The sequence below is a fragment of the Oncorhynchus mykiss genome, chromosome 9 (assembly GCF_013265735.2).
Source record: "Oncorhynchus mykiss isolate Arlee chromosome 9, USDA_OmykA_1.1, whole genome shotgun sequence".
Lineage (NCBI taxonomy): Eukaryota > Metazoa > Chordata > Actinopteri > Salmoniformes > Salmonidae > Oncorhynchus > Oncorhynchus mykiss.
Window position 1 is genome coordinate 42,434,879 of NC_048573.1, and position 70,209 is coordinate 42,505,087.

General features: G+C 42.7%; 1 protein-coding gene across 9 annotated transcripts; it reads right to left on the reverse strand.

Moving 5' to 3' along the window:
- Positions 1-1,888: 1,888 nt before the first annotated feature.
- Positions 1,889-49,939, reverse strand: LOC110532130 (polyhomeotic-like protein 2). 9 transcript variants are annotated; one of them, XM_036988044.1, is made up of 14 exons: positions 49,830-49,939; positions 27,789-28,008; positions 25,625-25,792; positions 19,887-19,964; positions 19,408-19,569; positions 15,507-15,596; positions 13,025-13,310; positions 8,876-9,454; positions 5,901-6,112; positions 5,316-5,448; positions 4,399-4,510; positions 3,863-3,989; positions 3,435-3,726; positions 1,889-3,045 (listed from the first exon to the last, which is right to left on the reverse strand). In XM_036988044.1, exons 2-14 carry the CDS (start codon positions 27,945-27,947, stop codon positions 2,891-2,893), a joined length of 2,553 nt encoding a protein of 850 aa, XP_036843939.1. In that variant the 5' UTR covers positions 27,948-28,008; positions 49,830-49,939; the 3' UTR covers positions 1,889-2,890. The 9 variants fall into 9 exon arrangements, with proteins under 9 accessions (XP_036843939.1, XP_021471430.2, XP_021471428.2 ...); XM_021615755.2 differs by having other exon boundaries at positions 2,891-3,045; positions 13,124-13,310; XM_021615753.2 differs by having other exon boundaries at positions 2,891-3,045; positions 13,055-13,310.
- Positions 49,940-70,209: the final 20,270 nt, after the last annotated feature.

The following is a 70,209-nucleotide window of genomic DNA, read 5'->3' on the forward strand; positions in this document are numbered from 1 at the left end:
TTTCACACTAGAGTTTGTAAGAGTAATCGATTGCCATTTCCCCAGACTTCTGGAGGCCAGGGACCCTACCTGGTGGCTAGTTTGACAGACAACTACATATGGTTAAGGCTTGTCCCTTTGAAAATGTCATTGACACAGGACAATAAATTAAGAAAGCAAACTAAATTATTCAAATTTAGAATCCTTAAAAAAACACCCGTTTTCTAAAAACACAAGAAGCAAGAAATAAAAAGGATGCAATGATTTTAGGCTATTTTGTTGAATTTATATACAAAAACAGTTTGGAAAGTATCACAACCCACCTATTCAAGGCGTGAACTGTAACATGTTGTGTACTGTCCTGTGCAGTGGATGGTGTTTATAACCTAAACTCAAAATACAGTCCTAGGCAGGTTAACCACTTTCCCGCCAAGACCGAAATACCCAAAACGCCAACTTCCAGTCAAGAATCAAATATACACCGAGTGTACAAAACATTAAGAACACTTTCCTAATATCGAGTTGCACCCCCCTCCTTTTGCCCTCAGAACAGCCTCAATTTGTCAGGGCATAGCTTTCACCTGGATTCACCAGTCTATGTCATGGAAAGAGCAGGTGTTGTGTTTTGTAAACTCAGTGTATATTATCAATGGAGAAGTAATCCAGATGCAACTACCTCACAATTAAAAAAAAAAAAAAATGACTTACAGAAAGCTCCGCAACTTGTGACTGTCAAGTATATAAACTCAGCAACAAAAAAAAAGAAACGGCCCTTTTCAAGACCCTGTTTTTCAAAGATTATTTGGATTTTTACGAATTACTTCACAGATCTTCATTGTAAAGGGTTTAAACACTGTTTCCCATGCATGTTCAATGACCCAAACAATTAATGAACAAGCACCTGTGGAACGGTCGTTAAGACACTAACAGCTTACAGACGGTAGGCAATTAAGGTCACAGTTGTGAAAACTTAGGACACGAGGCCTTTCTACGGTCTCAAAAACACCAAAAGAAAGATGCCCAGGGTCCCTGATCATCTGCGTAAAAGTGCCATTGGCATGCTGCAAGGAGACATGAGGACTGCAGATGTGGCCAGGGCAATAAATTGCAACGTCCGTACTGTGAGATGCCTCAGACAGCACGGACAGCTGATCGTCTTTGCAGTGGCAGACCACGTGTAACAACACCTGCATAGGATCGGTACATCCGAACATCACACCTGCGGGACAGGTACAGGATGGCAACAACTGCCTGAGTTACACCAGGAACGCACAATCCCTCCATCAGTGCTCAGACTGTCCACAATAGGCTGAGAGAGGCTGGACTGAGGGCTTGTAGGCCTGTTGTAAGGCAGGTCCTCACCAGACATCACCGGCAACAACGTCGCCTATGGGCACAAACCCATGTCGCTGGACCAGACAGGACTGGCAAAAAGTGCTCTTCACTGATGAGTTGCGGTTTTATCTCACCAGGGGTGATGGTCGGATTCGCGTTTATTGTCAAAGGAATGAGCGTTACACCGAGGCCTGTACTCTGGAGCGGGATCGATTTGGAGGTGGACGGTCACAGCATCATCGGACTGAGCTTGTTGTCATTGCAGGCAATCTCAATGCTGTGCGTTACAGGGAACACATCCTCCGTCATGTGGTACCCTTCCTGCAGGCTCATCCTGACATGAACCTCCAGCATGACAATGCCACCAGATCTCAGGGCTAGGGCCATTCCCCCCAGAAATGTCCAGGAACTTGCAGGTGCCTTGGTGGAAGAGTGGGGTAACATCTCACAGCAAGAACTTGGAAATCTGGTGCAGTCCATGAGGAGGAGATGCACTGCAGTACTTAATGCAGCTGGTGGCCACACCAGATACTGACTGTTACGTTTGACCCCCCCCTTTGTTCAGGGACACATTATTCAATTTTTGTTAGTCACATGTCTGTGGAACTTGTTCAGTTTGTATCAGTTGTTGAATCTTATGTTCATACAAATATGTACATGTTAAGTTTGTTGAAAATAAAAGCAGTTGACAGTGAGAAGACGTTTATTTTATGCTGAGTTCATATATTTTTAAACCTCCCACTTCAGGCTGGATGTGCATTTCCTTTTAATTTAGCAAATATGCGCCTCATATTTTAACTCTGCATTGTTGGGAATGGGCTCGTAAGTAAGCATTTCACTGTAAAGTCTACACCTGTTGTATTTGGTGCATGTGACATGTGTAGTTCATAAATGCATAATCTGAGCAGAATTACTTTACCTCAATTAGCCACAAAATCTTAGTTTGAAAGAGGCTGTTTACTGGAAGCTGTGCCGTGCCATTTTCCCTACATTTTCCCCCATGTGGGCCAGCCCCCTAACAATTCGAGTTCCAACCAATGTGCTTCAGCCCCTCACTATTTGAGTGACAGCTAGCAAGACGCACACAGCAGAGAGAGAGAGCAATGACGTGATGCACATATCGGCACATATGTTACGTAGTACGCAATTTTCAGGGACCACTTTTGGCTCGTGAGCGCTACTTTCAGAATTACTGGCTAAAAAAGTATACAGATGTACCAGAGAATCTCTAACTACTAGTAACGGCATTTATGAACTTAAGTACCACCTTGTCCATTTGAGTCTAGCTGGATAAGTTCCTTGTGCACAGTACAACATCCACAGTACAACTCATTCAGTAGCTAACGGTTCCTGCATTGCATAGGAGAGTCCAAAGAGGCAAAGCTCTAAACTCAGATAGCGTTGTCAATATGCTATGGACCATCAGCTTCTATGAAACAGAGACACCTTTCGTCCATCCTCCACCCCCGTGGGACCAACCTGCCACAGCGGTAGGCTTGAGCCTGGTCAGAGTACCGTATAAATACGGTGTTCTGGACACTTTCCGGCAGTGTGGAGTGGCTCCAGAGAGGAGGGGTTACGAGTCTCTCAGCATACTGATCTCGGCAAAGAGCTTGAGCGCAGGCCCCAGTTTGATGTTCATGGTGCCCATGAGGTGGTCCTCTTTCAGCAGCAGCAAGGACTGGCCGTCGATCTCCTGCGAGCGGAACTCCTCGGCTATCGCCAGGCAACCTGGGAATATAAACAAACAGCCTGATGAGTTAGCTTTATAGGAAAGATATATATTAAAATAATAACATTACACATAACCACCAGGTTCCAGGCAAGTATTTTCTAAAAATCACTCCTGCTTGATTTATGACAGGGGTCAGGTCAGCAATTTTGTTCGTGGAACCGATATTTATGTTTTAGTGTTGAAACAAACTTTGATTTAATTTGTATTTCAACTAATCAAAAGACTAAGTTTGTTGACTGAAGTAGGTATGTTACTACTGGGCTAAAACAAAAGCCTGCACACCCTGCATTTCTCCAAAAGCAAGGTTGGTGACCACTGTTGTATTGGGCTGCTACTCTGCCATTTAGAAACTGTTGGAGTAAATGGAAAATGTCGCAGTGCCCACCTGGCAGGGAGCAGATGAACTCGTAGACCTCCTCCACGTTCCACTTGGCCGGGTCTCTGGGCTGGAAGTGCTGGGAAAGGAGGGGCAGCTCTTGTCCACCGCCCTCCATGTGCTCTGCCCCTCTGCCCGCCTGGGACCTGGGAGCACTAGAGCTGGCAGCAGACAGTGGGGGTGAAGGGGGACCCTCGTAGCTGGACATGTCTAAACACTGGCTGAACTCTCTGTGACCAGGGTGAGAGGGGTGGCTGGACGTCACCGATCCACCCCCAGGTTGTTGCCCAGTAATGGGAGTCTGAAAACACAAAGGAAAGATTTAGCTTTAAAGTGATTATTGCCATTCTAGCCAGAAAGAGGGTCTCAATGGAAATATGTTTATTAAGTCATATAGTGCTTTTATTCTTGATATTTTGTGAACAGTGCCATTTCACCAGTTTTTTGGTCTCGGAGCTTGATTTCTGGTGGTTCCCATTGGATGTTCTCTGCTTCTTCAGTTTCTCCATCGTGGTTTGTCGATTTGGAAAGAGGCCCATTCGCTTTGTACACCCCACATTGTACCTGCACAAACATTTTATATGGGGGGGGGGGCAATGTATCAACAAGTAGCTTGGGTAACTAAGTGTTTCAAAGGCTGAGCAAGCCATTTTTTTTTAAATTGTCAATTAATAAAAATAAAAAAATCTGACTAACAAATTAAAAGCTCAAGTAACAAATAAGCCAATTCATGTATTTGTTATTCCTGCACTTGTGTACTACTGCTGTAATTACTGCAGCAACAACTACTGGCGAAAATGTAATTCAGGATGCCTGGGGTATATTCATTACACCACACCTTTGCTAAATGTTTTTCCAATGGAAAATAGAAGTTCAGATAGTCCCTCCCTGTTGCAGTCCGTTTCCTTCCGTTTGGTGCCTAATGAGTACAACCCAGATCTCAGTCCCAGCATCTTGTCTATCTAAGCCTTACCGTTTGGCACACACTGTGGAGCAGAACCTCTTGGATCTCTTGAAGTTGTAGGCAAAGTCCACTCTGCCACACAGCTCACACGTCAGGGTGGGCTCCTCTTGCTGCTTCAGCTCTGCACAGCAACATGGGAACCAGGGGTAAAAATACAGTGGGTATTAACACTGAATGCCAGTTGGCATGACAGGCACTGAGTGTGGCATGGCTTCATGTCTACGGAGGCAAGTGGTTGGCTGACTTTCCGATGTTCAGAGACTTGACATGAGACTGATAAAACACTAAAGACAGTCCTACAGTACGGATCAATAAGATCCAGGTAGCCAATCCCACAATGAGAAGCTTGTAGTTCTGGGTTAATAGGCCTTTTCTCGTTTGGGCAAAAGTCCATCCTACATCCTCTCTCCTCTGCGACCTGGATACTGATAAGTGGTCAGGGAGTGTGTCAATTCGTTAGTAGGCAAATGAAAGACGGTCCTCCACTCCCCGATAGCCTCCTTTTGGCGAGGAAGCACGTGTATCCTACAGCAGAATAGTTTTGATATCTACCACACCCCCTTTGAATCAGCTGTTGTGCATGCTTTTCTCCTCCAACAATACACATTTAAAAACAATGTTACTTGTCCTTTTATCTATAAAATGTCTTGCACAACTAACCTAAATTTGTTTTTATCCCTTTACACATTTCTTTTGGGATTCCCCCCCTGTAAACGTAATTTGCAAGTGGAGGAGCTTCTCATTTCGTATAAGCGCATCTTCGTCCACATTCACTCTCCTCGACCGCCTCTCCTCGGTTACCTTTGACCTTTTTGTAAAGGAGGCAAGAGAAGACGGAGGAGAGAGGACGCAGGAGTTGAGCAAATCTAATTGAGAAAAGGCCATAGAAGTGGGCCAAGCAAGATGTCTTCTGGCTGGTCCTTTACCTTGCTGTGATAGGTCCTCCATCTCAGAGTCAGTGGTGCTGTTGGAGGAGGTCGTCGTCTTCTCAGAATCAGAGTGCGTCTGCTGTTTGTGTTTCTTCAGGTTCTCGATCAGCAACGACAACGGGCGTTCCACCTGAAAGGACAGAGACAATTCACGTCACACATGCTGCTTACACCGGTGGTAAAATGCTGTACACTACACAATGATATGAATGGTTTAGTCTCATTTAGTCCACTAGAAGGAAATGCACTACTGGTCATGTACATGGATAACTATGTGTCCTCATGGTTCAGTTGACTCCAAAACAGGCATGCAGGGGCAGATAACGCTGGTCAATTATTTGCCCAGTGGGCCTGTCTAACTTCTGTTTTTTTGCGCAAAATGATTCTTATTCGGCTAATAATGGGGGCCTAAAAAAAAAGAAGAAATGGGCCGGTGTGGGGACCAAGAGGAAGAGAGTGTTAGAAATGCCATGGCCGATTTCTGGTCCCAGTCCGCCTGTGTGTGTGTATGTGTGTGTGTGTCTCTGCTTCTGAAGAGCCATGTGCCCAGTGGGTGGAAAGCTTCTTCAGAATCCTACTCACAGGGAAAGGCTCTGCTCCCTCCTGGATCACAAATCCCTCAATAAAGTGGGTGAGGATCTGGGGTTTCACTATGGCTTGAGGCAGTTTGCTCTCGCCATTCTGTGGGGTACTGCCTGTCACCATGGGCGCATTGTTCCCATTCCCTGAGGTCATGACTGGAAGTGAGCCTGCACCTGGTTGCGCATTCAGCCACTCAGCGTCTCCCTTACCTGCTGGCATAATGGCATATTTGTGAGTAAATAAAAAGGAAATATTTGTGTAAAATGTTAACTGGCGTGCAGGAGTCAGTGCTGAAGTAATAATAATAATAATAAATAATAATAATAAAGAGAGAATGACCAATCATGTAACAATAATGATGAATATGGACATGTTTTACGCAGTGAAGAATTAATGATTCTAGAAGAAAATCTGGAACACTTTCGAAATTGTTTTGTTTATTTTCCTCGCCGCATCATTCTACATCTACAAAAAAAACGACTTTCGTCAACAAAACAATTAAGAATAGTAAGTGTATTTAATACAAAGAATATGTACTGTATCAACTAATCATTAATGATCATTGCGCAAGGTGCTTATTGTCCCACATGCGTATTGTTCCTAATAAATTACGGTATAAAAGTGCAAAGGTTTCGTCGACATCATTAAAACTACATTTGCCCTCTTTTGAAAATTAGCTTAAATTGAGAAACGCACCACAATAAAATGACAAATATAGACGCTCTGATTCTAACGTCCCGGTCAACACCGGAGCGAAAGCACACCCAAAGACAGTACTCCGTGGCACACCCCTTTGTTCCACTGCTCCGAGCAACCCTTCCGTTCATATCTCGTCCGCCAAGGCAACATGGAGCAAACAAATCATGTTCTCAAACATTTCACAAATATTCCGTGGAAATACGCACCCGTTACATAAGTAGAAACTACACAAGCAATGCAATCACATCGACACTTTTTCGTATGCTTTCTTCAGTTTGTTCGGCACTATTATCCCTGCAAAAGTACACAAGCAAGTAGCCTTTGTATGCCTGAACTGAATAGAAAATAAAGCGCCCCCACCATTGGACCACGCAACTTGGAATGTGATCCAATGGTGACGAGTAGCTCAAAATCACTCCCTCTCTGATTGGTTGGATTGGCTGACTATATTTTCCACTCCCACTGCTTTCCAGTACAATCTACCACATTGGTGGTTTGATTAAAATGAACCGCGGAACACTGGTATATGGCCCGTGAACAAGCAAAAGTGGGAGGTGCGCCTCTCTATTCGAACAGTAACAGTAGTTGTCCATATAATAAAAGTTTTAATTTGTTTAACTATTTAACTACTTTTCATTGAAATGGCAGATAGTTGTTATCAAAATATCAATTTGAAATTTGAAAACACAAATGTCACTTTTGTTTTGAGCCGACTTGGCCGTTGGCCAGAGGGACCCTGGCTCACTGCAGCTCTGTACCAAAGAGAATGCAATAAACTTTCACCCATTGCAAACTCTTCCCACCCGGGAAACCTGGTCCAGATAATCGAATCCCCTCAATATTTGAGAACTATATTGGCAAAACAGAATTGAACGCCTGTATGTAAAAATGGCATATTTTCATAGATTTAGTGACAAATGTTTGGAATGGGGAAAATTGAGAGATGGATTTTCTCCACTTTTGAGCTATGGGCCTAAAGGTATAGGACCTCCAACTCTTCCATGACTTGTCATTATGTCAAAATATACCACGAATAGTAAAGACTGTGTTAAATTACATGTCATGACATATACATAACACGTTTTTCTGACACAAGTATTATTTAATTCAGCTGTCTGTCACAAGATGTCCACAGGCAGACATGCTGGCCTAGGCTTGAGGGTGGACCAAGGTTTTAGGCATCACTGGACATGCTAGATCAAGGTTGTAATTATGACCACCTAACAGTTACACTTAGAGGAGGATTGTGCCATGATCACATGGTGTACTGCTGTGATTCAGAGTAGCCAAGTAGCAGTGGCGGCCACTTCAGTCTCTGCAGAGTAATAGCATCCGGGCCTCTTGAAAGTATATTATTCATGTTTGAATGTCTGAGTGGATGTGTCTCACTCAGATACACCTGTCAGACATGACAAGCCTTTAGGAAATAAAGCACTCCCACAATTGGCCAGCGCAACTTGGAATGTGATTCAATGGCGGCGAGTAGCTCAAAAGGAGTACCTCTCTGATTGGTGGACTTTATTTTCCCCTCACTGCTTTCCGGTGCACCGGTATATGGCCCGTGACGTGAACAGGCAAAAGTGGAAGGAGCGCCCTTCTCAAATCGAACAATTAGAGTAATTGTCCATGTAATATATGTTAGAATTTTCAAACAATTTTTCATTGGGATGGAAGATTTAAAAAAAATAAAAATATCACTTTTGCATTTGAAAACACAAATGTCACTTTTGTTTTGAGCCGACTTGTATACAAATTCTTTTCACCTGCTGCAAACTCTTCCCACCGGGATAACTTGGTCCAGATAATCGAATTCCCTCAATATTTGAGAAATATTGGTAAGACGGAAGCGGAAGCCTGAAAACTTTCCCATGGCGGGAGTGACAAAGCCTGGCCCTTTCCCGTAATTATGGCAAAAGCTGTCACGTTCCCCCAAGTGGCAAGGTAGGACAATGGACTCTGGGCCATGACAGATTTAGTATTCTGCTTAAGGGGAGCGCTAGAGTGGGGATGGCCATTGTGCCTGAGCTGCCCAAGCATACAGATGGATGTGAGTGAGTGAGTGAGTGAGTGAGTAGGTTGTTGGTGGGTCATGGGTTGGTGAGTGAGTGAGTGAGTGAGTCATTGAATAAGAGAGTGAGTGAGTCAGTGAGTGAGTGAATGGATGGGTGGGATGTCACATTACTGTAACAAATTGAACAGCCAGTCAGGGCTTCTGGTTATCCATAAGTCCAATGACTTAGAGATGCAACTTGTGACATATAAAATATAATATCTACCTCCAGTGGGTGTGGTGGGGTTGCTGGGATCCGATGGGCATTGCTCAATAGTGATGACCTCAAGAATAGGAGGGGCTGTTGGCTGCTGTATGAGGGGAGTGGAGCTGTTCTCCGTGACTACCTCAGACGTGGGCAGCTCCTTGCCAGCACTATCCTGAACCAGCTGAGAGGCTGGTGTAAGAGCAGTTGGCTGGATCTGGAGGTCTACTGCAGCCATCTGCACTAACTTGGTGTTGGGCAGCGGAGCAGCCTGGGTCTGGGTGACCACAGGGGATGGCCCGTTGTGGGTAAGAATCTGGGGACTGACGGTAGAGTGAAAGATGGTGGCCTGCTGGCTAGGAACATTGGCAGAGACAAATGGTTTGGGAAGTACAGGGACGGGGCCCTCCTTGGGCGGGGGCTGGATAGCCAGGGCCTGTAGCATCTGGGCCTGAGAGTGACTGTGGATGGAGGCTGTGTGTAGCACTGGGGCCTGGCCCCTCAGAGAAAGCTGCTGGGTCTGGTGTCGCTGCTGCTGGAACACAAACTGCTGCTGTTTTTGCTGCTGCAGAAACTGGTGCGTCTGGATTTGTGCGTACGCTGTAAAAAAACAAACACATAAATCAACATTAGTCTTTAAACTAAGAAATATCAGGTTTCTTTCACAAAACAAACAATAAAATGTAGCTACCCTCGTACGTAATTCTTAGTTGTGTACATTTCAAGTTAGGATTTGGCCCTAAATGAGTAAGCCTCAGACATATCTTACATTGGTTACCACAGCAATAACTTCCCAAACAAACAGACACCCCAGGGCATGTTCATCTTTGGCTTCAGTCAGTCAAGCCTGGATTAATCCTCACTCTCATAAAATGTGTTTATACGCAGAACAATAGGTTCCCTGAGGCCAAACACATGACCATGGTCTGTGGAACTAGAGAAGATAAACATCTGGGGAAAAGAGCCATTGATGTAGTCTTAGGCGTACGAGTAACAGGACACTTAAAGACAGCTTCCCGTTTTCAAAAACATTGCCGCCTTCCACATCAGAGTCTTGCAAGCGCTGCAGTTTGTAAAGGTCTGTGGTTACTACGGACGTTCACTTATAGGAGAGCGAAACCCAAATCAAAACACCATCGAAGCCATGTTATGGCTAGTGACTTTGAATGTCTTTGAGTATCATGAAAAGTGCTATACAAATAAATATTGTATTAGTGAAATTAGGATTTTATGTGTAGTCTCTTAAAGGTCCAATGCAGGCGTTTTTATCTCAATATCAAATCATTTCTGGGTAACAATTAAGTATCTCACTGTGATTGTTTTCAATACAAATTGTCAAAAATCAACAAAAATAGCTTCTTAGCAAACAACAATTTCTCAAGCAAGAATTTAGCTAGGACTATCTGGGAGTGGTCTGAATGGGGAGGGAAAAACTGAAAATGTGCTGTTATTGGCAGAGAGGTTTGGAACTCTGTTTCTTAGTGGTCTACCAACTAATTTACCACATGGTGATGCCACCACGGAAGGCCAGAACTCCCACCAAAACAGCTCTTACACTAAAGGGGCATTAGTCATTTTCACAATTTCACAGTATTATTGCAACATCATAGCGTGGAAATATAAAACACTGGCAATCACGTTTTTGACTGCACTGGGCCTTTAACAGAAAACCATGGTAAACTAAAACGAACCTGTAAATAAATAGTCCTTAATGGATGTGTCCCCTAAATCATGTACTGTATGCCAACCATGACTGTAAAGCTAATACCTTTGACATCCCCTTCAGCCCGTTTGTATCGCGCCACCACAGAGTCTGTCTTCAGGTGAATGTATCCAGTCAACTGTGTCTCATTCTACACACATGACACGCTCAACTCAATGGGACCTATCGGTGAAACAGCTGTTGTCCTCCATGCATGAAGCCCAATCACTTTTGATTGAATGTGTGCAGTAGATGCCTCTACTGCATGTGAAGAGCAGCAATTTCTGGTGGGGCAGCACGTCTCGTGATCATTAGCCTTCTTGGTTTCCTCTGCTGTGGTCCACTCATAGAATGCCTGCCTCACCATTTATAAGTACCTCAGTCAGGCCCCAAACTGGTGGAAACAAAGGCCTTTTTGACAACTCACTCTGCTGTGGTTTGGGGATTATTCTGTGGAAACTCTTCTACAGCCACTAGTTATGTGACAACTCCTTTAAAGCGGTGTGCCAGCCTTCCCTCCAATATTCACACACCACTTACATGTGTTACACTGCCAAGTCTAAAAGCTTCAAACTGGCTAGCTGCGGGGACTGCTTTGTGTCCAATTCAATATTGCGACTTTGGGTCCAGACCGCAGTCTACTTTTGGTTTTACACATATCAATAAATAATTGAATCTAGCACACAATGTTCCGTACATGAACCAATTGAGCCGGTCAAAATAACCCAACAGACGCAACCCTTACAGGAAAATCACATGATTTCACATGTGGAAAATGTGAAATCATATGAAAACATGTGTTTTTGGGACACTTCACATGCATTCACATGTGAAATTCATTTGGTTTTTCCATAAGGAAATAAATACCACCAACAATATTTTTATAAAACAGTAGCGCAACCCCTTGTGGCATGCATTTTAATCGGAAACAGAAGTTTCTGCCTCTGATCTATTGATTTTGGACACTGAGATGGGGGGGGGGGGGGGGGGGGGGGCGGTGTTCCTGTGCGCACATGGTGACAGAGGGGAAGATGTGCAGCACTGAGGGGCATCCCCCCAGCCAGCCCCCATCTGGAAGTAGCTCATTAGGAGTAGCTCAGACCCATGGGTCAAGCCTTCAGCCGTATCCTCCACTGCAGCCTTGCCCTCCTCACCTTTAGCAACACTAGGGAGACCGTCTGGTTTGGCTTAGGGCTGCTTAAAGCTCTAGTGCTGCAGGAAGGAGGTGACTGTATAAGATGGTGTTTGGGATATCCCTTTTATCCCAACTACTAATGAGATCCTCATGGGGGAAAAAGGTCTCTCCTCCTCGTGCAACAGTTCAGCTTATAACAGTGTTCGAACTTCAGCTTTTACTTTTACTTCACTACATTCCTAAAGAAAATAATGTACTTTTTACTCCATACATTTTCACTGACAGCCAAAAGTACTCTTTACATTTTAAATGCTTAGCAGGACATAAAACGGTCCAATTCACACACTTATCAAAAGAACATCCCTGGTCATCCCTACTGCCTCTGATCTGGTAGACTCACAAAACACAAATGCTTTGTTTGTAAAGGATTTCAGAGTGTTTGAGTGTGCCCCTAGCTATCCATAAATAAAACATTTAATTGTGCCATCTACTTTGCTTAATTTAAGGAATGTTTTATTGTTAGTACTTTTACTTTTGATACTTAAGTATATTTTAGCGAATACATTTACTTTTGATAGTTAAATATATTTAAAACAAAATACTTTTAGACTTTTACTCAAGTAGTATTTTACTGGGTGACTTTCACTTTCACTTGAGTCATTTTCTATTAAGGTATCTTTACTTTTACTCAAGTATGACAATTTGGTACTTTTATCCACCACTGGTCAAGGAACTCTGCATATTAGAACTACGCCGAGTGTACTGCTGCTGTGTTTTGAAGCCGTCAGTCGTCTTGCCATTAAGACTACTTTTAGAACCCTTCTCTGCCATATTTGCTCCGTTTTGGAGCGGTAACTGGGGTCTGGCTGAGGCTTGCCGTCTGATCCTAGGCCATTTCCCCTTTACGTCCTGTAATAATAATACATTTCCTCTGTAAGTGGGTCCACGTGAATAGGGCTGGCAGTCTAATGAAGGATTGGCCTGCATTTACAGTAAAGCCTTCTCTTGGATAGGTCTGACAGATAGCCCTGTGCCGGCCTGGTGATGTGGTATGGAAGTAGAACTCAAAAGGACCTGTAGCGGAGACAAGGTTATGGAAGTGTCTTTTGACGAAATTGTGTGGTAAAAACACCTCTTTAGACTTGCTCTAACTGTGTGTGAAATTTGATTTATCTATAGCAAAAGTAGAAAATCAACAGCGCCCTGCCCTGACTACAACTACATGCCCTATTGTTATCATGTTTATGAAACCGTGTTGGTGTCATCATACACCACCTACATTCAGGCTAATATAACAATTACTATTAAACCTATGCTTCTTTGTTATGCTAACCTTGAACAGGGCGCTTTGAGTGTGGTCTACCTGGGCTGATGAGGGGGTGACTGCTGACGGCCATCACACTGCGGCTCATGGTCACCAAGTGGCCCTCACCTTTCTGCCCCCCCTCTGATGGGGCCGCCAGGGACCCCAGTTGTGCTCCCTGCGGCCCCTGGGTTGGATCCCTGAGCTGACCAGCCAGGGAGACTTGGGCCCCTCCAGACATCTGTTTGAGATGAAGGCCCTGGAGCTGAGAGGAGGAGTGGGCCCCCTGCTGACTACAGATGGCAAGGTTCTGCACCTATGGGAAAAGGAGATTTAAAACATCATCATGGGAAAAATTCCAATTGGACAAAAGTATGTTCTCTCCTCGACTCCTCCGTGACCCGGAAACCAATGGGTGATCGAGGAGAGTGCCAATTCGTTAGCAGGCAAACAAAGGAGCAGGGAGTAGTGCTGCCTCACTCACCTCACTTTTTTCAATTTGCGAATAGTCAGAGCTGGTCAAAAATACTTATGGAAAATTAATTCTGATAAATTCTAAATAAATTATATTTAATCACCACTAAAATGCCATGAAAATGATAGAATGACAAACAAAATAAATCTGTAGGCTGTAGCTGCCTATAGATACAGATGTAGGATCTTAATTTCAGCCAGTTTGCAACAGCAGGAAAATAAACCTGCAGCAACAGGAATTGTGAATTGCTATATGTATTATAATTGCATTTTTGTAGGGGTTGATACATTTTTCATTAGGGCAATCAAGTCTGAAATTTCTAAGTGGAAATGACAAACTTTAGATGCTTTTTTAAAACTCAAATACACTACAAGTTTGCATTTCCGAGGCTGATGAACTTATCCTTGATATAAAGCCAGTGCTTGATTGCTTGATATCATATCGCTTGATGGTTTTTGCGACTGTGGTTGAAGAAACTTTCAAAGTTCTTGAAATGTTCCGCATTGACTGACCTTCATGTCTTAAAGTAATGATGGACTGTCGTTTCTCTTTCATTATTTGAGCTGTTCTTGCCATAATATGGACTTGTCTTTTACCAAATAGGGCCATCTTCTGTATACCACCCCTACCTTGTCACAACACAACTGATTGGCTCAAACACACTAAGACGGAAATAAATTCCACAAATTATCTTTTAACAAGGCACACCTGTTAATTGAAATGCATTCCAGGTGACTACCCCATGAAGCTGGTTGAGAGAATGCCAAGAGTGTGCAAAGCTGTCAAAAAGGAAAATGGTGCATACTTAAAAAATCTCAAATATACACTTTTTTGGGTACTACATGATTCCACACTGTAGAAAATAGTTAAAAATAAAGAAAAACCCTTGAATGAGTAGGTGTGTCCAAACTTTTGACTGGTACTGTATATCACAGAAGACTGAAATATAACCGTATCGCTTGACATAGAAATACTGTATTTTCGGTGGTACATTTTTTGTTTGTTCATTAATTATACATTTAGGAAAAATATTAATAACATTCCACCCATGAGGCCACTAGAGGGCGATTTGGTCATTTGACTGCAGGAAAGGGCTTCTTCGCTCACGAAACAGAAGATCTAAAGGCATATTCCCATGAAACTGATTGAGATCAAATTATTGGCATGCAGTTTGGACATTTCACCAGTAAAACGTATATAATTATCATTCAAGATTTACAGAGATGATGGTCTATTGGATATTAGGTATACCTAACAGTGTTTGGTGTATTAAAAATAGCAACTATTCTTGAGACAATGTGTGGGCATAGGCAGACGTTGCAAATGGATGAAGCATTTTATGCATAGGTCTATTCTACAATGATATTCAATAGGCTACATCTGTCAGTAGGCTACAAATTTTGATTGACAAATTCAAAGATAGAACTACACCACTGCAAATAAAAATTTGTTCTTAACTGACTTGCCTAGTTAAATAAAGGTAAAAAAATAAAAAGGAGAAGGAGAAACACATTTAAAAACAATATTTTACTCATCCTTTTATCTATAAAATGTCTTGCACAACTAGCTACATCTGTTATTATCACCTTACATATTTATTTGGGGATTCTGCCCCTGTAAACATAATTTGTCTGATGACCAGTGGTTGGAGAACGACAGTCTCAATTCATACAAGCTCATTTGTTTCCACGTTTCCTCTCCTTGCAGATGGAGGAGAGGAGGCGAGAAAAAACTATTGGGATTCTCCCACAGTCGGACTCCTGAGTGCCGCAAGACACTGCATCTCAGTGTTAGAGGTGTCACTACAGACACCCTGGTTCAATTCCAGGCTGTATGACAACCGGATGTGATTGATAGTCCCATTGGGCTCAGCATCACCGGATTTGGCCGGTGTAGGCAGTCATTGTAAATAAGAATTTGTTCTTAACTGACTTGCCTAGTTAAATAAAGGTACAAAACAAAAAAAATTGAATCCAATTGTGTGCATGTGTGTGCTCATTGGGGTTGTGAATGGATGTTGTGTGTGGTGAATATTACCTGTGCACTAGCAGATTGTTGGTTGGTGGCAGACTGTGATGAGGCTGCTGATTGGACAGTGGCAACAGCTGCAGTTGGGGTGAAGATGAGCTGGGAGAACAAAACAATATTGGCACTAAGACAGCTCCAAATCAGGACCAGCTAAGCCCTCAGCTAAAGTTGGTGTTATCCCACTGAGCTATTGAGGCCAAAAAACAACAGTAACAAAGCTCTTTCAACTGAATCTCACCATCCATGAATTACATGGCTAAGGCATTTTCTTCCCTGGCTGCAATTTGATTTTGAACAAGGCCAGCCATGTGCAGCCTTGCACTGTGTTATTCTGATCTAAGATGGATAGCAACTCAAGGATGCTTGATGGTTACAGAGAGGAAAGAGTTGTCAACAACAAAAAACATGACTATCCACTATGGCTCCTGTCCAAAAAAATCATACGAGGAACCTCAGTATATCTGCCAGTAAAAACACAACTGACACACAAGTTTTGAGTCTTGTTTTCCTTCTAAATTACCCTCTGCTGTGCCACATATCTATACCCTGGCCACATGAAGGAAATCATAATATTAAATCATATGGAAAACAGAGTACTCTATTCTAGTCAAGTCCATCCTATTCAACTATTGCTGTACATATTCTATTCCTTCCTACGTATTCTTCAGATAAACTATACAGTTGAAGTCGGAAGTTTTACATACAGCCAGACGACCATATACTTAGGTTGGAGTCATTAAAACTAGTTTTTCAACCACTCCACACATTTCTTGTTAACAAACTATAGTTTTGGCAAGTCATTTAGGACATCTACTTTGCGCATGACACCAGTCATTTTTCCAAAAATCGTTTACAGACAGATTTTTTTCACTTATAACTCACTGTATCACAACTCCAGTGGGTCAGAAGTTTACATGCACTAAGTTGACTGTGCCTTCAAACAGTGTGAACATTTCCAGAAAATTATGCAATGACTTTAGAAGCTTCCAATAGGCTAATTGACGTAATTTTAGTCAATTGGAGGTGTACCTGTGGATGTATTTCAAGGCCTACCTTCAAACTCAGTGCATCTTTGCTTGACATCATGGAAAAATCAAAAGAAATCAGCCAAGACCCCAGAATGTTTTTTTGTAGACCTCCACAAGTCTGGTTCATCCGCAAGTAGAAACACCATGGGACCACGCAGCCGTCATACCACTTAGGAAGGAGACACATTCTGTCTCCTAGAGATGAACGCACTTTGGTGCGAAAAGTGCAAATCAATCACAGAACAACAGCAAAGGACCTTGTGAAGATGCTGGAAGAAACAGGTATAAAAGTATCTATATCCACAGTAAAAAGAGTCCTATATTGACATAACCTGAAAGGCCGGACAGCAGGAAGAAGCCACTACTCCAAAACCGCCATAAAAAAGCCAGACTACGGTTTGCAACTGCACATGGGGACAAATATAGTTTTTGGAGAAATGTCCTCTGGTCTGATGAAACAAAAATACAACTGTTTGGCCATAATGACCATCGTTATGTTTGGAGGAAAAGGTGGGAGGCTTGCAAGCCGATTAACACCATCCCAACAGTGAAGCACAGGGGTTGCAGCGTCATGTTGTGGGGGTGCTTTGCTGCAGGAGAGACTGGGGGACTTCACAAAATAGATGGCATCTTGAGGAAGGCAAATGATTTGGATATATTGAAGCAACATCTCAAGACATCAGTCAGGAAGTTAAAGCTTGGTCGCAAATGGGTGTTCCAAATGGGCAATGACCCCAAGCATACTTCCAAAGTTGTGGTAAAATGGCTTTAAGACAACAAAGTCAAGGTATTGGAGTTGCCAGTACAAAGCCGTGACCTCAATCCTTTAGAAAATTTGTGGGCAGAACTGAAAAAGCTTGTGTGAGCAAGGAGGCCTACAAACCTAACTGAGTTACACCAGCTCTGTCAGGAGGAATGGACCAAAATTCACCCAACTTATTGTGGGAAGGTTCTGGAAGGCTACTCAAAACATTTGACCCAAGTTAAACAATTTAAAAGCAATGCTACCAAATACTAATTGAGTGTATGTAAACTTCTGACCCACTGGGAATGTGATGAAATAAATAAAAGCTTAAATAAATCATTCCCTCTACTATTATTCTGACATTTCACATTCTTAAAAAAAAGTGATGATCCTAACTGACCTGAGACAGGGAATTTTTACTAGGATTAATTGTCAGGAATTGTGAAAAACTGAGTTTAAATGTATTTGGCTAAGGTGTACGTAAATTTCCGACTTCAACTGTATATTCTATCCACGTACTGTCCATAATGTCTATACGGTGCATTCGGAAAGTATTCATACCCTTTGACTTTTTCCACATTTTGTTACATTACAGCCATCGGAGGAGAAGGGCCTTGGTCAGGGAGACTGTCCTTGGAGTTTGCCAAAAGGCACCTAAAGGACTCACAGACCATGAGAAACAAGATTCTCTGGTCTGATAAAACTAACTTGCTCTTTAGCCTAAATGCTAAGCCTCACGTCTGGAGGAAACCTGCACAATCCCTCATGCTGTGGGGATGTTTTTCAGATGTTTTTCAGTGGCAGGGAGACTTGTCAGGATTGAGGGGAAGATGAACGGAGCAAAGTACATAGAAATTCTTGATGAAAACCTGCTCCAGAGTGCTCAAGACCTCAGACTGGGGCAAAGGTTCACCTTCCAACAGACAACGACCCTAAGCACACAGCCAAGACAACGCAGGAGTGGCTTCGGGACAAGTCTCTGAATGTCCTTGAGCGGCCCAGCTGGAGCCCGGACTTGAGCCCGATCGTACATCTCTGGAAAAACCTAAAAATCGCTGTGCAGTGACGCTCCCCATCCAATCTGACAGATCTTGAGAGCATCTGCAGAGAAGAATGGGAGCAACTCCCCAAATACAAGTGTGACAAGCTTATAGCATCATACCCAAGAAGACTCTAGGTTGTAATCGCTGCCAAACGTGCTTCAACAAAGTACTGGGTAAAGGGTCTGAATACTTATGTAAATGTCATCTAGTTTTTTTATTTGTAAAACATTTGCAAATTTTTTTAAAACAACTGTTTTTGCTTTGTCATTATGGGGTATTGTTTGTAGATTGATTAGGAAATTATTTAATCCATTTTAGAATAAGGCTGTATTTAATCATTAATAAATACAAATAATATATATATTTATACTCCGGACTCTGACATTGCTCGTCCTAATATTTCTATATTTCTCAATTCCATTATTTTACTTTTATATTTATGTGTTGTGGTATCCCGGCAGGTCTACCCTCGGGGTTGGTGATAGAGGGGCGGTACGTGCTGGGACATTGGCACCCTCTGTTGGGAGTACCCAGGCTGGGCACCCCAACGCTGATGGCTTCAATTCGGTGTAATTAGGGGAAAGTGCCAACCAACCGTAAAGGCCACATAAATTGAGCACCGTGGCACACCATGGGAGAGAAAAAGTGAGAGGCAAGGAAGGAGTGAGCCTACAGAGGGGAATGAAGCTCCCGGAGGCACGGAGCCTGAATGAGAAGGACCGAGCCAACCTTAAGTTATTTTGTTGTTACGTTTATTTTGTTTCCTAGTAAAGTTGTGTTTTCTGGGTTTAACCTCCCTGTCTCTGCGTCCATCTCTGTGCGCTCAACCCAACACCCCACGGTTTACCAAAGTGTATTGTTGTGTATTGTTAGATATTACTGCTAGGAACAAAAGTATTTCGCTACACCCGCAATAACATCTTCTAAACGTGTATGCGATCAATAAAATCAGATTGGAGTAGATTGAGCAAAACGTTCCTTTATTATTCAGATGAAGAGGCCCATCTAGTTGTGTGGAGAGGAGATGACTATAGACCATTCAATCAGCGGAGAAATAGGTATGACAAATGTGTGCGTGCGTGCCATTCTCTTACCATCTGAGCCCGCAGATACATCTGAGCTTGGCTAGCGGTGAGGACGAGGCTGGAGGCGTTGCCTAGGAGCACAGCCTGCTGGGGGATACAGGTGGGAGTGGAGCTAACACTCTGGACTCTGCTGATTATCTGGGCCGCTGCTGGAGGCGTGGCCGGGTTTACCTAGGAGAGGGGTGGACTGTAATGACTATAACTTGTAGAAGAACTAACACAATTTCAATCATATCTGTTCATGTGTTTATTTTATGAACTTTCTGTAAGGTTGCCTACTCATGAACATGCCCTCATGCCATAGATAGTATCAAGTGATAAAGACGCAAACGATACAAAGATGCAGGAACAGACATGCTGACATGGACATGTAGCACACACAAAAATAATCTAGTTCACAAGGACACAAGCAGACAGAAACAGGGATAGTCATTAAAATCAGTGGACTAGCTACAGACAGACATCTTTATTTAAACAGTTCCACTCACAGTGGGCTGTGTGGAACATGTCTGGTGAGAGGAGGTCCAAATCTGGTTGGAGCTCTGTCTTCCTGCCACTATGGTAGCCTGTGAAATGAAGGAAATGAAGAAAGGTACCAATATCAAAACTAACAATCAATCATTTGTGCCATCCTGCAGGTAGCCTAGTGGTTGGGGCAGCATGTAGCCTAGTGGTTAGAGTGTTGGGCCAGTAACTGAAAGGTTGCTGGTTTGAATGAAATAAAGGATAAATATAGTGAACAATTATTTATGGTGTCCCTTATAAGTAGGCCCTGAGATAGACTAGCATCCTGTCCAGAGAGCGTACTTGTACATCAAGCCGCCTCAGATTACAGAAACAGGAAATACACTCCTGATCTATGGGCCATTCTGGCTCGGACAAGGCTACTTACCTACTTTTCTTCTTATAAGTATTTGCTATTTGCCACTACATAGGGAAAACCCAATACAGACCAAAGAATAATGGACAGAGACTTAGCCCCCAAGTGTAGCCTTCTCTTCTCTAATAGAGTGTAAATACCCTCGTAGTGTAAGATGACTGTGCCCCCAGGGAGGGACTAGTCATGTATCAGGAGCCCATGTTAACCAGCCAGGCCTCATACTGATGGAGGGCAATTTGTAATTTTTTTTGTTGTTGTTTATTTTATTTATTTCACCTTTATTTAACTAGGCAAGTCAGTTAAGAACAAATTCTTATTTACAATGACAGCCTACCAAAAGGTCTCCTGCGGGGACGAGGGCTGGGATTGAGCAACCACTAGTGCTCTTTAGCTATAGTAGTAACGATTTTCTTCCTCTTCTGACGAGGAGTATGAAGGATCGGACCAAGGTGCAGCGTGGTACGTGTTCGGCATTTTATTAAATATAACTGAACACTAGGTAACAAAAGGCACAACCTAAACAGCTCTGTCAGGTGCAACACACACTAAACAGAAAATAACTACCCACAAAGCATAGTGGGAAAACAGGCTACCTAAGTATGGTTCTCAATCAGAGACAATGATCGACAGGTTCATACCAGGCCAAACACAGAAATACAAAACCTAGAACAAAAACATAGAATGCCCACCCCAACTCACGCCCTGAGCAAACTAAAACAGAGACATGAAAAAGGAACTAAGGTCAGGATGTGACAATAGCTGTAATTTGTATTTATATTTATTAGGGGTCCCCATTAGCTGTTGCCAAGGCAGCAGCTACTCTTCCTAGGGTCCAAACACATTAAAGACACTTAGATTACATATACAACAAAAGATAAATCAGTACATCATATAACATTATTACACCACTACATATCTACAATACAAAATGTATAATACCACCATACAACAATATTACAATGTAAGTGTGTGTAGAGTGCGTGTGCTAGTGCGTGTGTAATGGGGCTCATATATACAGGCTTTAAAGTGTTACTGCTGTAATGACCTCTGTCAAGTTGTGCTGTTCATTGTTTTGGTCAATGTTGTCAGGAGGAGAGATACGGATTCATTGACCACTGACCATAGAGGTTAAAGGCTCAGTGCAGTCAAAAACATGATTTACCTGTATTTTATAAACACTACCGGTCAAAAGTTTTAGAACACCATTCAAGGATTTTCGTTTATTTTTGCTATTTTATACATTGTAGAATAATAGTGAAGACATCAAAACCATGAAATAACACATATGGAATCATGTAGTAACCAAAAAAGTGTTAAACAAATCAAAATAGATTTTATATTTGAGATTCTTCAAATACAAAAACAATTTCTAAAGACTGGTGACATCTAGTGGAATGCATAGGAACTGCAATTTGAGTCCTAAGTCAATGGATACTGTAATGGCATTGAATAGAAAACTACAAAACCAAAAAAAAAAACTACTTCCTGAATGGATTTTTCTCAGGTTTTCGCCTACCAAATCAGTTTTGTTATACTCACAGACACTATTTTAACAGTTTTGGAAACTTTAAATTGTTTTCTATCCAAATCTACCAGTCATATGCATATCATATCATCTAGGCCCGAGTAGCAGGCCGTTTAATTTGGGCATGCTTTTCATCCAAAATTCCAAAAGCGGCCCCCTACCCTAGAGATGTTTTTAACAGGTGTGCCTTCTTAAAAGTTAATTCGTGGAATTTCTTTCCTTAATGCATTTGAGCCAATCAGTTGTGTTGCGACAAGTTAGGGGGGTATACAGAAGATAGCCCTATTTGGTAAAATACCAAGTCCATATTATGGCAAGAATAGCTCAAATAAGCAAACGGAAATGACAGTCCATCATTACCTTAAGACACGAAGGTCAGTCAATACGGAACATTTCAAGTGCAGTCGCAAAAACCATCAAGTGCTATGATGAAACTGTCTCTCATGAGGACCGCCACAGGAATGGAAGACCCAGAGTTAACTCTGCTGCAAAGGATAAGTTCATAGAGTTACCAGCATCAGATTGCAGCCCAAATAAAGGCTTAGTAAAGACACATCTCAACATCAACTGTTCAGAGGAGGCTGTGTGAATTAGGCCTTCATGGTTGAATTGCTGCAAAGAAATCACTACTAAACGACACCAATAATAAGAAGAGACTTGCTTGGGCCAAGAAACACGAGCAATGGACATTAGACCGGTGGAAATTTGTCCTTTGGTCTGGAATCCAAATTGGAAATGTTTTGTTCCAACCTCTGTGTCTTTGCGTGGTGTGGGTGAACGGATGATCTCCGGATGTGTATTTCCCACCGTAAAGCATGGAGGAGGAGGTGTTATAGTGTGAGGGTGCTTTGCTGGTGACACTGTCAGGGATTTAATTAGAATTCAAGGCACACTTAACCAGCATGGCTACCACAGCATTCTGCAGAGATACGCCATTCCATCTGGTTTGGGCTTAGTGGGACTATCATTTCTTTTTCAACAGGAAAATGACCCAAAACACACCTCCAGGCTGTGTAATGGCTATTTTACCAAGAAGGAGAGTGATGGAGTGCTGCATCAGATGACCTGGCCTCCACAATCCCTGACCTCAACCAAATTGAGATGTTTTGGGATGAGTCAGACCGCAGAGAGAAGGAAAAGCAACCAACAAGTGCTCAGCATATGTGGGAACTCCTTCAAGACTGTTGGAATAGCAGGGTGGCTGTTTGAAGAATCTCAAATTTGTTGAACACTTTTTTGGTTACATGATTCCATGTATGTTATTTCATAGTTTTGATGTCTTCATTATTATTCTACAATGTATAAAATAGTAAAAATAAAAAAAAATCCTTAAATGTGTAGGTGTTCTAAAACTTTTGACCGGTAGTATATATTTCCACACTATGAGGTTGAAATAATAACGTAAAATTGTGAAAATTAGGATAATGCCCTTTTAGTGGAAGAGCTGTTTGAATAGTTTTGGTGGGATGGAGTTTTAGCCTGCCTGGTGACATAGTTAACAGACCAATAAGAAAGATAGTGTTCAGTTGAAAATTGAAAATAATAATACAAAATAATCACAGTAAGGTACATTGTTAACCAGAAATGATTTGATTATGTTTTTTTACATTGACCTTTAACTATAAACCCTTCCTACTGAGATACACACTCAATTCAACATTGAGGTCCATGTCTATGGCACTGTAACTTCTCACAGACATCTAAACAAAAGTGATTACCCTGAACCCCAGGATAGAGAGACTGAGAAGTCAGGACATGGATTCCATTCACCCGTAATCATGGTAGCATCCACATTAATGTAGAAGTGTTTCGAAACATATATTCTTATTTACAATCATCTAAAACAACCAAAACAAACTGCAAATGCATCCAACAAGTTTGTAGACACAAGCTTGATGTAACCACTGCAATTTCAAAACGATTCACCCAAAATGGATGAATATGTACGAATATATGATAGTCTGCAGTTTAACCTCATAGTCATTGTCTCGTTTCAAATCCAAAGTGCTGGAGCACAGAGCCAAAACAACAACACAAAATGTCACTGTCCAAATACTTTTGGACCTCACTGTATACGAGGTATGTCATGTGCTGTGGTTCCCTTGGCACTGGTATTTGCCTTGCAGTCTCCCGGGTACAAAGACATTAATCACTGTCAGAGCACAGGAAGCCTGGGGGCATTATCAGAGAGAGAGAGAGAGAGAGACAGGCACAGAGGGCTCTCCATCAATCCACACATCAGCCCACAGGAAGCAGCTCCCATCGCAGGTAAACATGGAGGGAAGGAAGGCAGAGTGTGGAAGTCTTTCCGGCAGTCTATCAGCTAGCTAGTCAATAGAACCCATGCCTTGTTTTGAAATGTTGATTAAAACAATAAATGCTAAAACAAAAGTGACATGTAACTGTACCACTATTTGTTTTTGAATGGGTTTGTTTGGTTCAATGGCCTATTGTTAAGGTCATTTATATGCATTTTTAATAATACTGTTGCTTTTGAACCAACTCGCAGTGAACACATCCATCCAGAATGTGTGGCCCACGCAAGAATCATCACTTTTACTACTAAAGAGAGCAAATCAGATTAGGAATGTGTAATCCATGGCTGTCTCGGAGGATTTGAAAGATGGACACAAAGAAACCAGTTGAGTTGAGATCAATACTTATCGACCTGTGTCCTGTGTGTCCAGGGATCATATGGTCCAGGTCCGAGGTTCCCAACCTTTTTTTCACATTTGAAAAATGTCAAAAAAAAATTATTATTGTTTATTGAGATAGCCTACATTAAATACAACACCAGCTTGAGTTTGTTTAGTTTGAGGAACCTATGATTTTTTTTGTTGAAGTTCATTTCCTGCACTTCTACATAGTTTAACAAGATGCATGACATATTTTAGGTAGGCTATTTAAATGATAATAGTAATAATGGATAAGGAAAACAGTCTAGACCCGATTTCCCCAAATGTTATTCTGTTACCAAATATGTTTTATTATGCTAATTTATATGAACCCTCAATTGAACTATACATATTCTCTTTTACCGAACGTGATTCAATCAATTGTTAGCGAAAGAGTCACACATTGTATAAGATTACTTCCCAAGCAAAGTCCAAATTATTTGACTCCTCTACTTTAGAAGGTCGTACCTCAGCATCTGAATGTCATAGAGACAAACCAAATATATTCCCATGTGCATCAGAGTCGGTTCTTCCTCTGACATTTTACAGCCTAAAGCACACATTTATGTTTTGTTTAGATCGGTATAAAGAATCGCAAATTGTAAAAATGAAGAAACAGTTTCTTTCACCACTCAAATCAAGGAAGGTCCCCCCCTAGGTTGTGAACCCCTGGTCCAGGTCAAAGGTCGAAGAACACACTGACACACACAGCATCCTATAGAAGAGAAATCACCCGTGTGCATGACTTTGGAGACATGGTTAATGTATGTCTGTGATACAGAGGCAGTCCTTGGGCACCAAGACAGCAGTGTGTATTACAAGGCCAACCTTAGCAGAAAGCTGGGTCGAGACGGTCAACATCTGCTTCGGTGAGATTGACCACATCTCAGTTGCACAATATATCAGTCAATATTCTGTATTTCATTTAATTTATCCAGGATATCAGTAACACTTTTGAATTGTCTTCTTCATCATATGGTTGATATGGCTCAGTTACGATGCTGTTTGCAACATCAGAGTTTAGGCTTTTATTGCTGCATGGAACAAATGTATTGGTGTCTATAAAAAAGTGCAATCTGGAATTTCCTTGTCCCCTGTGGCCACAAACAATCAATGCTCCAATATACACACAAACACATCACTCACATGGACCTGTTGCACACCGGCAAGCCTCTGGAGCTGAGTGTTGCTCAGTTGCTGCTGCTGTTGGAGGGCTGCTGTCTGAAGCATGAGGTGCTGCTGCTGGGCTGCATACATCTGCTGCAGGTACTGGGCTGCCGTGCTGGGTTGTCTGTGGAGCGCTTGTTGGATCACCTTCACAGAGAGAGGGCGAGAGAGATGCAAAGGTGAGAGAGTGAGCGAGTGAGAGATAGATAGATAGATAGATAGATAGATAGATAGATAGATAGATAGATAGATAGATAGATAGATAGATAGATAGATAGATAGATAGATAGATAGATATGTGTGTAAGAGAGAGAGACACACACACACAGATAGATATTAGAGATAAGGGATCACCAGCACCTGTTGGATCACCTGCACAGAGAAAGGGAGAGATGAAAGATGGAGAGGAGAGAGAGAGGGATATATATACATCTCAGAAAGCATATTGCCCAAATTCCCCCCCTAAAGACACCCATCCATTTCTGTGGTTCCATGGTGGCCCCAGAAAGTCTGGAGGACAGAGGGCCAGTGTCTGACAGCAGTGCTCAGTGCCCCCCCCCTCCCCCGTCACCCAGACCTCATCTGTCAGAGAGGCCTGACAGCCAAGCCACATTCCCCAGCAGACCCCCTCCTAGGCCCCCCTGACCTCCAGAGGACCAGCCCTACTCCATCACTGCCTGCCTGCCTCCACACTCCTCACTGACCGGGCCCCTGTTCACACCAGACCAAGACCATGCAACTGAAAAAACATGCAAACTTGCCACCTTCATGGTAGCACTTTATACTACGATACAGACTAGGCATTTACTAAGATTGTACACAGTAGAATGGTAATTACATTGTCATGAACTATCAATTACTTGTTTCTTTATGATTAATAAAAACAAGCATCAATGAGATACTCTGTAATCAGATGAAACTCATTACGTACCACACTTTGGAGATCTTAAAAAAAATAACACTTCAGTGAACTCTGAAACAAACCTTGATCAAATAGCAGGGGATTGCCCCTTTCTCTTCATAGAATTAAATAAGATGAGACCCTCTCTTTTTCTTTAGAACCGACTTGGCATCACTTGCAATAGAAGTTCCACCTATCGGGCTGAATCCTCCCCAACCTGAATCCTCCCCAACCTGAAATCACCAGCCAAGCACCCGGCCAGCCACACAAGGGAGAAATTCTGCCTTTGGGAGCCAATAGCTGCTCTCCCTTAGCCTAACTGGCCCCTCCCACATATCATGGGGAGCCCTCATTAACCAGTGACATCAGTGCATCTCAGGTTGACTGAGAGTCTATGTGGAGTCGCATGGCAAATGGGAGAGAGAGAGAGAGAGAGAGAGAGACAGAGACAGAGAGAGAGAGAAGGGGGGAGGAGGAGGGGGGGGGGTTGACCAATGACCTGTGACCTAGATTTTCAGTGCTCAATATGATAGTCAGGATCACAGAGTCTTCATTCAGGTAGACCCTTTTGTCTCTAACTGGTGGGACTGCTGTGGGTGGTATTTGAAGCATCATTAATCTGATACCTTTATTCACTTTCAAATCAAATCAAATGTAATCGGTCACATACACATATTATATATACTTTGAATGCCGGTACATCACCACTTGCATTGACGTGTCCGATGAGCAGTGACAAGTATCTGTTTCTGGAGGAAAAACACATACCATATCCTGGTGTGAAAATAATTCTATGTAATTATCATCAGTGAGACGATCTCTGAACACTCATCCTGGACTCACAACCGATAGCTTTAGTCTTAAACTGGCCACTAGATGGCGGTAAAGACCTGGCAAATGCTGCTTGTTCTGCACTACTGAGCAGGGTTGGAGATCAAATCCATTTCAAATCCATTTCATAACACCTCACAAACTCCAACTCCTATTACAACAGTATTGCTTTCTGAAGACATATGCTGCTTTACATGTGTGAAAAGTCACTTTATTGCACTATATTGTTGTTGTTGTGATGCAACAAAACATCCAAATTCATAAGTGGATTATGTTGCAATGGTGAAAACAACAGCATTAGCAACACCAACATCAATAGCAACAGCAACAACCCAAGGGTTCAACTAACTCCATGCCACCACACTGGACACACTTCTGAGATACTGTATACAAACATTGCTACTACTGTACCTGAGCAGTCTGTCTACCTGGGATCCCAGCGTAGACAGAGATGTGGGGCAGGGTTGGCCTCCCAGTGCTGCTAGTAGTGACCAGGCTAGTGGTGACACTGGGAGTCGTACTGATGCTGCTGGCACTGGCGGCTGCCGGGCCCGGGGCCTCATTCTGCATGTCGCACTCCGCCTCCACTTCCCACAATCCACAGTGACTGCTTAGTCGGATACTCCTCTAACTGATAGAGAGAGAGAGAGCGAGAGAGAGAGTGTGTAAGAGAGAGAGAGAGAGAGAGAGAGAGAGGTGGGGGAGTGGAGAGATTTATCTTTAATTTAAAAATAAGTTGCAAGGCTGGTGTAATATTGCACTCAGAGCTAGTGGACATGTGTCTCATAAAACACATAAAACACAGGCAGAGTGTTGATAACATGGTCACTCTCTCCCCCCTCAGCCATGACTCCTTAGCCCCAATCTGGCAGGCCACTCGGAGAGGTGATAGGGAAACGACTAGAGTTACAGACAAATTTGCTCGTTATTGAGTCACTTGGAGAAACCCAATCAAAATGAATCACAGGCCTTAAACCACATTGCTCTCTGAAATAATGAAAATAAATGCCACATTTAGCAGTTATCTAGTGGGCCATTTTGGAATTTTGTTGCTTAGTAAGCCAAAAATGACATCCCTCCCAACTAGTCTAGTTTATACTGGCAGCCCAATTCTAATATATTTTTCACTAATTAGTCTTTTGACCAATCACATAAGATCTTTTCACATTACATCTTATTCAGAGCTTATCTGATTGGTCAAAATACCAATGAATGAAAAAAAGATCAGAATTGGTCTGCCTGTGTAAACGCAGCCTTGTATGTTAAGTCTGGCTCAATAGTTATAAGAGAATCACAACCCAACATTTATAAATATCTCTCCATTTTGCGACTCCTCCCTGGCAAGTGGAAGTGAATGGGGAATGCTGTAACACCTGCCGGAAATGTCCCCAGGGCAACTCTTCTCCAAAGCCTTATCTTTCCTTCTACAGGTTTACAGTAAGATTTCTGTCTGTCCCATCTTTGTCAGCTCAACTCTCCTCTTTGATCGGGTAGCATCAAGTAATATCAGCTAAATCAGCAGACCTGGAAATCCTCCCACCCAGAAAAATCATGTTTGCAACAAGGCACTAAAGTAAAACTGCAAATAATGTGGCCTGAAGACAAAGCATTATGTTTGAGGTAAATCCAACACAACACGTCACTGAGTACCACTCTTCATGTTTTCAAGCATGGCAGTGACTGCATCATGTTATGGGTATGCTTGTCATCAGCAAGGACTAGGGAGTTTTTTAGGGGGATAAAAATAAACGGAATAGAGCTAAGCACAGGCAAAATCCTAGAGGAAAACCTGATTCAGTATGCTTTCCAACAGACACTGGGAGAGGAATTCACATAAAACACAAGGTCAAATACACACTGGAGTTGCTTACCAAGAGTAAATGGAATGTTCCTGAGTGGCATAGTTACAGTTTTGACATAAATCGGCTTGAAAATGTATATCAAGACTTGAAATTGGCTGTCCAGCAATGATCAACAACCAACTTGACAGATCTTGAAGAATTTAGCAAATATTGTAAAATCCAGGTGTGGAAAACCCTTCGAGACTTACCCAGAAAGACTCACAGCTGTAATCGCTGCCAAAGGTGATTCTAACATGTATTGACTCAGGGGTGTGAATACTTATGTAAATGAGATATTTCATTTTAAATAAAAACATGTTATCACTTTGTCATTATGGGGTAATGTGTGTACGTGGATGGGTGGGGGAAAAATCAGTTAATCCATTTTGAATTCAGGCTGTAGCACAACAAAATGTGGAATGAGTCAAGGGGTATGAATACTTTCTGAAGGCACATCCCCTGTCTGATTCCCAGTTTGTCCACTAGAGAGCAGTTGGAGATAACATGAGGTCTCTTGGCCACTTGAAAACAGTTGAGTCTGGTTTAGGTAGTGAGTCACTGTGCCAAAATGGCTGAACGGATTTTCAAGCCTGACATCTTAAAATAACTATTGGGAATCAGGCCGTTCAAGTTATCAAGTAAAAAAAATGATCTAGATGAGCTAGATCACGGCACATGTGGAGGATGAATACAAGGTCATGTGGATGGAGAAGGACATGCATTGCTTCAATGACCATCAGGGTATACCCTCTCTGTGCATATTAAAAAGTTTGCCCTTTTTGTGACATGACTTACATTGCATACTCTATGAATATGACCACAGCACATGATTTATGGCCTTTATGGGATGGGTTATGACATTTCCAGCAGTAAGATTTGAGTTCAATATTCAAAAAGACAAGCGCTGTAGCTTTCAAATTATATGTCACTTTCTTTTTTTTTGTTTTGGTGGGTAACCCAAAGATCACTGTTAGATCTTCTAGACCAGTGATTCTCAACTTGGGGGTCGTGACCCGGGAGGATTTTAAGGGGTTGCAGGACTCACTCACTGACCAATACAATAAAGTTCTCGCCCCACACACACACACACACACTGATCCAATGAAACTACAGATTACATTGTTTTGTTTTGTTTTGTTTTAAATGTGACATGTCCAATCATATAATACAGATCTTCTTCTGACAGCTAGCTTGATTGACAGCTAACTATGCAGATGTGTTCTGCAGGCATTGCACATGAGGATAGTTAGCTGTCATTTAGCTCATGTAGGCTAGCTGTCAGAGTAAAACCATGGACACATTTGTTCTTCATCTACTGCTGCTTCCAATGTCAACAACAAGGCAGACAACCCGGGAATACCCCCCTGACTTCATCAAATATGGTTTTACATATACAGAAGACAGTCAGGGTGAGTGTAGACTGCAGTGTGTCCTATGCAACGAGCCGTTAGCTAATGAGAGCATGAAACCCTCCAAAATGAAAAGTAATCTGGGCACCAAGCATCTAAGCCACAAAAAAAAGACAGCCGACTTTTTTTGAAAGGAAATGTCAATATCTGGAGGCCTCACAAGGTTCATTGAACAACGTATGCACGATACAAGAAAAGGCACTTCGCGCATCATACCTTGTGGCCTAAAGCAAGTGCAAAAAAGCCCACACCAGCGCAGAGGATCTCATACTCCCTGCTGCGATTAATATGTGCATTGGAATCTTGGGAGTTTCAGCCGCCAACAAACTAAAAAACCATACACCTATCCAATAACACCATGAGGAGGAGAATCCAGGACATGTCTGAGGACATAACGAGGCAGACATCAGAGAGCATCAGTGCAAATGGCCATTAAGCACTGCAGCTTGACGAATCCACAGATGTGGCTAACCGTGCAATTCTAATGGTCTATGTCAGACACGTCTGGGATCATAACTTCGAGGAGCAGTTCCTTTTTAGTGCTGCTTTGCCCACCACCACCACTGCAGAAACACAATGGATATGTCTCTGGGCTCCGTGGGACTGGCTTGGGATGGGTGTGTTGGTGTGACCACTGATGGGGCAGCTGCCATGACAGGTAAGCACTCCGGAGTAGTAAGGCGGATCCTGGAGAGAGCACCGGGTGCGACGTGGAACCATTGCTTCCTACACAGGGAGGCATTGGCAGCGAAGGGCATGGTGCCTGAGCTCCTCTCCACTCTCCAGGATGTGATCAAGTGTGTCAACTATATCAAAAAGAGTTCCACAAAAAGCAGGTGTTTCCAGGCCTTCTGCAGGGATATGGGGAGCAAGCACCAGCAGGTGCTTTATCGTGCAGAGGTGCGCTGGCTTTCCAGGGGTAAAGTGTTGGGTCGCTTTTATGAGCTTCGAGCGGAGATTGATAAGTTTCTTTCGGAAAACAAGTCATCTCTGGCCGAACATTTCGATTGTGAGGAATGGCTCGCACAAGTTGCCTCTCTGGTGGATATTTTTGATCATCTGAATTCGCTCAATGTGTCAATGCAAGAGAGGTGGCACAATCGATTTGAACAGAGTGACAAAGTGGATGCCTTCATGATTAAGCATACTGTTTGGGCAAATCATGTTTCTAAAGGGAGGATGCAGGGAAAGTTTTGCGACTACTTCCCGGAGGAGAACAGGAGACAAGACGACTGGATACGGGACCCCTTTCAAGTGGAGATGGGAAGCGTCACGTTGAGAAGCAATGAATAGGATCTGCTGGTGGAGCTGTCATTTGATTGCAGACTGAGCATGCACTTCCCGAAAATGACACAGATCTGCTGCAGCGTATCCTGCTCTCGTTTGTCATGAATCATGCTACCATTCAGCATTACGTATCTGTGTGAAAATGGCATCTCTGCTATGGCCGTTCTGAAAACCAAAAGCAGAAACAAACTAGCCAGCATGAGCTCCGAGTTGCACTGTCAACCAGACTTCAATAAATGTATCAAATTATTGTTCAAAGCTGTTGTGCAGAAACTCACTGCCTTCCTGAAGACAAACAATGTATACGAAACGCATCAGTCTGGTTTTAGACCCCATCATAGCACTGAGACTGCACTTGTGAAGGTGGTAAATTACCTTTTAATGGGGTCAGACTGAGGCTCTACATCTGTCCTCGTGCTCCTAGACCGTAGTGCTGCTTTTGATACCATCGATCACCACATTCTTTTGGTGAGATTGGAAACCCAAATTGGTCTACACGGACAAGTTCTGGCCTGGCCTGCTCGGAAAGATATCAATTTGTCTCTGTGGATGGTTTGTCTTCTGACAAATCAACTATAAATTCCAGTGTTCCTCAAGGCTCCGTTTTAGGACCACTATTGTTTTCACTATATATTTTACCTCTTGGTGATGTCATTCGGAAACATAATGTTAACTTTCACTGCTATGTGGATGACACACAGCTGTACATTTCGATGAAGCATGGTGAAGCCCCAAAATTGCCCTCCCTGGAAGCCTGTGTAGCAGACATAAGGAAGTGGATGGCTGCAAATGTTCTACTTTTCAACTCGGACAAAACAGAGACGCTTGTTCTAGGTCCCAAGAAACAAAGAGATCTTCTGTTGAATCTGACAATTAATCTTGATGGTTGTACAGTCGTCTCAAATAAAACTGTGAAGAACCTCGGCGTTACTCTGGACCCTGATCTCTCTTTTGACGAACATATCAAGACTGCTTCAAGGACAGCTATTTTCCATCTACGTAACATTGCAAAAATCTGAAACTTTCTGTCGAAAAATGATGCAGAAAAATGAATCTATGCTTTTGTCACTTCTAGGTTAGACTACTGCAATGCTCTACTTTCTGGCTACCCGGATAAAGCACTAAATCATCTTCAGTTAGTGCTAAACACAGCTGCTAGAATCTTGACTAGAACCAAAAAATTTGATCATATTACTCCAGTGCTAGCCTCTCTACACTGGCTTCCTGTTAAGGCAAGGGTTGATTTCAAGGTTTTACTGCTAACCAACAAAGCATTACATGGGCTTGCTCCTACCTATCTTTCTGATTTGGTCCTGCCGTACATACCTACACGTACGCTATTGTCACAAGACCCAGGCCTCCTTACTGTCCCTAGAATTTCTAAGCAAACAGCTGGAGGCAGGGCTTTCTCCTATAGAGCTCCATTTCAATGGAATGGTCTGCCTACCCATGTGAGAGACACAGACTCGGTCTCAACCTTTAAGTCTTTATTGAAGACTCATCTCTTCAGTTGGTCCTATGATTGAGTGTAGTCTGGCCCAGGAGTGTGAGTTGGTGGTTGAAGATATCCCTCTAGTGGTGTGGGGGCTGTGCTTTAGCAAAGTGGGTGGGGTTATCTCCTGCCTGTTTGGCCCTGTCCGGGGGTATCGTAAGAAGGGGCCAGGGTCAGTCAGTTACAGCTGGAGTATTTCTCCTGTCTTATCCGGTGTCCTGTGTGAATTTAATTCTCTCTCTCTTTCTCTCTTTCTCTCTCTTTCTCTCTTTCTTTCTCTCTCTCTCGGAGGACCTGAGCCCTAGGACCATGCCTCAGGACTACCTGGCATGATGACTCCTTGCTGTCCCCAGTAAACCTGGCCGTGCTGCTGCTCCAGTTTCAATTGTTCTGCATGCAACTATGGAACCCTGACCTGTTCACCGGACGTGCTACCTGTCCCAGACCTGCTGTTTTCAACTCTCTAGAGACAGCAGGAGCGGTAGAGAGTCTCTGAAAGATCGGCTATGAAAAGCCAACTGACATTTACTCCTGCTGGTCATCTATGAACATTTGAACATCTTGGCCATGTTCTGTTATAATCTCCACCCAGCACAGCCAGAAGAGGACTGGCCACCCCTCATTGCCTGGTTCCTCTCTAGGTTTCTTCCTAGGTTCTGGCCTTTCTAGGGAGTTTTGCCTAGCCACCGTGCTCCTACACCTGCATAGCTTGCTGTTTGGGGTTTTAGGCTGGGTTCCTGTAGGTGATAGAGGGAGCCACCAACATCCACCAGGTAAGAACGTGGTGCAACTCTCTGTTGTCACGAGCTCAGCCTCCAAAGTCCTGTGTGGTCTCCCCGCAGCGGTTTCATCCTTCGTCCTCATCGTTTCACCCACCTCCATCACTGGTAGGCCTCGACAAGTTCGGTCGTAGAAACACTTAGCGAGCTGCTTTCTGTGGTGCTGTTGTGGCGCAGTTCTGTGGCCATGACGCAGAGCTCAAGTAGCTTGTTAGCTACGGGGATGGTAGTCTTCAGACGTCTGGACAGAAGGCGTTGCACTGGGCTGCTGTCCATGTTGGGCTGCTGTTCCTCCCCTGCAAGATGGCTTTCCAGGGGTCATTGCTGTCACACAAGGCCCTGCGTAACAGGTTTTTTGCAGTCTTGACAGCTGACTCTGCCTTGCCATTTGCCTTTGGGTCTTGGAGAGGAGGTCACGTGGTCAAACTCCCATTCTTTCGGCAAAACGCTTGAACTGTGCATTAAATTGTGGGCCATTGTCCGTGATGACCTTGTCAGGCTGGCTTTGCATTGCAACCTGCGCCCTGCAGCCTACGATCAGGACATCATCAGCAATGGTTTAAATGCCCTTGAGGCCAGCCAGTAACTCGTGCTGCTTGCGTTGGTATACCTCAGGCACCACTGAGACACCAAACGGGAGCTTGAGCCAGCTATTCCGACCCCAGGGAGTCCAGACGGTAGTCATGAAGCTGCTTTCTTCGTCCAGCTTGCATTGAAGGAATGCATCTCGTGGTGAAAATCATGGCCTTGGGAAGCTTGTAGAGGACATCCTCCAGTGTCGGTATGATGTTGTGGGAGTATTTCAGTGCTTGGTTCAGATGCTTTGGGTCGATGCAGACCCTCAGCTTCTCTGGCTTTTTCACCATATTGTCAGTTGGTTCAGTCACAGATGTCATGTGGGCATGGACCTCATACTTGTTCAGCTGGGCTTTCACAGCCACTTTCATTGCAATTTGCACATTGCGAGGAGCACACTGGACTGGAGTGATGCTCTCATCCAATTCAAAGTGTACTTTCCCAGGTACTGATTCAACGGGCATGTTGAATACATCGTCATATCTGCTGATATCAGGGGTCCATGCTGGACATGCTCCACGATGTGCAGGTCATTTGGTACGGTGAATTGCATCAGTACCAGGCATTCGCATGTAGAGCCTGAGAGGAGAGGATGTTGACTGGTTTTCACAATCTCAAACTCCAGCTTGTGTTTGAGTCCCCAAATAACACATTCGGTCTCAAAGATGCTCATTAGCTCTCCTGAGTACAGCTTTAGGCTAGTATCGCTGGGCAAGAGATGTGTGTCAGGTGCCAGATTGATTTTGTCTTTGTAGCTCATTACGTTGCACATAGCACCGGAATCCAGTTGACATTGTTGCAGTTTGTTGTGTAATCATAGTGTCACAAACCATTTCTTCTTCTTGGGTGTACAGCACCAATGGATTCATGCATGGAAATGTCACTTTCACTGTTCTGAACACTGGGTGACATCATCAACACAGTGAATTTTGCCCTCACTCACCCTTCTTTTGCCTTTGAGACACACTTTTGCAAAGGGATTATTAGTTCCACAAGCTCTGCATGGTTTTCCATAAGCAGGGCAGTGCTCTATGCCTTCTGCGTATGCATTTCCACAGTATTTGCATGCTATGGGGCTGTCTATGTTCACCATTTGTGGTGAATTATTCTGCCTCGTTTGGTTTTGTCTGAATGTCTGCCTGGCAACAGCATGAATAGTATCAGTGTCAGTGCGTGGGGTTTCGATTTCCATTGCTCTCATTCTCATGTCAGTGACTTCGGCAGTGCGGCACATTTCGATGGCAGTTACTAATGTTAAGCCTCTCTCTCTTAGTAGACGCCGGCGCGTGTCCTCATTTGCAATTCCCAGTACTATTTTGTCACAAATCAGTTAATATTTCAATCCCCCGTATTCACAAGTAGCGGATCTTTCCCTCAAACGGGTTACAAAGTTGTTTACTGAGTCCCCCTCTTCCTGTTTGCAGCCTCCAAAAAACGAACCGCTCGTAAATGTCTTTCCTGGCAGGTTTGAAATCATTCTCCAATGCATCCAGTATGGCCTTTGCATCACTCTGTTGTCGTGCTGTGAGGGTGAGATTGTGCGGTTAGATATGCCTGCATTCGCTGCCCATTAAACTCCTCAGAGTTGCCGCGTGGACCTCGTTGGGTTTCTCACGTACACCGGTCGCAAGCGCATAGTCCTCAAATTAGTCCCTGAAGTTGTCCCAAATACTATTCCAGTCCCCTGTGAGAACCAAGGAATTTGGTGGTGGAATGTTCACTGCCATAGCGATGGAATAGGAGATCTCTTTGCCTTCAGCCATCGAGGTAGGTAGTGATGCTAGCTAGCCAGCAAACAACGAGTTGATCAGTGGTGTGACTAAAGTTAGCAGTAGGAAATGGCGTCTGTTCGCATACGGAACGTAACTGCACCTACTGTGCCTTGTAAAATGATTCATTCCCCTTGGAGTTTTTCCTATTTTGTTGCATTACAGCCTGTAATTTAAATAGATTTTTATTTGGATTTCATGTCATGGACATACACAAAATAGTCCAAATTGGTGAAGTGAAATGAAAAAAATAAGTAAGATATGGTGCAACCAATACCTTCAGAAGTCACACAATTAGTTAAATAAAGTCAACCTGTGTGCAATCTAAGTGTCACATAATCTCAGTATATATAAACCTGTTCTGAAAGGCCCCCGAGTCTGCAACACCACTAAGCAAGGGGCACCACCAAGCAAGCGACAATATGAATAGCAAGGAGCTCTCCAAAACAGGTCAGGGACAAAGTTGTGGAGAAGTACAGATCAGGGTTGGGTTCTAAAAAAATATCAGAAACTTTGAACATCCCACGGAAAAATGGAAAGAATATGGCACCACAACAAACCTGCCAAGAGAGGGTCACCCACCAAAACTCACGGACCAGGCAAGGAGGCCATTAATCAGAGAGGCAACCAAAGATAACCCTGAAGGAGCTGCAAAGCTCCACAGCGGAGATTGGAGTATCTGTGTCACGCCCTGACCTTAGAGAGCCTTTTTATGTCTCCATTTGTTTGGTCAGGGTGGGATTTGGGTGGGCATTCTATGTGTTGTATTTCTTTGTGTTTGGCCGAGTGTGATTCCCAATCAGAGGCAGCTGTCTATCATTGTCTCTGATTGGGAATCATACTTAGGTAGCCTTTTTTCCCACCTATGTTGTGAGATCTTGTCCTTGCATTGTTGCTGTTGAGCCCTACTAGGCTGTACGTTTCTCTCTTTCTTGTGTTTGTGGTTATCATTAAAGAATATGATTAACCTACACCTACACTTGGTCTAATTCCACCAACGACGATTGTCACAATCTGTCCATAGGAACACTTTAAGCCATACACTCCACAGAGCTGGGCTTTATGGAAGAGTGGCCAGACAAAAAGCCACTGCTTAAAGAAAAAATAAGCAAACACACTTGGTGTTCGCCAAAAGGCATGTGGGAGACTCCCCAAATATAGGGAAGAAGGTACTCTGGTCAGATGAGACAAACATTGAGCTTTTTGGCCATCAAGGAAAACGCTATGTCTGGCGCAAACCCAACACCTCACATGACTCCGAGAACACCATCCCCACAGTGAAGCATGATGGTGGCAGCATCATGCTGTGGAGATGTTTTTCATCGGCAGGGACTGGGAAACTGGTCAGAATTGAAGGAATGATGGATGGCACTAAATACAGGACAATTCTTGAGGGAAACTTGTTTCAGTCTTCCAAAGATTTAAGACTGAGATGGAGGTTCACCTTCCAGCAGGACAATGACCCTAAGCATACTGCTAAAACAACACTTGAGTAGTTTAAGGGGAAACATTTAAATGTCTTGGAATGGCATAGTCAAAGCCCAGATCTCAATCCAATTGAGAATCTGTGGTATGACTTAAATACTGCTGTACACCAGCAGAACCCATCCAACTTGAAGCAGCTGCAGCAGTTTGCCTTGAAGAATGGGCAAAAATCCCAGTGGCTAGATGTGCCAAGCTTATAGAGACATACCCCAAGAGACTTGCAGCTGTAATTTTTGCAAAAGTTGGCTCTGCAAAGTATTGACTTTGGGGTGGTGAATAGTTATGCACAATCAAGTTTTGTGTTTTTTTGTTTCACAATACAAAATATTTAGCATCTTCAAAGTGGTAGGCATGTTGTGTAAATCAAATGGTAGAAACCTCTCAAAAATCAATTTTAATTCCAGGTTGTAAGGCAACAAAATAGGAAAAATGCCAAGGGGGGTGAATACTTTTCCAAGCCCATGTATACTGTACTTAGCTACCAAAAATAACAAACATGGTTTTTGAGACACTGATACCTGATACCATGTTTCAGTATGATATATTGGATAAAAGAATAAAGACAGACACAAATGTCAAGTTCAATAGCCTTGTTGAAGCATTGTACAAGAACCCTACATACAGGGTCTGAGGAACAGCCCAGCTAGTCGATTACCTTTCAACTAGACATAATCTGTAATTATTTGCCTAGCCTAAAAAATTCATCATGATGTGCTGAAAATGAATACCAAAAAACTGTGCTGAAAATTAATGAATCTGCACAGCCCCTGCTGAAGCCAACGGAAAAGATGGTGGCGCTGAGGAAGGAGCCTGTCTTGCCGGTTCCTGCTTGATTTAGTTTTTTTATGGCAATTATTTGCGAAACTTGAAACAATTATGATGTTTCAGTATGATAGGCCTATTCAAGAAAATATCATAGACCCAGTTTTATTATATTGATAATTATTTTCTATGGAGCAAATTGAAAGAAAATGTATTATTACAAGGTTGAAGTAACTTTTCTTTATATGTGCACGTTTTAATTAATTACTTAATGTGTTAGTAGGCTTATGGATTACATTTTTCAAGTTATTCGCACAACCCTATTTTATTTATTAAATTAAGGCAATGAAAGCAGCTCATTTAAAAATATATAAGAACAAATTTATAAACAATCATCTGCCTATATGAAAAATGTATTTTGGGGCATACAGTAAGTGAACCAATAGATATGAGAGCCTCCACGAGTTTCCCCATGGAGCCACTAGCCAACTGTCTTTCCCGACGCAAGAGCTTCTGCTACAGCCCTCACTGTAAAATATAACATGTTGCCTGCCGGTGGTGCTTCGGCCTACTGGAACTTAACCCTGGGACTCCTGGTGCTCCCATTATGGAAACACACTTCAAAGAACACCACCCTCCTCCTCCTCTCTCACTGGAGCTTCCAGGGGGGAGTTTGGCAGGGAGGGGGCTGGCAGAGGGTTAATTGAAGCTAGAGGGTGAGGGGAGTTAGGGAGTAAGCCTCATAAAGTTCCAGTTCAATTCTGAACTTCTGGTGAGAGAACAGCTACACCAACATCTCTACACCAACTGCAGTTTCTACAACATACGGCTGACAAACAGGAGTGTGACATAGACATCCACCTGCCATGGTGTGTCACACACACACACGCACGCACGCACGCACGCACGCACACACACACACACACACACACACACACACACACACACACACACACACACACACACACACACACACACACACACACACACACTCAGACAAAGCAACCCTATTCCATCCAATTTTGTGCATGACGTACGGCACCTACAAACACACTGGTCCACCCATTGAATCCATGGACATGAATTAGTGAAATAAACGTACAGTATGTCTAATGGACCCTCCATTAATGCAGAGGTCTACCAATGACAATGCAACATGGCTTTCTGTTTCCCCTCACACCAGAAAGAGAGAGAGAATAGAGTGAGCAGGTGAAGGGTGCCATTGCTGACGCCAGTGGTGTAAATAACTTAGGTAAAAATACTATACATTAATGTACTACTTAAATCATTTTTGGGAGGGTATCTGTACTTTACTTGATTATTTATATTTTTGACAACATTTACTTCACTACATTCCTTAAGAAAACAAATCACTTTTTACTGCATACATTTCCCCTGGCATCCAAAAGTACTCTTTACATTTTGAATGCTTAGCAGAACAGGAAAATGGTCCAATTCACACAATTATCAAGAAAACATCCCTGGTCATCACTACTGCCTCTGATCTGGCGGACTCACTAAACACACAGTCTTCCTTTGTAAATTATGTTGGAGTGTGCCCATGGCTTTCTGTAAATAAATTAAATAAAAATAAATGGTGCCATCTGGTTTTCTTAATATAAGGAATTTGAAATTATTTAAACTTTTTCTTTTGATAATTAAGTATATTTTAGCAGTTTTATTTACTTTTGATACTTAGTATATTTAGTACATTTAAAGCTCAACTAGTATTTTACTGGGTAACTATCACTTTTATTTGAGTCATTTTCTATTAAGGTATCTTCATTTTACTCAAGCATGACAATTAGGTACATTTCCACCACTGGCTGACACCTCAGCTCCTGCCTCTATCTCAGCATGGTAGAGTGTCAAAAGGTGTGGTCTGTTCCTCCCAGAAATAACAGACACACAGCACAGGCAAAAGTAATTCATACACCCTACATTTCAAATATCTTATCACACACAAACACAATTCTAGGGTGCTGGCCCTCACTTGATGGGCCAAGAATGGATCCCTGTGGTACCCCACGTGTAATAAAGTAAAGTACATCTTGATGAACTGTAATATGCATATTGTTAAAAAGGTAACCATGAATCATAACGCCCATGTGGTGTGGTGTGTGGTGTGGGCTGAGGGGGAGGGCTTGGTGTGGGCTGAGGGGGAGGACGAAGCTAACTCTTACCTCACTGCTCCCAGCAAGAGCTTTGACTGACTTTATGATCTGCCCTCCCCACGGTAGCTTATACCATACAGTGGCTGCCTTTTGTCTGGCTACAGTGGAAATACCCAAACTACGCTGTACTCTGCAGTCAGTCAATGTACATCCCAAGCTTGGCCCACTACCGACACCAGCACTTCTCTCATTTATATACTGCAAGTGGTGAAAATGATGAAAATTATGACATCAGAAGAAATTGATTTACATTTCAACCTCCAAAATGGTGGGCGGGGGACAACTCATTTTTAGGGGGAACCAGAGTATTTCCAATTTATAATGGCCATACCTGTGAGTTCAATCTGAACTGACCACTACTGCTGGTATATGTATGTTTGGGGGGGGGGGGGGGTAACTCTTACAACCCTTTTTTAGGGTAGTCCTTCTAAAGAGATTCTGAATTCTATCAGTGGGTGTGTCGTGTGAGGGGAAAAACCACTCTCTTAGTGGCCAGGGCCACTGGGCAGGCAGGCAGGGGGAGATTATTGGCCCTTATTTCCTTAAGACCCCCCCCCAATAAACCTGCCTGCTTTGTCTGCCAGAGGAGGGCCTTTTGTGTGAGACAAGGCAGAGTGATATACAGCCTGTGTTGTCATGGTTTCATTGATTGTAGAGCAATGCAGAGAGAGAGAGCGGCTTAGTGATGGTGTTGAGGATGCGAATGCAGCACCTCGTGCTGTGGCTAATGTGAAGGAGGAAGACCGTGAGTGATGGTGATAGGCATTCTCGTCTGAAGTGCTCCTCCCTCCCCTTTCTGAGGGTCATAACTCCTAAACATTCAGTCACCACACATGTACTAATATAAAGGATTCATTCAGACAAAGGTATTCAACTGTTGTGATCAGAAAGCAAAAGAAATTAAGGAAAAAAGTTGGAACTACTGCACCTGGATGTAGCAAATGTACAAGAGCAAAATTTAAATTGAAATAAAATTGATGGCATCGATTTTCCTAGGCTAATTTGCATTTAAATTTGGTGCTACTCAAGGTAAGGAAGGGGTGGTGTGTGTGCGCTGTTGAGGGGGAAAGGAGAGGAATTCAGATGGATGCACTCAAATCCACATTGCTGCTCATTTGCTATGATCACGCCTTAAATCGATAATGGACCTGGCACATGCTATAACATAAACTCAGCAAAAAAAGAAACTTTCCTTTTTCAGGACCCTGCCTTTCAAAGATAATTCGTAAAAATCCAAATAATTTCACAGATCTTCATTGTAAAGGGTTTAAACACTGTTTCCCATGCTGTTCAATGACCCATAAACAATTAATGAACATGCACCTGTGGAACGGTCGTTAAGACACTAACGGCTTACAGACGGTAGGCAATTAAGGTCACAGTTATGAAAACTTAGGACACTAAAGAAGCCTTTCTACTGGCTCTGAAAAACACCAAAAGAAAGATGCCCAGGGTCCCTGTTCATCTGTGTGAATGTGCCTTAGGCATGCTGCAAGGAAGCATGAGGACTACAGATGTGGCCACAGCGCTACAGGGAGACAGGACGGACCGCTGTTCGTCCTCGCAGTGGCAGACTATGTGTAACAACACCTGCACAGGACCGGTACATCCTAACATCACACCTGCAGGACAGGTACAGGATGGCAACAACAACTGCCCAAGTTACACCAGGAACGCACAATCCCTCCATCAATGCTCAGACTGTCCGCAATAGGTTGAGAGAGGTTGGGCTGAGGACTTGTAGGCCTGTTGTAAGCAGGTCCTCACCAGACATCACCGGCAACAACATTACTCGCCTATGGGCACAAACCCACCGTTGCTGGACCAGACAGGACTGGCAAAAAGTGCTCTTCATTGACGAGTCGAGGTTTTGTCTCACCAGGGGTGAATTTGCTTTTATTATTGAAGGAAGGCGCGTTACAGCGAGGCCTGTACTCTGGAGCGGGATCGATTTGGAGGTGCAGGGTCCGTCATGGTCTGGGGCGGTGTGTCACAGCATCATTGGACTGAGCTTGTTGTCATTGCATCTCAATGCTGTGCGTTAAAGGACATCCTCCTCCCTCATGTGGTACCCTTCCTGTTGGCTCATCCTGACATGACCCTCCAGCATGAAAATGCCACCAGCCATACTGCTCGTTCTGTGCGTGATTTCCTGCAAGACAGGAATGTCAGTGTTCTTCCATGGTCAGTGAAGAGCCCGGATCTCAACCCCATTGAGCACGTCTGGAACCTGTTGGATCGGAGGGTGAGGGCTAGTGCCATTCCCCCAAAAATGTCTGGGAACTTGGTGGAAGAGTGGGGTAACATCTCACAGCAAGAACTGGCTAATCTGGTGCAGTCCACGAGGAGGAGATGCACTGCAGTACTTAATGAAGCTGGTGGCCACACCAGATACTGACTGTTACTTTTGATTTTGACCCCCCCACCCCCCTTTGTTCAGGGACACATTATTAAATCTGTTAGTCACATGTCTGTGGAACTTGTTCAGCTTATGTCTCAGTTGTTGAATCTTGTTATGTTCATACAAATATTTACACATGTTAACCTGTTAGAGCTCTAGGGGCGCTATTTCATTTTTGGATAAAAAACGTTCCCGTTTTAAGCGCGATATTTTGTCACGAAAAGATGCTCGACTATGCATATTCTTGACAGTTTTGGAAAGAAAACACTCTGAAGTTTCAGAATCTGCAAAGATTTTTTCTGTAAGTGCCCCACAACTCATTCTACAGGCGAAACCAAGATGATGCATCACCCAGGAATTAGCAGAATTTCTGAAGCTCTGTTTTCCATTCTCTCCTTATATGGCTGTGATTGCGCAACGAATGAGCCTACACTTTCTGTCGTTCGCCCAAGGTCTTAGCAGCATTGTGACGTATTTGTAGGCATATCATTGGAAGATTGACCATAAGAGACTACATTTTCCAAGTGTCCGCCTGGTGTCCTGCGTCGAATTCGGTGCGCAATTGCCAGCTGCTTCTACTTTACCATTTGATTCAGGGGAGAAAGCATGTGTCCAAGAACGATGTATCAATGAAGAGATATGTGAAAAACACCTTGATGATTGATTCTAAACAACGTTTGCCATGTTTTCAGTCGATATTATGGAGTTAATTTGGAAAAAAGTTTGCGTTTTGAGGACTGAATTTATGGATTTTTTTTGGTAGCCAAATGTGATGTATAAAACGGAGCTATTTCTAATACACAAGGAATCTTTTTGGAAAAACTGAGCATCTGCTATCTAACTGAGAGTATCCTCATTGAAAACATCAGAAGTTCTTCAAAGGTAAATGATTTTATTTGAAGGCTTTTATGTTTTTGTTAATGTTGCGTGCTGGATGCTAACGCTAATGCTAACGCTAAATGCTAACGCGAAATGCTAACTCTAGCTAGCTACTTTTACACAAATTATTGTTTTCCTATGGTTGAGAAGCATATTTTGAAAATCTGAGATGACAGTGTTGTTTACAAAAGGCTAAGCTTGAGAGATGGCATATTTATTTCATTTCATTTGCGATTTTCATAAATAGTTAACGTTGTGTTATGCTAATGAGCTTGCTGATAGATTTACACAATCCTGGATACAGGGGTTTTTTCATAGCTAAACGTGACGCAGAAAACGGAGCGATTTGTCCTAAACAAATAATCTTTCAGGAAAAACTGAACATTTGCTATCTGAGAGTCTCCTCATTGAAAACATCTGAAGTTCTTCAAAGGTAAATGATTTTTTTGAATGCTTTTCTGTTTTTTTGTGTAAATGTTGCCAGCTGAATGCTAATGCTAAATGCTACGTTAGCCATCAATACTGTTACACAAATGCTTGTTTTGCAATGGTTGAGAAGCATATTTTGAAAATCTGAGATGACAGTGTTGTTAACAAAAGGCTAAGCTTGAGAGCTAGCATATTTATTTCATTTCATTTGCGATTTTCATGAATAGTTAACGTTGCGTTATGGTAATGAGCTTGAGTCTGTATTCACGAACCCGGATCCGGGATGGGGAGATCAGAAAGGTTAAGTTTGCTGAAAATAAACGCAGTTTATGTGCACCATGCCTCATGCAGGTGTGTGTGTTTCTGAGTGCCTACAGTCCAAAGAGATGCAGGACAGATGAGAGACTAACTTCAATCAGATGTGCGTGTGCCTGCTCCCAAGTTACTGGGAACACATGGAGGGAGGGAGTGAAAGAGGGAGAAAGAAAGAAAGAAAGAAAGAAAGAAAGAAAGAAAGAAAGAAAGAAAGAAAGAAAGAAAGAAAGAAAACAGAGACCTGAGGAAGCTGGTGAGAGGAGTTAAAAAGGACTAAAAAAGTATTTAGTCAGCCACCAATTGTGCAAGTTCTCCCACTTAAAAAGATGAGAGAGGCCTGTAATTTGCATAATAGGTACACTTCAACTATGACAGACAAAATAAGAAGAAAAAAAAAATCCAGAAAATCACATTGTAGGATTTTTAATGAATTTATTAGCAAATTATGGTGGAAAATAAGTATTTGGTCACCTACAAACAAGCAAGATTTCTCTTTTGCTCTCACAAACCTGAGGAGCCTTCTTTAAGAGGCTCCTCTGTCCTCCACTCGTTACCTGTATTAATGGCACCTGTTTGAACTTGTTATCAGTATAAAAGACACCTGTCCACAACCTCAAACAGTCACACTCCAAACTCCACTATGGCCAAGACCAAAGAGCTGTCAAAGGACACCAGAAACAAAATTGTAGACCTGCACCAGGCTGGGAAGACTGAATCTGCAATAGGTAAGCAGCTTGGTTTGAAGAAATCAACTGTGGGAGCAATTATTAGGAAATGGAAGACATACAAGACCACTGATAATCTCCCTCGATCTGGGGCTCCACGCAAGATCTCACCCCGTGGGGTCAAAATGATCACAAGAACGGTGAACAAAAATCCCAGAACCACACGGGGACCTAGTGAATGACCTGCAGAGAGCTGGGACCAAAGTAACAAAGCCTACCATCAGTAAGGACATTGAATATGAAACGTGGCTGGGTCTTTCAGCATGACAATGATCCCAAACACACCGCCCGGGCAACGAAGGAGTGACTTCGTAAGAAGCATTTCAAGGTCCTGGAGTGGCCTAGCCAATCTCCAGATCTCAACCCCATAGAAAATCTTTCGAGGGAGTTGAAAGTCCATGTTGCCCAGCAACAGCCCCAAAACATCACTGCTCTAGAGGAGATCTACATGGAGGAATGGGCCAAAATACCAGCAACATTGTGTGAAAACCTTGTGAAGACTTACAGAAAACGTTTGACCTCTGTCATTGCCAACAAAGGGTATGCAACAACGCATTGAGATAAACTTTTGTTATTGACAAAATACTTATTTTCCACCATAATTTGCAAATAAATTCATTCAAAATATGTCATAGTTGAAGTGTACCTATGATGAAAATTACAGGCCTCTCTCATCTTTTTAAGTTGGAGAACTTGCACAATTGGTGGCTGACTAAATACTTTTTTGCCCCACTGTATAGGAGACGGGCTCATTTTGGTTCCATATGTTTGATGTGTTTGATACCGTTCCATTTATTCCATTCCAGCCATCACAATGAGTCTGTCATCTTATAGCTCTTCCCACCAGCCTCCTCTGATAATGACCCTTACAAAAAAGCACAGCAAATTTGCAGTTTCATAAGTGAATTAGCTGTTCTCACATGTTGAGCTTAAATTTGACATAACAAAAAAACACATTTTCACAAGTATATATGTTGAATTCACATGTTAACACCACCTTTTCACATGTGAGAATAACATGTTTTCACCTCACATGTGAATTGCAGTTTCACATATGAAATTTGAAAATCGAATATGCAGTTTCACATGAGATTTTCACATGAACGTTTTTCACATATGAAACTGCAAATTAGATTTTTACATGTGATTGTTTTCAGATGTGAACTTGCACTTTTAAATGTGAAAGTGAAAATCTCATTTGCAGAAAACTCCACGTGAAAATCTCACATTCAGTTATGGTATTTTAAAGTTAAAGCAAATTCACATGTAGGGTTGAAATAATGTTATTCTCCTCACATATGAAACGATGGTGATAACATGTTGCAGTAGCAATGTTTCCACTGGTGGAATTAGGGTGACCACATCTAAAAAGCCGAAATACGGGACATTCTCGGAACAGTGGACAGAATACATTTTTGGGGCCAGGTTAATAGATCACATTCAAATGGAAACATCGTTGTGCTGTATGAAGGTCACTGCCTGTTAAAGGGCCAATCCTTAGTTGCTACATCCATTTTTGGACGTATAAAAGAATGATATGTACCCATTGATTCTTAAAGAATATAAATGCCTCATGAGCTAAGTTCAGCTGTCGCACCCCATCAGAATCCAAAATATAAGCTTGTTTTACTCCAATTTTTATAAGCAAAGTAAACGTAAATAACCACTGTACAGCCTAAAAACATGGTTAAAACTATCATTTGGATATCATGGATGGTCAGTCCTTGCATCCATAGTGTAGTCTATGGATTTGAGAAAGGTTGCATTTCTCCAGCCCCATCCCTCAGCTTTGACTGTACTTGTGGCAGGGAGTACACTTTGTTAATGGATTGCTGCTTTAAAACACCTTTAATTGAGTCATAGTGTTATTATATGGTGCAATCCTCTAGTGAGTGAGTTACTTTTGTGCTGTTAATATCAAGCAAAACTCGAGAAAAAAATGATTACTATTGCAAACAAAAGATATGACATTGAAAGCAAAACATTGTAAGGTAACAATTTAAATGAAAAAGAACGCCTCCCTCGTTCCTGCAATCTGCAATCTTTGGTTATATTACCCTGGCCTTTGCTGCCTTTTTTTACAGTTGCAAGTTTTGGCATTCATTCCAGCAACATAGCACCCTGCATCCCACTGCCGATTTGCCTCTGAAGCTCAAAATTAACATGTGAAACTTCACACGTGTCTGAAAATCACGTGTGTTTTTTGTTGTTGTAAGGGGAGATATAGAGAGAAAACACAAACAGACCCCACAGAGCCCCAGGACAACAACACAATTAGACCCAACCAAATCATGAGAAAACAAACATAGAATTACTTGACACGTTGAAAATAATTAACAAAAAAGAGTGCTATTTGGCCCCAAACAGTGAGTACACAGTGGCAGAATACCTGACCACTGTGACTGACCCAAAATTAAGGATAGCTTTGACTATGTACAGACTCAGTGAGCATAGCCCTGATATTGAGAAAGGTCGCAGTAGTCAGACCTGGCTCTCAAGAGAAGACAGGCTATGTGCACACTGCCAAAAACGAGATGCACATCCTAACCTCCTGCCAAATGTATGACCATATTATTTCCCTCAGATTACACAGACCCACAAAGAATTCGAAAACGAACGCAATTTTGATAAACTCCCATATTGATTGGATGAAATACCACAGTGTGCCATCACAGCAGCAAGATGTGTGACCTGTTGCCACAAGAAAACGGCAACCAGTGAAGACCAAACACCATTATAAATACAACCCATATTTACATTTATTTCTTTTCCCTTGTCTACATCGTTACAACACTGTATATAGCCATAATATGACATTTGAAATGTCTCTATTCCTTTGGAACTTTTGTGAGTGTAATGTTTACTGTTCATTTTTTATTGTTTATTTCACTTTAGTTTATTATTTATTTTACTTGCTTTGGCAATGTGAACATATGTTTCCCACGCTAATAAAGCCCTTTGAATAGAGAGAGAGAGAGAGAGAGAGAGAGAGAGAAGAGAGAGAGAGAGAGAGAGAGAGAGAGAGTGAAAGAAAGGGAGGGAGAGAGAGAGGGAGTGAGAGAGAGAGAAAGGGAGTGAGAGAGAGAGAGCGCAAGCATAGGGACCAGCAGGACCAGGGGGACCAGGAGGAATAACACCTGGACGTGAGAAGGAGTCACTTTCATCTGCTCCCAGACCTCCAGACCCTCCAGACCAGCTGCCTTGCCCAAAGGGGGAGAGGGGACAGGGCCATACCTCATCAGAGCCGAGGCACTCCAACCTGTCGACACTCACTTCCTAACGACACACTGAGTTACACTGAGTTCCGCTGCCTCGGCTGTCAGAAGCTCTCCCACAGATCTTTTATGATCAGTGTTCATACAGGTTATAGGTCTACAATTTCAATCTGGGTAAATGCAGTCTGTCTGTACTCAATGTCTACAGGCCTTCACTCACTGATCTTTCAATGCAAACATCATATGGTTCCCGAAAGCATGCCATTTCTTTTTTTACATTACTCCGTGTGCATGTGTTGGGAGAGTGGCATGTGAGTTTGACATGATAGTAAAAGGAGATGCTTTAAGCTGTCATAAGACAGTCCTAACAGAAATGGCATGTTTTGATCCTCAACCAACTAGACAGTCTGTCTCCTTTGGATCCATGGATAGAGAGCCCATTCGACAAGAAGGCCATGATTTGAATCAAGTCAGTCCCTGATACACTTGACAAATGTAAATAAAATGGTAAAATCTTTACAGAACTGTTCCAATACAGTCCAGGTCAGACTTAAGTGTCTGAATAGTGTGCTGAAGAGACTGCAGACGGCATGTTAGTTGAGAGGCACACAAACACATGGATGCACACACACACACACACACACACACACACAAGCACGCACACACACACACACACACACACACACACACACACACACACACACACACACACAAGCACGCACACTTACACCAGCAACACTTGCAGAGAATCCACATGTACCAATTCACACACATGCACACATACACATATGCAAACAGTAAATCATGCACACATACTCCAACAACAAGCACACAACAGAGCCAGAGTTATAGTTACAGCATCAGCAAGGCATGAAAAATGACTTTCAAAAAGACACAAAGCCACGCTTCCATACCTTCAACACAGGCCTCCCTCCATGCTGTATAGGTTTCTTGTTTCTTTCCTGTTATACTACACCATATCTGGGTCTTGCTCTGCCAGCCTCAGAATAGACCAAGGGTAGAGGAGGAGCTGGAGGTGGGAAAAAATCCTGCATGAATTAGAATTCCAAAAGCAGTCATGTGATTCAAATGAGCCAATGGTTAGCATCTATTAGCCTGTGGCCTTCCCCCTTCCCCCTGGCCCTCCTCCCTTGTTGTCTTGTAGAATGGCGATGACACGGCTGTAGTACAGAATGCCTGTCATTGTCTCCATGGTAGCACAGAGAGATTTAACCCTTACTTGTGATGTTACTGCATCTCCCACAAAATTGGAGTTTGGTTAGGGTGTGTGAGTGGGTCTGCCAAAGCTGTGCATTGATAGAGTAACATGCAAGTGCATTACAATGTGTGTGTGTGTGTCTTGTGCGTGTGTGAGAGAGAGAGAGAGAGAGAGAGAGAGAGAGAGAGAGAGAGAGAGAGAGAGAGAGAGAGAGTCATTACAGGGGACTATATAGAACTTCTGAAGCTTGACGGCCTTGAGTTTATGGTCCATTTATGGTGCAATGGAAAGTCATCTATGATTGAAAACAGAGTGCTAATCACTCGAGTGCTCATTTTGAAACAAGTAAAATATGAATGATTTGTTCTCGGTCTTGGGTAATAAAAGGTTCCGAAATGTAATTCAATCGGGGGACATCGAAGGCTACTAAGTGATTGTACACGTAATTGTGCTAGACACACAGGTGCAGACAGCAATAGGGTAGTTAGGCAGGTCAGGAAATGGCTAGGGCAGGAAATGGCTGGGAAACTGAGGGAAGTGAGGCTGCTGTATTCTACCTTTTATTTGATGGCAGGATAGTTTTTTTGTCAGCTCATCACATGTGGAAGGAAAAAGGAACCGTAAAGTGAATAATTACTATGATCAGATTGAAGCAGTTGTGCACAATGATACTAGCTGCCTGACTTTTCACACAAAAATATTTTGTGGAACCAATATATAATGACTAATAACAAAACAATAGCACACTTTAAAGAGAAGTGAGATGGCTATTAACAAACGGAATTTCACTGTTTATTATGCTCCTAAAAAAGCTGGTACATTCCATGTAATTTGTTTAGTGTATGTTCGGTTCGAACAGTAATGTCCAATGGGCTGTTTGTAGGTGACGACAGAGGCCGATTGGGATGAATGGGAGCTCTGACACACACACACACATAAACACACACACACACACACACACACACACACACACACACTGTGGAATCCAGCCAGGATTAGATAGCCGCCTCTGACTCTATTTCTCCCTGCTGCTGTACCACCACCACAGCTCCTCAGCTTCCGCCCTCAGCTTCCCTCCACAACCAAGACCATAGGACCAGAAGACCATGTCCACCACCGAGGGGGTCAAGACCCCTATCCCTGGCCCCACAGAGGCCACCAGTCTGGTAAGGGGTCCAAGCCAAGAACAGGTAAGGGCCAGGCCCGGGGCTTCATTTAACCTCTTACAGCTTTTTCATATCATAGCTTTCTGGTAGAAAGTGTTTTTTATTTTTGAGTATTCTTATATGGAATGATATTACATCATGTTGATGAGCTAGACTTTGATTGATGGGGTAGTTTTACATTGTTCAGACATATCTTGGAGGAGTGATATTGTATTGTGTAAATGTTTTTTTAGCAATACGAAGAAGATGGGGCAAAATATACATGGCTACATAGACACAGCTGTCTCGGTTGATATCATCCGCCATAGTGCGGTAGATGGCGTGATTGTGGTGTAATCTGATTACAGTATGGTACTGCACGTACATGGAGTTGATGACTGAAATTAAGCATGTGCATACTGCGTGGTCCAATTATAGCAGGCTAGTTCTGACCTGTCTTTGACCTAGCTGTACAGAGGATTATATTCTACATCTCTACACAAACTTTATATCCTACTACTGCATAAAAGACATGGCTGATAGCCTGGAACAACGCTGAGCGATATGTAATCTAATCGCAAGTACAGTCCATCAGTACCACTGAGATGTACTTGACTGGGGGGTTATATTGTCCTTAACCGAATCTGCTAAATACAGAATATCATCCATGTTTGTGTAGCCTCTGATGATTTGAAGTCAATGCCATTACAGTGTTTTGAGCGAGATGCATTCATTTTGTATTTTGACTATTTACTTTGCAAGCTTCTCCCATGTTTATTCGACCATTCAGACGTTTCTCCTGCAATTCCGTTTCACCAACTCTTAACATTTAGGAACATTGAACACGTAAGTGTGTTAACTATGGCCTCGTGTTGATCTCGCATCGTGTGATAAAGCTTGGAGCAGTAGATGGAAATATTTGACGTGGCGTCACGGTAATGGGGAGATGCTGATTGACTTTTTTTGCTCGATAATCTAGAGAAAAAACAACAGAAGAAGAAGAAGAAGAAGAAGGGAGAGTCTCTGTGTGAACAGTGACCTACGGTCAACTCTGGAATTATACACCACTACATGCTGTGTACCACTCACTGGCCATGTTGTTCTTGATGTTGCTCTAAATACATTAAGGCCCTTATCCTAACCTGATACAGCCAAACCGAATTATTGTTGTATAAAATAATTGACTTCTTTCTCTGTATGTCGCTTATTTAAGCACAACATGTTTCGGAGTTTCTGATCATCTGAAATTATACTGAACAGAATATATAAGGAAAGTGAATGTTCAATTATTTAGGTACATCACTGACATACAGCCTCATTTAATTGCTGTCATTTCACCATAGTGGGTTGCTGTCATTTCACCATAGTGGGTTGCTGTCATTTCACCATAGTGGGTTGCTGTCATTTCACCATAGTGGGTTGCTGTCATTTTCCAACAGTGTTTGAACAGCTGAATGTTTACACATTTATATTTTGTGTATTAAATTGACAGTGCTCTTTTATGTATGTGCAAGACCATTTCCCTACAAGGCCAATTAAGTTGATGTTTTATTCTATGGGGTTGTGTTGGGTCAGTATTAGGTCCTGCTTTTCTGTGCTCAAAGTTATGGGTGTTATTCTCCACAAGATGGCAGCAGCATACAGTACTGCCAAGAGGGCCCTGCTACCAGGTTGCCCAAACAGCTCTGTAAATCTATGGAAGGTTGCTGGAGCATTGCATAAACCGAAGGGCATGCGTTCAAACACAAACAGGCCAAACGGTGTAGGCTACAGAGCACGGTTTTCTCACTTTGGAAGAAAGTATAACATTCTGTGTAAAGACAATGCTTTTTTAAACATATATTTTCACCTACATTCCTCAAACACAGACTTCTAAGAGATATGGAAACATCTTCCCATGGCCAAAAGTGAAAGTGGATCCCTGAAAGCAATGGCTGATATGGTAAACTCGCCACCTTTCTTTTCACATCCTCCTTTGAGCAACATCCTGTTGTTGTTTTTTGGACTAACTTTTTTGGATCATTTCATCTACTGCAGGAATCCTTTGAAGAACATTTATAAGCCTTGTTCAGAACTTTAACTCTCCTGGATGGGATTTTAGTTCCCAGAAAATGGTCAACAACTGTCGAGAGATACCTCAAAGCTAGAACATGTTATTTTACTGTCTCTGTCACATTTGGAATTCCAGTTACTCGTGTCCTTCATTTAAATTCCCATGCTCATTAAGTTAATTCACCCATTCATTCGATTAGTCAGCACATTTACCAGCTTGACCCAGGGACTCTAGCTATGACAAGGGGTGAAAGTAGATTACATTTCTTACTGGTACGAGGCCTACTACTAAAAATGTTATGGGTCTAACCATTGAATTGCATATAGAATCCCTATTCATTTTAGTGATCTCCGTGGGCATAGCAGGCCTAATAAAGGTTTGTCATATAACTTTTATCATCCGTTACATTTTAATGTGGCATAAACACAACCAGTCATGTTTTCATCTGATTGTCAAACAATCCCTGCAAAAAGCACTCTGGTTGGCCACAACACGACTTGGAGAGTAGGCCTATGTGCCCATTTTCAAGTCAGATCGCTCACTTCCATACAGCGGACATGCAGTACTGTTAAATAAGGGTGTAATTGCCAATAGTTTTCTTGGCATTTTGTTTGAATTATTGTGAGCGGCTCACATTTTACCAGAATGGCATACACCCAGTATTTATTTTGCCTGGATGCCATACCGGACCGTACCGCCTTACTTTCACCCCTGGCTATGACTCATCATTGAACTGAATGACTGGTCAAATTTTGTTGACAGCCTGTTCTCCTATTTCCCCTAGTCACAGAAAAAAAGAGGCAAAAGGGAATAAATATTTCGCAACAGAACAGTGGCATGAAACTGCATGCGCTGTGCACTGATGTGATATCACCACCTTTGTTGTGGTGATGGTTTCAATTTGACCCTCCGCTTTCATGCTGTGCCATGAGCCATTGGACAGTGTCAATCTCAATTGCAAAATGGCCCTTGATGACTGGGACAAGAGCGGTGGGGAAGTGAATGTGGGCGTACACTTTGGGTACACTGGTCATACTCTTTTGCCCCCGCCCACCACCGAATCAGGCCTTGATCCTTCTGTTGGAACTCAGCAAACTGGCAGACCCCATTCAACTATACAGTACAACAGGTACATGACAGAAAGAGGAGGTTGGGGCGGAATGACGGCATGCTAGGCTACACAGTAAAACATCTACATTTCTACTACAACACGTTTGCTTTGGCACTGGCTTAACAGAGTGAACTAGTTGTTTTGAGGAGAAATATCCTTGCACCAGTCTACCTCAATATTTGTTCTATGTCATGCCACTTATTCCACATTCGTGGCTGTTCTACCGATGGCCTTGCATGTATTTGTCTACTTTCATGATTTATTCATTGTGCATAGTGTCTCTCAAAGCACTTATACCTTGTGTCTTTCCTCTGTTCTCTGGATTGGCCAGTTTGGATGTCCGTCTCCTGGGTTTGGCTGGGATTGGAGGTTGCAGGCAGGATGGAGGCAGGATTCTGGATTAGGCAGCAAGAACAGGTACGGCCTCAGTCAGAGCAAGCAGGTGTTGAGGGGATCAGGTTCCCGTCATGTGAGGGTGAGTCACCCTGGAGACAGGGAGTATTCCCATGAGACAGCAGCACTGGGGGAGGTCACGTGACCACCTGGATTAGGTGTCATGTTTTTACCTGAGCTCATCCTCTCTCAAGGGAAGTCAAGGTGGCCATCGGCCAGTTCACACACAGCCCTCAGCCCTCAGCCCTCATCACCAATACACCTGCAAGACAAAGGTGTGCGTCTCAAACTTCCATTTGGTCTTACAGGCAAGATGTAAGACCAAAAAGACCAAAAATATTTCCATGGTGAAAAGTTTGCAGTTGTTGTATTTCAGAGGGAATAAAAGGAAACAAAGGTTATTTTAGGTTAGGATTGAGTTGAAATGTAACCAATAGTATGTTTAGCTTTAGAAATGATTCCAATCTGAAATGTATAGGTTGTAACTTTGTGTGCAAACGCTTAGTAAATCTGGTCCTAAGACCTGAATGTTACATTCAGCCACAGCATCATCCAGGTGTCAGAAGTGCTAACATCAAACCATTGAGAAGTGCTTCCTTAAAATAGAAACTGTACTCAAGGGGATTACAGTAAGTGCTAGGAACTGTCCAGATAAGCACTCACTCACCTGTACTCGCATGAGAGAAGCAATGCAACACTTCCATGACAGGTGAGAGGGACAAACATACAGAGAGACAGAACAAATGATAGAATAATCCTGTAACACATAAATAATGTCATAACTAAGATGGTGCAGACCTGGTTCTTTCTTGTAAACATCAGTTGGCTGGCCTGTCTTATTCTGCTGTTTGCAGGTTGTTTGGCTAGCACACAACTTAGTAGAAACATATGGACTCACCAAATAATTGAAGCCTCTGTGAGGTGGAAGTCCTTTCAGTGGTAGATGACACCATGCAAGTATTGGATTGCAAATACCCAATGTGCTTTCCACTATCCTGTTTCCTTTCTAGCATTTAGCTTTTAACGTTATTGTTTATGTTCACTTTCAAAGAGTGTTGATTAAATCCCAATTTAGAGCAGAAGTCTTTGCACGTGGTCTTTTCTTGCATCTCATGAAAGGTTTTTTGTTAATTTACGCATTCTGATTACCGGACAGCTCCCTATAATGAACAAAGGTTGGCTAAAATGCATCCAATGATATCAGCAACACATTTACCCCTAGAATTTCACACAACATGGAAAAGTACTGCACTTCAGACCCATTTCTTATTAGACCAAACATATTGGCATTTTTGTCCTGTAGGTGGTTTTGAGCTGTATAAACTAGATCTGCTAAGCGTCCCTTCCCTCCACTTGCAAAGCTTCCCTCCAGCTGAGTATTACTACGTGTCTCTCATAACCATTTATGGAACTGGCCTCTATTCTTCTACTATAAGCAATGGCCATTGTCCTAAATTTTCAGGCATTCACATGACTAAATGCTTTAAAAGTGGACGTCTTCCTTGTCATTACCAGGCCAGTGAGGCCACTAACAGTAGCATGATGCCAGAGCCTACTCAGCCAGAATGTGAGTCCATATGAAACATTTATTGTACATTTGATGTCCAATTGCTCCTCCTGATTTTCAACAGGTTCAATTCTAAATCTATTTCCAATGCAAATATTGTATTAGTGGGGCAGATAAACTGACGTTCCCATAATGATTATTTATTTTGTGATAAAAGCACCAACTTTTGCAGATTTATGTGTCCTGAAAAGATTTATATATCAAGCCATCACAGATCTGGCACCTGGAGGCTGTGGCACCCATCTTACAAAGCAAAGGTTGAATTTAAAAAAAAGAGCAGCTTGGGATTACCACGATGCCGTAGTTAACAACTCAGGACTGACAAGAACTTGGACAAGTCATTGGCTAAGGATTATTTTCTGTCAGTCGTGTGCTGTTTACTCCTGCACCAAGGTTCATGCCAAACTTCTCTTTCCGGGTTATGTTTATTTATTTATTTATTTCAACCTTTATAATGCTGGCCCAAAACAAGGCGAAGGATGTTCTGATCAAAATCCAATTTTACTTGTCATATGCTTCGTAAACCACAGGTGTAGACTAACAGGGAATGCTTATTTACAGGACCTTCCCAACAATGAAAAGAGAAAGAAAATAGAGAAATAATAGAAAAGTAAAACATGCAATAATAAAAGTAATAATGAATACATAATGAGTATCGATAACTTGGCTGTGTACACAGGGTACCAGTACCGAGTCGATGTGCAGCGGTAGGAAGTAATTGAGGTAGATATGTGCATTTAACTAGGAATAAAGTGACAGATAGTAAACAGTAGCAGCAGCAGCGTATGTGACGAGCCTGAAAAGTTGGGTAGCTATTTGGTTAACTATTTTTACTAACTATTTAGTAGTCTTATGGCTTGGGGGTAGAAGCTGTTCAGGGTCCAGTTGGTTCCAGGTGCATTGGAATCGCATGCTGTGCGATAACAGAGAGAACAGACTATGACTTGGGTGGCTGGAGACTTTGACCATTTTTGACACCGCCTGGTAAAGAGGCCCTGGATGGCAGGGAGCTCGGCCACAGTGATGTACTGGGCTGTACGTACTACCCTCTGTAACGCCTTGCGGCTGGATGCCAAGTAGCTGCCATACTAAGCAGTAATGCAGCCAGTAAAGATGCTCTTAATGGTGCATCTGTATAGCGTTTTGAGGATCTGAGGGCCCATGTCAAATATTTTCAGCCTCCTGAGGGGGAAGATGTGTTGTCATGCACTCTTCGCGACTAAGCACGCACCCCTGAGGGTCAGCGTGGCGGATGTGTTGTTACCTACGCTCACCACATGGGGGTGGCCCGTCCAGGATCCAGATGTTCAGTCCCAGGGTCCTTAGCTTAGTGATGAGCACGATGGTGTTGAACGCTGAGCTGTAGTCAATAAACAGCATTTTCACATACAGTACCAGTCAAAAGTTTCGACACACCTACTCACTCAAGTGTTTTTCTTAATTTTTTACTATTTTTCTACAAGGGTGGCTACTTTGAAGAATCCCAAATATAAAATATATTTTGATTTGTTTAACACTTTTTTGGTTACGACATGATTTCACACGTGTTATGTCATAGTTTGATGTCTTCACTATTATTCTACAATGCAGAAAACAGTAAAAATAAATAAAAACCCTGGAATGGGTAGGCGTGTCCAAACTTTTGACTGGTACTGTAGGTGTTCCTCTCGTCCAGGTGGGAAAGAGCAGTGTGGAGTGCAATAGAGATTGCAGCACCTGTGGATCTGTTGGCGCGGTATGAACATTGGAGAATTTGAGAATTTGTGTCTGAGATGATGATGTTGATGTGAGCCATGACCAGCCTTTCAAAGTGTTTCATGGCTACAGATGTGAGTGCTACGGGGTGATAGTCATTTAAACAGTTTACCTTGGCGTTCTTGGGAACAGGGGCTACGGTGGTCTGTTTGAAACATATACAGTTGAAGTCGGAAGTTTATGTACACCTTGGCCAAATACATTTAAACTCAGTTTTTCACAATTCCTGACATTTAATCCGAGTAAAAATTCACTGTTTTAAGTCAGTTAGGATCACCACTTTATTTCAAGAATGTGAAATGTCAGAATAATAGTAGAGAGAATGATTTATTTCAGCTTTTATTTCTTTCATCACATTCCCAGTGGGTCAGAAGTTTACAAACACTCAATTAGTATTTGGTAGCATTGCCTTTACATTTTTTAACTTGGGTCAAACGTTTTGGGTAGCCTTCCACAAGCTTCCCACAATAAATTGGGTGAATTTTGGCCCATTCCTCCTGACAGAGCTGGTGTAACTGAGTCAGGTTTGTAGGCCTCCTTGCTTGCACAAGCTTTTTCAGTTCTGCCCACACATTTTCTATAGAATTGAGGTCAGGGCTTTGTGATGGCCACTCCAATACCTTGATTTTGTTGTCCTTAAGCCATTTTACCACAACTTTGGAAGTATGCTCGGGGTCATTGTCCATTTGCGACCAAGCTTTAACTTGCTGACTGATGTCTTGAGATGTTGCTTCAATATATCCACATAATTTTCCCTCCTCATGACGCCATCTATTTTGTGAAGTGCACCAGTCCCTCCTGCAGCAAAGCACCCCCACAACATGATGCTGCCACCCCCGTGCTTCACTGAGCGGTATGACGGCTGTGTGGTCCCATGGTGTTTATACTTGCGTACTATTGTTTGTACAGATGAACATGGTATCTTCAGGTGTTTGGAAATTACTCCCAAGGATGAACCAGACTTGTGGGTGTCTACAAATGTTTCTGAGGTCTTGGCTGATTTCTTTTGATTTTCCCATGATGTCAAGCAAAGGCACACTGAGTTTGAAGGTAGGAATAGGCTTAAAGCTTAAATTCCTGTTAATATAACTGCACTGTCTGATTTACAGTAGCTATTACAACGAAAACATGCCATGAGATGGTTTGAGGACGGCGCCCCACATCAAAATATATTTCCACTGGTACAGATTTCCTACATTCATAAATAACGATTAAATATTCACGTACTTCTCTGATTTGTCATCCAAAGGGTCCCAGCTATAACATGTAGTGTCGTTTGTTAGATAAAATCCTTCTTTATATCCCAAAAAGTCTGTTTAGGTGGCACCATCGATTTGAGTAATCCACTCAATCAACATGCAGAGAAAGGAATCCGAAAAATCTACCCCTAAACTTTGTTTCAACAAGTCAAAATAAGTATCTATTTACTCCTCAGATACCCGAAAATGTAATCAAACTATAATATTTCTTACGGAAAGAAGTATGTTCAATAGGAAACCGATTTTAGCAGGTGCATACTGTCTTCATGGCGCGCACAAACACAAATTTCCAAGACTGTGTCCCTGTACTAAAACTGATATTTCTTATTTGTTTTTGAAGTTACAAGCCTGAAACCTTGAACATCGACTGTGTAAGCCATAGGAATTGAATCCAGGGAGCTAATTTTCAATATGTCCTTCTAATTGCCTTTCTAAGAGGATGGTCTCTCAAAACAAAAATGTCCGGTTGGTTTTTCTTTGGATTTTCTCTTACCATATCTATTGTGTTATATTCTCCTATATTATTTTAACATTTCAATCAACTTCAAAGTGTTTTCTTTCCAATGGTACCAATTCTATGCATATTCTGGCTTCAGGGCCTGAGCCAAAGGTAGTTTACTTTGGGCACGTCATTCAGGTTGAAATTGAGAAAAAAGGGGCCTAGCCCTAAGAATTCAATTTTCAAAACCGCTTGTTGCAATTTCGATGAGGCTCTCTTGTTCAGATAAGTGGTAAGTGGACTGGAGGCAGGGCATGAAAGGGATAACGAGTCCAGTTGTTTGTGTCGTCCGTTTCAGGAAAGTACCTGCGTAATTGCGCACCCAGCTCACTCAAGTGCTTTGCTATATAACATTTTTACATTGTCCGTAAGCTTGAGTTCAGTTGCACACAAAAATCATACAATGATGGGAAAACCTGTGTTGTCCTTGTTAACGCAGACAGAAAAGAGCTCCAACTTCTTAATCATAGCCTCTATTTTGTCCTGCACATTGAATATAGTTGCGTAGAGTCCCTATAATCCTCGATTCAGATCACTCAGGCAGGACAAAACATCACCCAGATAGGCCAGTCGTGTGAGAAACTCGTCATCATGCAAGCGGTCAGACAAGTGAAAATGATGATTAGTGAAGAAATTTTAAGCTCGTCTCTCAATTTTAAAAAACTTGTCAAAACTTTTCCCCTTGATAGCCTGCATAATGTATAAAATACACCAGAGTTCAGGGGCCTTTCTCTAACCAAGTTAACCATTTTCACTGTAGTGTCCAAAACGTTAATTATTTGACTAGGCTACCTGTTTTTTACATTGTGGTGTTATTTCGCTGAACACCAGATGGTTTTATTTTATTTTTGGCAGTGAAACGAGGCTACTCAGGCGAGAAAAAAAACTCACCCAAATGTATAGCCCCGTTGTAAAATCTAAATGTGCTGTTTGAAAATGTGAAGATTTTAAAAAATATATATATATATATTTTTTTTGAATCACATTTTTACTTGTCGTTCCCTCGACAGCATTGCGCGTACCCAGAACTTCAAGAGTTCCTTAATATTAAAGATTGGGCACCAGCTGTTGTTAACACACCTCCTCCATTGAGCTTACTCAACGCTGACATTCTTTCCTGCCGATGCATAGAAAAACATATTGTTTAAACATAGATACACTTCACCTAACACATGCTGCAAAAATATGTGCCACCCCTACTGCTTTCCCATGTAAACATGGTTATCCAGGGTCCCAGTCTGACCGTAATGACATCTTATCAAAACAATCTGACATTTAGAAAATACCTAAACATTACTGTAAGAGTATGTAGAATATTGAATTTATATTATTAAAACAAATAAGAGTACCACAGGGCCATACCTGCGTTGGACCATTAGCTACATCTTTTGAGTTTTGATATAATCTGTACCAAATTTGGTGCTTTTATCACAAAATGAAGGATTACTATGAAGATCCCTCACCCCACAACATGGTCTCATTTATAAATAACCTCAGTGCTTGAACTTTTAATTAATCTAATCCACAAGGAACTCAACCTTGGCCATCTTCCTACATCAACACTACTATGCACTTCCACCTGAGCACATGCCACTCTGTCCCTTTCAGAGAGAGCCTACATTTTATCATCTTGTCTTTGTGTTTGTTATCATTTAATAGCGTGTCTGCACATAGTGAATGCTATACCATTAAAATAGCCTAACAATAAAAAATGTTTCAGTGATAAGCTACAGTATTTAATTGATTATTGAAATGCTAATCTATTAACAAGTTATCTTGCCTTAGATACTTTGATTACTTTTTCAAAGTAACACATAAATATGGACTGAAGTGGAAAAATGTCTCTCTCCATCACATAAAACTTTCCTGTAGTACTGTAGTTTGTTATGGGCTACGTCATCTGCCGAGCTACTCACAACCAATCAGAGCCATATGTTACAAACAGGATCTCTCCCACACTTCATAAACAGACATTGATCCCTCACGTCCGAAGCGCTTGCTTGGAAGCTGGCGACAGCCAATCACAATGCAAGCTGCTTGAATTATATTAACCGGCTTATGTCCATTAGCAGCAAGTCATGGGAGTCTATAACGGTCTACAAACGCAACATACAAGAAATAAGGAAAGACGGCATAATGAAACTGTATTAAGGAATTGTGTATTTTAAAGTTTTTTTAAAACTTTGATATCAATATTGAAAATGGCTTACGACGGTGTAGTAAGTAAGCCCTGTGGATTTTAGTTGCCTCTGAAGAGTTGTCCCGACAGACCTGCTTTCAACCATCGATCTACTTCACTGATCAAATATGGAAGGTGGAGGCAAGGTAATGACAAAGTTAGATCTAAAATCTAGTTAAATTAGCCAAGGTATGCTATTAGCCAAGGTATGCTGATGGCCAACGGATAGTCTTGGTAACCTGTGCTGTTGGTTTTGTCTACATCAGTTTGACAGTTCAGCTGAATTTAAATGGCCATATTAATAATAGGTCATGCAATATCAGCTGCTTTGTTGCAACTTTTTTTGCACAGTAGGCCTATATGGAATACTGCCCTGAAACTACCTGACACAAAGGATGTTTGTGATGTTTAACTTTGGCAATATCTAGTGTTGTTGAGTATGGCTGGGTAGAATAGGATGGTTCAATTTGTCTGAGGGAACAAAGCCTCAAACTTGCATATCAGTCTAGACTGGGTTCTGATACCTGGAGCAGAAAATGTCTGTGATGGATTGTTTATTTTGTGAAACATACAGTACTTTATTTGAGTTAGACCAAGTGTCAAAACATGATCGATTTATGTGTGTGAGTCGGTGTTTGTGTTGACATCCTATGTCAATGGTTCAGGTAGATGTACACAAGTACATGTCTCCCCCGCCTGACAACATTTAAAACCATGTTTTATTTTTTTTATTGCTCACTCTGAGAAATTATCATCCTAGTTAGTTGTATGCCTTATATGGTATAAACATCAGATTAATGAATTACTTGTGGAACCCTGCCCCCCATATGGCAATAACATTATTATTCTAACACACATTGAGGCACTTTTCAGTATCCTTATAATTACAGTATGTGCCGTGAAGGAGACTACCAGGAGGCACACATTCATGGTCTCTGAATTGTGTGTTTTAAACAGAGGTTGCCTTGGTCTATATTGTTGTCTGTCTGTCTGTCTGTCTGTCTGTCTGTCTGTCTGTCTGTCTGTGTGTGTGTGTGACCCTTTCGCTCTCTCATTTAACGTTGTTTACATTTGGGTAATGCCCTTGCTCATGGGTTAACTTTCTGATGAAGCTTTTCAGTGCTCTTTATCTCCACACTATTGTCTCCCTTGCATTACTTTTTTCCTGAAAATCTAACTTATGTGGTACAAAAGGAAAATACATTTAGTAGCAGCATCTTCAAAGTATTATCAAAGCCATCAAACTATTCAATACACTCCCACAAACTCACCTCACCCCCACACACACTTTCATCTCCCCTTCAGATTCCCAGGTGAAAAATAAGGCTTGGTTATGAAATTTGAAGGACTAATAATAGATAAGAATAAAAATATAGGTGCTGGATTTTTGGCCAGTAGCAACCACCACATGGTGTCCTTCCAGTGGAAGCCGTATTTCCAGCTCAATGGTTTTAATGAAGATCCACACACACACATACAACACCACTCTCTCTGATACTAATTGTGTTTTTTTTAGCTGCACGCACAATCAACATCAGAAACTAAAACGTATTTTTCCTCAGGAGATAGAATGAGCTGGAGGGGAATACGATTGGTCATCAGGATAGAAAACTACTGACTGACTGACGGCCCTGCCTGGTGGGGTCCTACGCTAAATCCTGGGAATAAAGGCTGCTGAATGGCTAGTAAATAAGTATGATTGGTGTGACCTTATTCCAATAAGAAAAGTAAAGAAAGTTGGGGTCTTGAATAGATGATGGCCATTTTTACAGCCGCCCCCAGATTTGCTTCAGCTGACAGGCCAGCTAAGGGTCGGTAGCTTCTTGAGGAAGGGCAGCTGGATGAGCCGAGCAACAGGCCTGACGTAAATTCTATCCTTGACTTGGATCTTTGCTATCCTCACTTTCCCGTCTGCTCCAAGGATAACTGACTTATAACAGCTACAACTTGCCAGAGTGCTCTAGGAGACTGATCTTTCATCACAACGGTTCCAACTGCAAGGTCCTCCTTATCCTTGTGCCACTTTTGGCAGGCTTGTGAATCAATGCTAGAAATGGTCATCTAGAACCTGGCTGAGTCTCTGCCTTTTGCGACTGAGCAGTTCAGACTCTAGGTAGACCCCCTGTGGTACTAATGAGTCTGGCCGCCACCATGAGAACAGAGTTAGGGCTTGCAGTTCAAGATCCCTTCTATATCACTTAGGATAGCCCTCAGCACCTCTTTGGAGATGGTCTGTGTGCCAAGAGTGGATTGCGGAACAGTCTTGATGGATCTGATCTGCCTTTCCAAGCATCCTCCAAAGTGCATCGCACTAGGCAGGTTGAAAGCAAAGCAAATCTTTTGATTGGCCAACTGTTCCTGGAGCTGTGGGTGGAGAGCCGTGAAGGCCTCCTGTAGCTCTCACTCTCATACCTTGAAATTCGTTCCTCAGTCAGACAAGATCAGAAAGGACTTTCGTCTGTGAGCGATGAAGCATCTCAACCTCATCAGGAACAAATCATAGCCATGTTTGTCAGCAGATCCACGTGCACAGCCCGGGTGGTCATGCACTTAAAGGTGATTCCCCATATCTTTTCATTTATTTGGCTAATCTTGATAAGATACGTCCCTAAAAGGTCCACGCCTGTAAAATAGAATGAGGGCTGATGGAACCACATCTGGCTGGAGTCGGTGCAACCAAGCAGGAAGCGGCGGATAGCTGTCCTCCCCATCAGAATCCAGAACTCGCCAAACACCCTCTCTATGCCCGGGTGCCGCAGCTGCTCGTCATATTTATTGATGGCCTTGTTAATGGATGAGCTGGGTCCAGGACCACTGGGTGAAGGATGTCAGGAACCAGCTGATCAGACATCCGAAGGTGACCTCCAACACTGATCAGTCCAGTGTCGTTGTCATACTCAGTGGCCAGTGTCACCAGACGGTTGCTTGGAGGGACTGGCTTACCTGCCTCTAGTAGGGAGAGCTCTCAGACTGGGCAGGATTAGGACTTGAGCCGCTTCCTGTGTGAGGTAGGGTCGTACTCTACGGATGCTGTAGAGAATGAACCTGCAGGAGTGGGTCACTTTGATGTTTTGATGTTTGCAGAGAACGACAGGGGGTTGTCCAGGGTCACGCCAAGGTTCTTTGCACTCTGGGAAGGCGACACTTCCGAGTTGTCAACTTTTATTGAGAGGTTTTTCTGTGGGCAGGCCTTCCCCGGGAGGAAGAGCAGTTTTGTCTTGTCGAGGTTGAGCTTGAGGTGGTGGGCCAACATCCAAGTATAGATTATCAGCCAGGCACGCAGAGATGAGTGTCGCCACCTGGGTGTCAGAAGGGGGGAAGGAGAAAAGTAGTTGAGTGTTATCCACATAGCAATGATAGGAGAGACCATGTGAGGATACGACGGAGCCAAGTGACTTGGTGTATAGAGATAAGAGGGCCTAGAACCGAGCCTTGGGGGACACCAGTTATGAGAGTACGTGGTGCAGACAAAGATCCTCTCAACGTCACCTGGTAGGAGCTGCTGGCCAGGTAAGATGCAATCTAAGAGTGTGCATAGGCTGAGACGCCTTGCCCTGAGAGGTTGGAGAGGAGGATCTGATAGTTCACTGTGTCAAAGGCAGCTGATAGATCTAGGAGGATGAGAACAGAGGAGAGAGAGTCAGCTTTGGCAGTGCGGAGAGCCTCCGTGATACAGAGAAGAGCAGTCTCTGTTGAGTGACCCTTCTTGAAACCTAACTGGTTAGGGTCAAGAAGATCATTCTGAGAGAGATAACGAGAAAGTTGATCACAGACAGCACGTGTTTTGGAAAGAAAGAAGGGATACAGGTCTATAGTTATTTTTTTATATTTTTTTTTGTGATCATAATATTTTATTATTTAACAACATACAACGCACAAGGCAGGATCACGTTACAAATACTACCCGACCTAACGACACTAACATACAATATAACTATTTACATACTGTCAGGAGTCAATTATTTGAGTGCACAATGACATTTACAGAAAGGAAGTAGAGTTTACAATACAAAATATTCTATATTATTCTCAGATAATAAAATGTTGTCCCCCCATTTGTAGTTCCGTTGCTTGCTCAAGAGTTGTTGATTTCTGATAGAGTTTTGCATAATACATCACATGCATTAACTGCATTTGCCCAAGCTTAGTTTATCACTGCCACTGATCGCTCTATACGAACAATATCTTGAAAATATAATAACCATGTTTGAGGTGAGAGGATTGTAGGGGTAATCCAAGCACTAATGATAGCCTTTTTTGCTGCTGTAAACCCTGCATAAATGATTCTTTTCTGAGCCAGTTGCAATACAAATGGAGTAATCATTCAACAAAAAGAAAGGTGAATCTTTGTTCACAGGGAAACCCATCATTTTTGTAATGAAATCTGAAACACATGACTAGAACTGGGACACCACAGGACATTCCCAAAACATGCGCAATAGTGTTCCAACAGCATTCATACGGAATCTATCACATATTGGAGTAGGAATCAGCTTCATCTTAAAACGTCTACATGGGGTTGCATATGTCCCTTTTGCTCTGTACATTTTTGTTTCTGCTCATTTTCAACTAGAGCGATCTGTTTTTCCAGGTATACTACTTTTTTTCTGTGAGTTGAATTAAGATGTGAGGCAAACAAGGTACAGTTTCCCCTCAAAAAACATTTTGTCACCTCCCAAAGTGACTGGGGGGGGGGGGGGGGGCTGTATCTGTATTAAACAATAACAATCATTTCAACTTTTCTGAAAGTTGTGTCAAAAAAAGCCTTATTCTGCAGCAATGTTGTGGTAAAGCGCGATCTTCAGGCGCCTTTCTGTTTGTAGCTATCAAGCAAGATACTATACAGGCCAGCTCCATGGTCAGAAATGATCCGTTTGAGAGTGCGATGAATCATGAGACCTATCTAACTGAGAATTACATACTTGATTAAAATCTCCTCCCACAACAAGTTGCTATTCTGAAGGACCTAATAGTCTTTTCTATTAGGCGTGACACATCTTAGTGTGATTTCTAACCGTAGTTACAAATCCAAAAAGTCCTGCATCATCATTATCAGAACCATCAACCTGAACACGTAGTTTTCTATCAAATAGTATTAAAACACCTTTCTTTTGTTAGTGGCTGAGAAGTGAACAACACATTTATAGTATCTGTTTTGGAATCTATAGAAATCTTATGTTTTAGGTGGGTTTCTTGTATTAGGGTGATATCAACCTTTTTGCGTCTTATGTATTCTAATCATTTGGTATGCTTGATAGCGGAATTCAAACCATGGGAATTTAACAACATTACGATGAGCTCACGTTTCATTTAAAACCTTTGTCATATAGAACGTATGGATAAGTGTATGACAAAATATACAAGAAATTAAATACAAAACACCTACTTCAATATAAACAGGAAAAACATATTTGTGAACCAACACTGACAGCTGGGTTTTAACAATAATAACAACAAAAACAGTAACCACCCGCAAAAGAGGAAGTCTATAGCTTCAACCGATCTCTTTGGCTGGTAGGAACTCAGGTTCGCTAACATCAGAAGGCTCCCAAACAGCGACGCACGTCCCATGTACAGTCCCATTATGTCAGCCTCTTGTTTTTATCCAACATGACATGAATAGGTGGCAACGTTACTTTTCACAGAACACGTTCATACCAAGCTGAGCGCTCTGTATGTTAATCCCCATAATGTTTTCCCTACCCCAGGACTGCTTTACTGATGGCTAAATATTATAGCCAGTTAACGTAGCCAAATACTTATCCAGCCAGCTCACCTAACTAACCAGCCAACTCAACTAGCTAGCCACGTGCCAGCCAGCTGCCTATTAATAATTTAACTAGATGCTAACCGCCAAGTTAACAAATCCACCATGCCCCTCATACCAAATTAACTACATTATGTCGCTGAATAAAAACATAACATGGGTGACGTTAGCTAGTTAGCTTAGCATTAGTTGTGTCCATCTTACTAGTTAGATGGGCCTTCATGCGATGGGTTATTCAAGGAAGAATGGGGGCCGTAGTTGTTTGTTTCTTCTGTCTGCAATGGGGAGAATCTGGAGGAATGAGGGGCTATGACTGGGCTCCTTCTCTGGTAGTTGTCCTCAACTGCAAGTCATGCCTCTTCTTTCTTCACAGTATGGAATTCTTGGAGTGTTAAATTTTTCCTGATCTTCAGGATGGCTGGGTACATCAGGAACAGGCACAGTCCTCTTGCTGTCATCTGTCATTTGATGTGGTCGAAGGATTTCCTCTTCAGTGTGGTTTCGTTGCTGTAGTCTTGGTAGAATGCCAGATTGGATCTCCCGTGTCTCGGTGGGTCCTCGAGGGCTCTTGTTCCCCACAGAATATCCACTCGGTGCTCATATCTTAACAGGCAGAATATGAGGGTGCGGGGACGGCCACGGTTATTATTGCCACTGTAGATCCGGTGTGCCCGTTGAATTTCAATATTCCTCCCTTGTAGCAATGGTAACCATTTTGGTAGATTCTCCCAAACCTTTTGGGTCTGTGTCTCTCTTTGTTTGGGACCCTTTTAGGCTTCCCTATGCCTTAGTTGAGTTTTCTCAGTTGCATAGGTCCATGTTATTAAGCATTTTGAAGGTCCAGAGGCCAGTTGTCAGGAATTGATGACGGATTTTGGACTTTTGAGACGGTACTCAGAACTACACGTGCATTTCTGCCAAAAGGCCACCGGAAGTTCCCAGGTCTATAGTTTTTGACGTCAGATGAGTCGAGTGTTGGTTTCTTGAGGAGGGGAGCAACTCACAAGGCAAGTGCTCTCTGCTGGCACCTTTGTGCTTGTGGTCTTTGTAGCATTCTTGATAGCGGTTGTGCTAGTGTTGACCTTGTGGAGAATCTCAATATGCTTCTTATTGTACTTCTTGCACTTAGCTTTGAGAGTACCCTGCGCTGCTTGGTGTTCGAGTCCACACTTCCAACATATCTGATTTGTCTTGATTCTGGATTCTTTCTGTTCTTTGGAAAGGAGCTGGAAGTTGGTGTACTGATTCATGTAGTGCTGTATGGTGTTGCAGAACGGCCAGTACTCCTTTGGCTACCGTGACCTTTCCTCTGATGACTGGTTCTGTAAAGAGGTTTTGGCTTTGCCTTTTCTCTGCTCACCTCCGTGGAGGAGGGTTGTGGTCTTGGGGAAGGACTTGTCTACATGCTGATCTCGGCGTGTGATGAACTGCGTGCCATCTTCGTGCACTCTCAGCTCGTACTCAAGCCACTCTGTCAGGTAAAGGAGGGTTAGAATGGGTGTCTTAATGGGGTCCACATGTCTCTTGAAGCTGGCTCTTAAGTCGTGTGGCAACTTAGCTAAGAGTGTGAGCTCCCTAGCTTATCCAACAGGTCAACCAAGTTGATGTTGGGTCCGTCCAATAACCCTGTGATGCGTTGTAGGGCAAGCTGGTGGGGCTGGCCTTACAGTTCTGTGAGGGACTCCATAATGTTGTTGTATGGGTACCTGCTGTTGCTGTAGGAGTCTGAAATTAGCGAAGTCTCTTCCAACCTCGGCGACGATCAGGTGAGTAATCACGGCGGCGACTGCAGGATGAGGGCTGAAGCCAACAGTCAGGCGTAGGCTGACAGTGGCAGTCAGGTGTCGGCTGACGGCGGTGGTCAGGTCTAGGCCGACAGAGGCGGTCAGGTGTAGGCTGATGGCAGTGATCAGTTGAGGGCTGACGGAAGTCAGAGGGCTGATGATGGCAATCTGGTGTAGACTGACCGTGGGTTATGTGTAGGCTGACGATGAGCGTCAGGTGAAGGCTGACGTTGGTGATCAGATGAGGTTGGCCCTCTAGGTGGCTCTGTATGGCTACGAGTCCTGAAATGAGAAGGCAACCTGTCTCTGTGGTGCGATGGCTCACGACGGCGAGGGTTTAACTGAGTAGGTGATGACGATGATGATGGCTGGTCTGTGTTGGTGAACTCTCTGAGCCGGAGTTCTTCAATGAGCTGCTGTATCTTGCATTTGTAACTGCAGTGTGTCCTCTTTGGTTGTCACTAGCTGTGCCAGCTCAGGCTGACGTTGATCCATCCTCAAAGCTGCAGGTCAGCCTGGGTGGTTTCTTGAACTAATGGATGCTCATTGACGCAGATGAAGTT

Coding starts and splice junctions, on each gene's coding strand:
- LOC110532130 (XM_036988044.1), bottom strand. CDS start 27,947: ATGCAGAATGAGGCCCCGGGCCCGGCAGCCGCCAGTGCCAGCAGCATC. Junction 19,965..25,624: donor CCGGTGTGCAACAGGTCCAT/GTGAGTGATGTG, acceptor TTCATTTCACAG/GCTACCATAGTGGCAGGAAG. Junction 5,449..5,900: donor AGGGAGCAGAGCCTTTCCCT/GTGAGTAGGATT, acceptor CTGTCCTTTCAG/GTGGAACGCCCGTTGTCGTT.